The 69,577-nt window shown below is 30.5% G+C and overlaps 2 protein-coding genes across 3 annotated transcripts in view; one reads left to right on the top strand and one right to left on the bottom strand.

Moving 5' to 3' along the window:
- Nucleotides 1-6,313, bottom strand: part of LOC142323368 (small integral membrane protein 15-like) — an 8,485-nt gene extending 2,172 nt beyond the window's left edge. The window contains exons 1-4 of the mRNA XM_075362900.1: nucleotides 5,881-6,313; nucleotides 4,502-4,770; nucleotides 1,298-1,384; nucleotides 1-364 (exon numbers count right to left, since the gene is read on the bottom strand). The exon at nucleotides 1-364 is cut by the window's left edge and continues 2,172 nt beyond it. Coding sequence (XP_075219015.1) covers nucleotides 1,377-1,384; nucleotides 4,502-4,763 — 270 coding nt within the window. The 5' untranslated portion in view covers nucleotides 4,764-4,770; nucleotides 5,881-6,313 and the 3' untranslated portion in view covers nucleotides 1-364; nucleotides 1,298-1,376. The remainder of the gene's footprint in view (nucleotides 365-1,297; nucleotides 1,385-4,501; nucleotides 4,771-5,880) is intronic.
- Nucleotides 6,314-13,963: 7,650 nt separating this feature from the next.
- On the top strand, nucleotides 13,964-42,923 carry LOC142323367 (5-hydroxytryptamine receptor 1B-like). 2 transcript variants are annotated; one of them, XM_075362899.1, is made up of 3 exons: nucleotides 13,964-14,317; nucleotides 32,934-33,075; nucleotides 38,028-42,923. In XM_075362899.1, the coding sequence occupies exons 2-3, from the start codon at nucleotides 32,960-32,962 to the stop codon at nucleotides 39,331-39,333; spliced, it is 1,422 nt and encodes a 473-aa protein (XP_075219014.1). In that variant the 5' UTR covers nucleotides 13,964-14,317; nucleotides 32,934-32,959; the 3' UTR covers nucleotides 39,334-42,923. The 2 variants fall into 2 exon arrangements, with proteins under 2 accessions (XP_075219014.1, XP_075219013.1); XM_075362898.1 differs by having other exon boundaries at nucleotides 32,930-33,075.
- Nucleotides 42,924-69,577: the final 26,654 nt, after the last annotated feature.

Here is a 69,577-nt window from a genome sequence, read left to right as displayed (position 1 = left end):
TAAAACTTTGCAAGTTAGAAATCTACAGTTACGTATGGTGAAACAGATACATATGGAATGATGTACAATCATTCTTTTTTTTTTTAATTCTAATTGAATAAACTTTTATCTTTATAAATAACTAACAAAAAAAAAAAGAGAAAAAAAAATATATATATAAATTTGAATTCACTTTGGTGCTAAAAGTACTAAGTAATGTTACTTGAACTAGAAACATTAGTATATTATGTTAATTGCAAAATCAAAATCACACATAACACTTGATTAATTTATTTCAGTTAATCAACTGACTCATACTGAATGGTCTTGGAATGGCACAACACTCATTAATTTATAAAACTTCATCAAAGAACCAAACGTGTATCTGAAATCATAAAAAATTTACAAATGAACGAATATGTATTATACAAAAGTAAAATCATAAAATAAAAGATATAATGATTAGAGACATTAACTTTTAATACTACATTTTCTATGGATGAGATTCTGTATTTTTTCTAAAATTCAGATTTTTATTAAAATAGTATATAAGTTTGAAAATAACAAAATTAATATAAAAATGTGGAAGAAACTTTTGAAACAATCTCACAATTCCTTCATTAACTTCGATGTACCACTCAGCTGTTCATCAGCTTTCTGTTTATTAGTGAACCCCGTTTTAGAATAGTAAAGAAACTCGGTATCTAATGAAAGAATACATGTAACTGAATTGGAAGGATGTATGAAAACTTAAAATACTGAAATGTTTTAAGTAAGTATTTATATTTATTTTCTATACAGAACATTTTGGTTAAGAAATGTGAATTTATATCCAGTTTTTAATAAGTTGACAGACCTTTTCTTTTTTTAATTAATACAGATGCTTAAATGAATTCATTTTGAGTCTGTAGTTGAACCTATAATATGTCTATCAACAAGGAACTTATTGCATAAATATTTTATCTTATATAGACTTACTCAGCTTTCAAGCTAAAATTTCCATTAAAAATAGTCATAGAAGTGTCAGGAAAAAGTGGACGGTTACAAATAACCTTTATACAGTCTCCTTCCATTATATGTAACAGCTAAATTTTGCTAAACATTCACAACTGCTTCAAATATTTTTCATAAATTTATCATTTCTGCTATTCATAAGAGCTTTCTTTAGCTGTTAATGGTATAGTTGAATGTAGAACAAATTACAATGTTATAAAAAAAAAACACAATTAAAGAAAAGAAAAATAACTGAAAGGACTGAGGGTGATGAACTTACTGTTTAATGCACCTCAGTAAACAATTTACTTATGCAATAACTTACCTTGGCGTAAAAAAAAAAAATCAGAGCTGATCAGATCACATCCCATAATTAGAGATCATAAGACTATAAACATTCTCATTCAGCCAACTGAAAAATAAGACATAAAATTACAAGAAGTTTGATAAATTGTCTAGCAATAAAAATTATTTTATGTATAACAATTTTGTTGATGTATTTTTCCTTTTATTTTCTATTTGCTGCCATGCACTGTAAAGTCTACATTTCATCTAACACTTTGATGCAATTGGGAGCCATATATTGTATCTTAATAAAGAAAAGAAAATTATTTAGACTCCATTAGTCCCATAGTACCTAAAAGGTTTGAATTTTTAAAAGTGGATAACAAAACTTAAAAATTATTATTTCTTAAGTGCTTGGTTCTCCAAAGGGTTGAGGTTGTGAAAATTGCTCATATGCTGTGAGATGTACATATATTCCTTTTTTGACATCAATCTGGTAGCTGAGAAACAATACTACTGCTGGCTGTCACTTTTTAAGTACATTTTACTTCAATTTGTAATTTCATCAAACCAGTCCTGAATTTGGAAAGAGAGTAGAGGCAGGTCAAAGACAACTATGGATAAATACCCAACCCCATCTCTAAAAGGGTAAAATTGTTTATTATTTTTATTAAAATTTCTTTAACCACGTTCAGTAGAGATAATTTAGTAGAAATGATATTTCAGACAAAACAGAACATTTTTTTTCCTTGTTAAAAATATACCACCTTAATGCAGTTAGTTGACTGTAAATAAGATTTTTCACAAATCAAAATGTACTAGTAAATTAACATGTGAATTCTCAAATGATTATTAACGCACTATTCTGCTCTTTAATTTATTTATCGAAAAAGTATATTATTTAACTTAATAAAAATATTATAGCAAATACTTAAAACATAAACAGAAATCTTAGAATGCAATAAGTTCTGATAAGGTATAGACATTAAAACTTTTGAACTGCTGTCAATATCCATAAATCAGAAAACTGCTGCACATAAAAATATTTCTGTACCCCTTTATGACGCCAGCCATTGTATTGAAAAATGGTCCAGAGCCAATGCTTTTGACAGTCTTTATGATATAAAAATTTGTAAATTATTGCTCACCATTTACATAATCACATTGCTCAAAGCATGTTTTTGATATGACCCTTGATTCTGTTTCAGTTTAGATCTATGGAATGTTTTGACATATACAAAATGATAAATGGCGATATTAAAAGGAGTTTAGGAACTAAACAGAATTAAAAATGTCTTGCATTATTCTTATACATGAACTGGGATAAAAAAATAATAAAATGCTGAAATTATTGTAATTAATATTTTTCAGTCCATAATTCCTATTTCCTTTATTGAATTAATTATCTTTATATAATTGCGTCATGAGTCAATAATCAATCTTAAATAATTAATGTGATCTATAAGCACTTTTCATTTTTGTTAAACATGATTCAACTGGGGCAAATGTGTCAGACTGAGAACAATGAACATTGAAAGACTATATACTCTTATTTCTTCAAACTTTTATAATCTCTTAACAACACACATAAAAATAATCCCATTAAAATCATTTTTGGCGCATTTTAGAACACGTCCAAGGTAATTTTTTTTATAATAATAAATATATTTAAAACAGAAATGGAAACTATCTTTTTTATTTATTACTCTTTATTTATTCATTTAATTAGCATTTTGTGATACTCCTTTGATCAAAGTTTTTACCAGTTTTCCTTGATCCTTTCCAAGAAAGTGATAGAATAGTTCCTTTTTTAATCACAAAGTAGCACAACTACCCCATTACTGATGTAGTCTATACAGTATATTAGCAAAATTATGTACTCGTCTAATTAAAATATTTATTTATTCAGTTAGAGAATGATATTAACAAATTTCATAATTAATCAGTTGTTTTGAAACATCACCATTATATATACAGTATTATTTTTGTCATGGTTAAAACAAAATATTTTTAACACGTTTCTTTTTATATTTTAAATAAAACTAACGATTTAGTGAAAAACAAGAGCTACCTTGATAATGTATTAATTTGTTACTGTCTTTATTTGTTTTTATAATTAGAATATGTAAACTTTATATAAAATAACTCATTTTAACACACTGACAGTGTGTTGAATGCAGAATCAAACATTTTCCTTTGGCAGAACACTTTTTTATTTCAAAACATACATTTTTTCTTTTTATTAATTAGTAATGATATTAACCACAAGCAACAAAAAAATTAACTAAGTTTTAATATAGCTACCTTGTTTAATAATTTCTATAAAGATTACCTATTAAAGAATCATTGCAGACATTTTTCTCTAACTTTCATTGCACATATAAGTAATTGAAATAAGACCTTTTTTCTAATAAAAAATCGGTCATTATTTTTATTAAATAAAAATAATATTCATCATATAATTACTACTTACAAATGAAAAAAAATTAACTTTTAAACTACAAGCTGATCAGTAAAATGATAGAAAACATATTCCATGTTTATAATAAAAACATATACACTTCAGTACAGGCTACAAACCACAAAACTTCATAATCAATAAATTCAAAAATAAAATTTTAAATGAAAATTTAAATAGCGTATATAAAATTTTACATACATTGCAACAAAATACTATATATTGGTAAAACAAACATATCTTTTAATCCCAAATAAAAAGAACATTTCAGAGCTTTAAAAAAAAGTTAGCATACATACCTCCGAAGAGGAAGAACACTTAAAAAATAATAATAAGCACACAGTGACAAACCATGGAAATAATTAACTACACTAGAAGTTTATAACTAAAAAGTGTATTAAAAGACAACAAAACTAAAAATAAATTAATAACTGGAGAGAATTAGGTCATCCCTTTTACATTACTAACACAGATTACATATTAAAACTCCCTCCCCTATTCTGACTAACTGGTCCTCAAAAGTGCTCCAGCATTAAATATGGTATATTAAAAAAATTTAGTTCATTATTTTTGGTTTTTATGGCCAGCATTATTAATAAATTAATCATAAAGAGAGGTCCAACAATGTTTAAAACATATATGTTTTATTTACAGGCGTACAATCTAATTCTTTCTAAACTAGAATTATAGCGCTTACAATATTTTATCTTCATGATAATAACATTTTTCTAGGGTCATATAAAGAAAACAAACAGTGAAAAGTAATTTCAAAAATTTAGCACTCACCTTTTGTTTTTCGTGTTTTAACTGTATTACTTTCCTTTTTAAGTTTTTTCTTTTTATCTTTCTTTTGATGTTCTAATGCTTTTGCTAATTTCCAAGACAAGAGAAGAGAAATAATAAAAAATGGTGAAAGAATCAGCAAAATATTATAAATAAAATTCCATGGATTTTGACCAGCCCATAAGATGAAGGAATTGAACCATCCTTCCCATGTTCCAGGATCAATGTTCAATTCCTTAGTAGGATGTCTGATCACATCATCCATATTTAACCTGAAAAATATTTTTACCACACCTAATTACATACATTAAAAACCAACGTAAAATAATCATATGTTAATTTTAGTTTACTTAAAACAATGCATTAAAATAAATTTCATGTCATTGATGATTTTAGCTGTAGTAAAATGGCCGACTTGAATAGTTGAAAGATTTTGAAGAAATAATTCACATAGAGCAGCTCAGTACAGAACAATAATAAATAATAAATTTTAGCTGTTAGTTCAAGCAACAGTTATTAACAGTGTAATTCTCCTAAACTAAGCTTGGCATTAAAACTTAAATACTTTGATAGATATAAAACCTAATTGAATTAATAGTTACATTTATTGTTTTTTACTCAATTAATCAAACACTATCATAAATGGATTTATAATAATAATAATACTAACACCAAGTATACTTATAAGTATAACAAATTAATTTTCTTAACTGTACAATCATATACACAGATCATAAAATGAATACAGCTTCAGTTCTACAAATCTTGGAAGCAAACAAATGAAACTTCTCCGATACAATAAAACCAGCAGTTCCATATTATGATACAGTTTTCACTAAAACAAAAATAACTATTAGAAGAGTATGGCAAGAATGATATCATTCAATGGAAAATGTTTTTTCACTGAAAGCCGACTTGAATAGTAGAAAGATTTTGAAGAAATAATTCACATAGAGCAGCTCAGTACAGAACAATAATAAATAATAAAACCAGTTAAATGATTTCTGCCTAACAAACACAAGAGTTTAAAAATGTAACAATAGGTATATTGCATGAATACTAAATATAGCCTGTGAAAAAGGTAAAAGTAAATTAATCCATAAAACTTAAAAAACTCCAAAAATTTCCAATGGAGTGTAATCCTTTACAACACTTTTTATGCAAATTAATAAAGCCTATCGACCAAAATGAATTAAAACGACTCGGTAATAATACAACCTAACTTACCTAATAAGAAGATACTGAATTTTAATTAAAATAAAGCTTTACGTAATAAAAACAAAAATACTTAAAAAACTTTCAAATAATAAAATATTTTACTAATTAAATAACTATTCGCAGATTGCTACGCGAATTTTTACCAGTTTAAGTTGAATACTTACTTTAATAAAAGCTAACCTAAAAGTATTTACATTCCATGAAATGAAAGTATAAATAAATTCACAATGAAAACTTTACATATTAACTATAAGTAGTTAAAGAATAATTAATATGTCCACTGTATAGTAACTTTTTTTATTCAGTACAACCACCAACCACCATTTAAAAACAATTACAAATCTTCACGCCTTAGTAATAAATTCTACCTTAACGTACGTATGCTCGTACATTGCGCATGATCATTATATATTAAGCTGTATTTAAGTTAGGAACGACGCTAATAAAGTACGTACAACAACAATAATTCAGGACGTTTCCAAAGGGGGAAAAAACCAACAAGGCTATGTTTAAGAAAATATAACTTTTGTTATTGATGACTTCTTTCAATTTCGAAGAAATTGTTGTTCCGCAGAATCTTTTTGAAAATAATTGTATACTTCCTTGTGAAGTTGAAGGGGAACACTGATTTTATTGCACTCGTCTTAAGTGGTCAAATAATCCATTTTCTCCACAGTAAAGAAATAATATTGATGTTGATTGATTTTTTGTTAATTAATACGTTCATTTTGTCAATTTTATTATTATTTTTTATTTATTTATTTTTTTTGTAATTTCACATAGAAATTTTTTGTAATTTCATGTATGTATCTTGGATTTTATGTGATGTGTGTAAACTTTGAATGTTGAGTTTAACATCATTGTTGAATGTTCGTTCCGTTTGAACGAGGTGGTTTGCAAAGGTTGATTATGTTGTTTATACTGCTTGTAGTCATTTGCATTAGTTTGTTACATATGGTTTAATTCGGATCCAATTTGTCTGATGCAGTATATTAGCAGCAGTGGCGGCACACAACTAAAATTGATGAGGGTGCTGCTCCAGAAAATTTTTTCTGGGCCTTTTGAAGGCCATGGTTAAAGTTCTCTGCAAAATAGAAGAACCGAAAACAATTAATAGAATAGAATAGCTGGAAGCAGAATAATGATCTAATTCTAAGCTTCATCATATTTAAGAATATGGTACACGGTATTCTATTTAACGGAATAAATAATAAAATGGCAATACAGATAATATTTTTTAGTATTATTAGATAATAACTTAACTAAATGTCCGCTTAACTTAACACTATAGTCCAATGGTGCTTAATTTAAATTTCTATGTACACACAAACAAATATATAATTAGTTTTTATTAATTACTTTCTCTTTCGCCCTTCCACCGTGTTTTTGGACAGATTTGGCATTCAAAGAGCCCTTGCTTTCCTCCATATTCTGATCACAACCGAAAAAACAATTAAACCACTTTCATACTCCTGCTGACTAAACTCGAAAAGGGAACGAACAAGGAACGTTCCATACACACGCGGAGTAAAAAAAATTACCTTTCACCAGCACGCCAGGGTCGGCACTGCGGGAGCGACAGTGCTCTCTCTTCCTCGCACCCTCACTTGCAACTTCCTATTTGCGCATGCGCACAACAGCCAAACACCACGTCACTGGAACTGTGAAGCGCACAGTTCCAAACAAAGATTTTTGTATCTTTTCATAAACTGAGGGATGGCTACTGACATTAAGCTTAAGGATTATGAATTGTGCAAGTATAAAGAAAGAATTAAAGAAAAAAGGACTCATTGTATTAAATGTTATCAATAATATCAACTTGAAATAGGGGATGCTGCAGTTCCACAGTGCTTATATGTGAGCTGCCACTGCTGTCCAGACACCCTGGGGGTTGCATATTTGTAGTGCATTTAGTATATACACATATTTGGTTATTTTCTGTATGATCTGCATGTTTTGTTTGTTGTTTTAAAATTGATGAAATGAATACCATTTAGATACTTTGAATTACAAACATGGGTGATAACACTGAATAAAAAATTTGATGCAATAAAGATAAATCTAATGACAGAAATTTTCTTCTGTATTTTCATGTCAAGTTTTCTAATAAGCATTTATTTTTAGTTCAAATCAACACTTCATTTGTTTTTTAATCATGCTTAGTTTATGGTGATCACTTTGTGTCTTTGTTCCAAATGAAGTTTACCTATAAACAAAAATATTTGCAGTTTTTCTATAAAATCTATAAGTATATATTATTTTTTCTATTAAAGCTGCTTTTTTTTAAGCCTATGAAGGTTTGTTCAATTTTTCCATTAAAGTTAAACATGATAGAACCATATCTAGTGTCCTAGTAAGCCTCTGTTATGGCATTCAAGACAGGAACTTTTCTAATTATATTACTTATAACCAAACTGCCTCTTGAATGTAACATAATATTATTACCTATAGTTTCAGCAGGAACTAGTAGATAAAAAAAGTTAAATAATATAAATTTAAAATGTTTAAATTTATGTAACTAATTTTATGAGAGTTTCTGACCTTTTTGTGTTCAAAAGCAAGAAAATATATTCTTGATGATGTTATGAAAAAGAACATGAATTATTATTGTTAAATGTATTTCTAACATGGGTATATTTATTACTAACTCTGACTAGAGTCAGTGTGATTTTTTGGTATATCTATAAATATTCAACAAAATTTCTTTACTCTTGAAAGGGTAAACAAGTTAATATTCATAGTTTAATAGATTATATAAACAATATAAGCGCATTCTGATTAACAGCTTGTAACTTAACAATTCATGATAAATGAATTGTGCCAAAATGTATAATACATAAAATGAAAAAATACATCTTATGAAAAGTAACATAATAAGTAACAAGAAATGCAAAATAACATAAGTTTAAGTCATAATATACCTCAATAAGTAATGTATCATTGGGCTCAGGTAATTAGTGAATAATCAGGAATGTCAGAAATATAAACTTTTGATGTCTTTTCTTTAAAAATCATTTGTTTATTGATAAATTTAATAAAATAATTTAAAATGTAAACAACTACATTCAATAAAAAATTATTGGAAAAAACGTATTATTTTAAATCTGTTGCAGGCAGTTGGTGTGTATTTTTGTCAGTAGAAAACAGAATATCAACTTATCTGAATGAAATAAACTAACACAGCTTCATTTAAACAAAACACTGGACAAACAAAGGAGAAAGTATAGTTTTTTATCTCCTTGTGACTGAGGTGGGTATAATTTATTTGTTCACAAGCACATAATGCTTATTTCCTCTTTTATCATTCATAATGTAAAGTTTTTAACTTTGATAGATATATAAGAATGAAAGTAACCAAAATTTATTAGTTGAATTTTTTAATGTAAAATAACCACATGCACTTGCACACACAAACACACATATACAGTTCTTGAATTGCTACTTCAGCAACCCATAATTTAATGCCTTTTTTATACTTCTATTAGATAAACCATTTTAAATTATTACTTAGAAACTGATATAAATACTATCACTTCTTCCTAACCAATAATACCAGAGTAGGCTCCTTTTATTCTGCAAGATGCTATTAAGAAGTGTGTATGTGTGCCTGCGCCCTATCAACTAAACCTCCAGCCCTGGCTGCCCATCCCTTGCTGGTACCACCCTTATAGCATTTCATCAGGAAGGGGTAATCAGCTTTTAGGCGCAGGGAATGGAATATCCCCGGCCTCATTGCTCCTAGACGACCCTCACATGCTTGGGGGACCCGCTAGTTGCTCAACCAAAGGCCTGTCCACCCCCGCACCCTCCTATGTCACGTGAGAATATGTGACTCTTCCCTCAATTTGAAGTCACCCATGATTGTCTTCAAGTAGGCTGCAATAACCTTCCAATGATCCTCATTTCCTAACATTATTCTCTGCAGATCTTCACGCAGGAACATGTCTCTGTCAAGCGTATGTAGCAGCTCTTCTCTCGCTGTTTCATATTTCCGGTAGAAGAAAAATATGTGATAAGGAGTCTGCTCCTCATCACAGACTGGACAGTTATCTGTGCTGTCAAGACCAAATCTGAAGAGGTAGGCCCTGAACCCCCCATGGTCTGCCAGAAACTGCATGAGGCAGTAATCCAATGAGCCATGGGTTGACTGCTATCCCACACCTCTTCTGGCGTACTACTGGTAAGTATAGACTAAACTGGTCTGACCAGTGAAGCAGTCTGATAAAAGTAGAGAGCCGATGTAGAAAGTAGAAACAGGATGATAGCTTCATGTAACATTATTTGTAATCCTGGAGTATTAAGCAAGTCATACCCTTAGGAAATACTAGAGTTTTGTTTTTCCATAAAAAAGATGAAATTTCTTTGTTTTTGTAAGTCATTGTCTTTTAATCTCAAAACATTTTCCACATCCTGCATTCTGAATTATCTGCTTAATATTATAAAATATGTCTACCCTTACAGTTTTTATTCTTCATGCTTACTTATAGCACTAAATCAGTTAATTTTAGATGCTTTTAAGTTCTTTTTTCAAAATTCTTTGACAAATCTCTTTTTTTTCTAGGTCATCTTAAAATTTTTTTATTTAAAATTTTGTCAACTTATCTAATTTTTTACATTCTACTATACAACAAAATTTAAAATGCGTCTTCTTTTTCTTTTATGGGTTCCTATTGTCTATCTTTCACTAAGTAAATATGCTAGTACATCTACTTTTAATAATAGCAGACTGATTTTCTACATGAATGATTTCACTTATGAGTCTTATCTGCTTTTGATATCAACCTTATTTCATCTGTCTAGAAATTTATTAGCTAAATGATTCATCTTCTGGTATATTATGGTCTACTATTTAAGTACATATTTGAGTGTTTGATTAGTTTGTACAAAAATATTTTTCATAAATAAAATTACAATTCTCATAGCATAGCGTTTGCACTGTATATAGCCACTACTTTTTTTTTATTCAAGAACCCCTACTTAATCTACATGCTACTCCCACAGATGTTCAAACAAAATTACGCTGACTTGTTAATTTCTGGTGTTCCTACAAAGATAGCTCACTGTGTAGGCTAAATATATTTTTCCAATATAAATATGTATGTGTCAAGTTTTAGTACATGCAAGTCATCATACTCATACAATTGTAATGATGCTCAAAAGAGTACTAGTATATTGGTCAATTCATCATTTTAACCGATAAAATATAAGTAGTAAGTGTTGTAAAGAATGTTTAAAAATTGGTATATTTTATTTTGTACAAGTTTATTTAATGATCTTCTTTAAAATCTTTTAAAATTTATAAAATCATCTTATGTCTTCATAAGATGATTTTATACATTTTTTGCTCATGAATGATATACATTTTAAAATCTGGTAAGAAAAAATAAAACCAACAGTGAATGTTAATATACTGTAATGAAAGAAATACTTCTGAAACACAGACTGCTAATAATGTTGTAGTTAAGAGTAGTACAGATTCATGGTAGTTTCATGTTATGAGTAGATGTGTCCAAATTTGTTATAGGTGTATAAAATTTATTAAAAATGACTGTTTTCCGAAATAACAGATAAAATTATAATTAGCTTTTTTTTATAATACAAAGAATAAAGATAAATATTAAGTTTAAGATAACAGAATGCCAATTTTTGAATTCCTATTTTTAACGCCTTTCAATTTCAACATTGTTAGTATAGCATATACACAAATAAAATCTAAGTAACTTGCAATACATTTGGTTCACTACTTAATTAGTATACATTTAATCTATAGTTATAATACATTTTTCTTTACATTCATTTATTTTATCTGTAAAATATGACTAAAAATCTTGAATTAATGAAAATAAATTATATCGTTATAAATAAATCTATACAATATAAAATTATAATATAATTTTTAAATATATTTGATTATAAAAAGCAAATAAAAAAGAACAATAATGTTGTAAAATAAACCACAAAATATTTTGCAAGCATAAAAATATACAACATTTGACTTTGCCCTAGATACTACAGGTTGAACAAGGACTAGTACTGCAAATAATCATAGACTTCTGTATTAGAGGATGGATTTAATAAGGCAAACATATTTTGTAGTCTCTTATTGAAAACTATAAACATTTTGAATGACAAATCAAAAAAAATTCAATAAATACAATGTTTTCAAAATTTTGTCAGTTTTCAGTCAATGTTGCGACTGTCTTAGTATGGCTGTTACCTTTGTTTTCAACCTGATGTTATTTCCATCGGTTTTTTTTTTTAATTAGGAGACAGGTCAAAAAGTATATTGGACTTGAATTGTGTCTATTGATGTAATGTGTTGTTTAGTGTTTGCATAATTTATAATGTTTGAATGTATTAAGATGTCATCCGTTTTTGAGTGCATATGAACATACTGTGAAGATGAAAGTTACTTTTACATTTCACAAGCCTATACAACTATTTAAAATTTATTTCTATTCTATTCAGTTATTAAGAAGTTTTCATTTTCTGAAACTGTTGATAATTCTGTTCTAATATGTTTAGTTTGTTGCATAAAATTTCTCTTTTTAAAAATTATATAATGTATTGACTTACTGTCATAATTACACAGAAGCTATAATTTCAAAAAATCTTTTTATAGCTGATTATGCAGCTCTTTCTTTAGTGAAGTTAATAGTGGTGACATTTCATTAAAAAAGGCATACATAATTAACTTCAAAAAGATTTTGAAGTATAATTTCCATGTAGTTTTTAAAGAGTAGTAACTAATTTTTTATTTGTTGGTCATTTTTTATGATTCCATTTCAAACTGACCAACAAATAAAATTCCCCTTGGGCTCCTAAATCTAGGCCTCCTTTAATGTTTAATTTTCATTTACTTTTCTATTGTATTTCATCGTTAATTACTTCTTTTACCTTTAGAAGATAGAAATTTGTGATAAACTACTGAATGTAGACTATTTCTGTAAAATTTTTAGAGTTGTAAATAAAGCAAAAAAGAAATGCGGGTAACTTTTTTAAACATCTTTTACTCCCACACATTGGAAACTGCAGTTAACTGAATTATACATGGTACATTTGTATTATACAGACGAAGATCTTTCATTTGACACTGTGCTAAATTTAAAGTAACTCTTTTCTTTTTTTGCTAAAAAAATTCAGCACTAACTGTTGCAAACAACATTTCTTATAATGCACTAATTGCCCTGTATAAATGCCAAATAATTTTATTTGCTTGCCAAATAAATAATTTTTAGTTAAGCGGTTTTAACTAAAATTTCTGTCAAATAAGATAGTCATGTTTATTTGTCACATTAATATGATTTCAAGGTAAACCTAAAAAGATGGCCCAAAATAATAAGATTACTAAAATATTATCTCATTATATAAAAAAAAAAAAAATTCTCATTATTGTGGCTTTTGTATATATCTTTCCTAACTAAAAGTTAAAAAAAACTGCTATTGACATTGTAACTATTAAATGTCTGTGTAGCATAACTTATGAAATTAAGCAAATGAAAGAGGACCCCTTCAGATACTGAACCTCCCTCTCTTGCACCTCGCTATTTAGAATCTTTTCATATTTATTGAAAATTATTATGTTTACTGATTTTTCCATAAGAAAAGAAACAGAAAGATACTATCTAAGGAGTGATGCATCCTAAAATGATAATTACAGTTTATTATTTTTTAATTTTTAACTTCTGAAAGCAGTTTATTGTGCTGTGATGTTTGGTCTATTATAAAAAATTATTCTGTTGTCATTTTAGTCATCAGTTTTGCTATTACTCATATTTAAAGTTTCATCCTTCAGAATAGGTTTTACACACACACCATAATTTTATAAGTTATTATTGTATTATAATTGTATTCTTTCTACAGTGGAAATTTACAACTTTCCAAATTTATTGTTTGAGGGGTTGGTTAAAAAAATCAGGCAGGCTTCAGAACATCAAAAAAAGTAAAATCGTGGTATCCCATTTTTTTTTAAAGGAACAATTTTTTCTGTTTGGAATATTTTCTGAAGGATATACAAAATCGAGGATTAAAGCTAGTTTTTATTAATTATTTAAAAAGTAAAAAAAAAAAAAAAAAAAAAAAAATGCCCAAGTAAAATGGGTTTTCTGTAATTTACACCTTTCTCTTGACTGCGTAAATCTTGACGCACGCATTAAATCGGAAATAACGCTAAGTCATATAAAAGCGGTTTAAACACTCGGTGTATTCCGTGGAAGGGGTGACTAGAGAGAACGAGGTAAACAGGAAAGTAGTGGGGATAGCTGAAAACGGTTATGGCACTGCAAGTGGACTCGAATTCCCTCTAGTAGTTTGACAGCAGACACCATCGTTCGACTGTCAGTCGCTCGACTTGGTGGTCTGTTACTACACTCGTGCACCGCGCTGTGTTCTGTTAGTCGTTACGTTTTCTATATATTTTATTCGTCGACTCAGCTAAACAGGCCGGTGATTTACAAAATTTGATTGTTCGAAAAGGAATAAAAAGGTCAACGTATTCTGTTGAGTGTCTAAATTTATTAAAAGGAATACAAAAATGTGTCGTGTCAAACGTCTTCGTTGCACATCGACTGGATAATCTGTTTATTTTGGTTATCAGACTCGGTAAGTAAAATAATTTTTTTAAGTTAGTTATTGAATCGGTCATAATCTGTTTGTTCTTTCATTATTCTAACAAGTATGTAATGGTGTTTGGGTGAAGGTTGTTATCGTCCTACGGTGACAACGACCGGTATGCGGAATAACTGACTTTTATTTATATACATCATTCATAACAAGCCTTCTAGACAGTTTTGCTGATATTTTAAAATCTTTACGTCCACGTTTTTAACTGCAGTATTGTCATAACTTTTCACTACAGTGTGATATTAAATAACTTGCGGTCAGATTATTATTTTTTTCATTTACAAAAATTAATTTTTAACTATAGGTTTTAATGATACGAAGACCGTTAATAATAATTAAACCTTGCTCTTTTCTTACAATCGATTTTGAATTATTTAATTTTTGTTACGAAATTAACAATTACAACATTTATAGTTTCTTATGATTGGATATTTTTTTTAGTAAACACTTTTATTGAAGCGGTAACTCTTTTGAGAATATACAACAGTAGGTTAAAGGAGAATTCGTGTTTTTGTCTTTATGATCCTTCAACTTCCATTTCGAAGCTACATAATTGATTCTAATTCTATATCAAAATAATTCTCATTTTTTTCTAATAAGTACTTACTCGCAGTTAGGATATATCAGATTTTATTATTGTTGTGAGGATATGTTAACTTTTGTAAGATGTTCGGTGTATATTTCCTTGGATTTGACGTTAAGAGTTCGATAAAGCTCAAAAATCGTTCCGAATCGTAATTAAATTCTTGTTTTTTTGTTATTTCTTTCGGGTTACTCAAGTTAATACCGATTAAAAAGTAAAAATATAAACAAAATGCAGAAGTAAATAATTTATTCTTAAATCTATTCACGTGGTTATAACGTAAATATCTTTAAAAAATAATGCATATTATTCATAAGTGTAAAATGGAATAAAATAATTCCGCAAAATACATATGATGAAAAACGATTGACGTAATTTATTTTAATAAAAACGTAATGATTTAACATTCATGGATATCTAGAATTTGATTTATTTAGATATCTATGTCGGAGCTGTTAGTGTGTGTGATGCGCGTAACAATATATTCGTATAATACCAGAAACATGATTTTATGTATGCGCAAGATTTGCCGAACTGTTATAGTTTCGTGATTGTCAATTATATATATCTGTATTAAAACGTGTGCGCTAGCGTAGGGCCAAAGGAATAAATTAATTATGTTTTTAAAATTACGCAAAAAATTAATTTCATTAACTGAAGTAAAAAAAAAATTGTTGCTTAATTTTTTTATCGTTTTAAGACGCTTCTCAGAAATTTGTATAAAAACTTAATTTTTTAATTTGGGTACTCTTGTAAATTAATAAATTTATGAAAAGTAACACACGTTAAAAAGACTTGAGATGTAAATTTGAGGTAATTATATTAATTTTTTAACGTTCTTCTATTTCTGTTTATAATATTATGAAATTAAAAAAAATATATACGTCTATTGTTTGAGTAAAGCATTTTCTGATATTATTTTCTGGCCGGAGGATGTTTTTCTCTTAGATGTAAGTTTTTATATTTGAAGAAAAAGTTTTAATTTATCAACCGAGATATAATTATACTGTACAGTGTACTGCGTAAAAGCTAATGTGAAAATTAAAAACAATTGTAATTATTGTTTTACGAATCTGAAAAACTACAAATTTACGATTTACTATACCCAGTTTGTGATTTCCAGATTGCTTTTGCAAAAATTTGATCGTTTTCAAGTATATGTTTTTTGTAAAAACCTCTCTTAAAGTTTGTTTTTAATAAGTTTATCTAAGAATGGCTAGATATGATTTTTCGTACTTGAAATCAACAAATCTATACTAGTGTCTGTATATCATTTTAGTCATAAAAGCACCTATAAATATTCTATCGAGAAATTAATTTTTACAAGATTTTAGATTTTTAAAATATTTTCCAGTATAATCGTTAAAGTTGAGTAACCAATTATATTGCAATGAGCGTAAATTAAAAATAATTTTTACGTTTTCAGTCGATTAGTTTAATCGAGATAAAAATTATATCTATTTTTTATACTTTAAAATAAGTCTTTTGTGAGTTATTAAAATATTATTAAAAAAAATTATGTATTTTTTTATTTATCAGCACATTATATTATTAGGTTCTGGACATTTAGCTCGTACTAGAATACCGTTTAAGAAATCGGTCCTTTAGAAGGATGAACTGATTTTTTTTTTTTTTTACTTATAAACACTATAATATAAATTTTCAGTATAAAAGAATATTCTGCCGAGGTATTTTTAAATAATGAATTGCTTAACAGTAAAAAAGGGGTATACTAATTTGTTGGTTTACACTGTTTGATTCCTCCAGTCTTTCTTAAACGACTGTTACACACGTAAAGCACGACACAAGGGATATCATGGCGCCTACTCTCTCCGAAAGTATTAATTCACTTTATAGTCGTTCTCTCTGATGAACAGAAATGAAGGAATAACTTGAACGGTTGAATTTCAACGGGTTTACCTTACTAAAGTACAATCGGCTTCGTGATGAAAGCAACGGGAAATCGTTTATAAATCAGTTTCCCCCCTGCAGACCTGGCATGAAGTGCTTGTTATTCCTGAGAATTACTGCGCCATTTTCTGAAGTGAATAGTGTATCACGTTAGGTTGTCTACAATATGTACTTACATTGTCATAGAAATTCTTCCTCTATATTTTCAAGGATTTTTCCAACTTTTGGTCTAATTTATCTGCTCATTCGCAGTAATTTTTTTTTTTGTTAATTTATGGCGGGTTTAAAATTTTGTGTTTTAGCAAAGTATGTTTGCCGTTTTTGTACGTATAAAGTTTTATATCCAGTGTTATATTTCAATTTTTTATATATTTAAACGAAAGAATTTAAAAGCTTGTAAGCGTTAAATTTTTTTTTTACTATGTACAAGATTGTATCTTGTTGTTACTAGTTGCATTTGTTACTAAAATTAGCTAACTATATTGCTATTTTCGATTTTCATATTTTATTTGACGATTAATTTTTACGTATTTTGTCATGTTATGAAATTTTAACGCTTTACAAGAAATGTTCATAAATAGTTGAGAAGTTTACTTCACTTTTTTAAAAGAACCGTGTTAATTTGTAAAAGTATCTTGGATTAACAAATTTTCCCATTTATGCAATAATAATTATTATTGATTTGTATTAAGTTATAGAACAATATTTTTATTTTGTAATATAATAAAAAATTAGGTTAAAAATTGGATTTATAATATTTTATAAAAAGGTATAATTTTGTTTTAATAAAGAAATTTCATATTACATTAATCTTATTGGCGTTTATAATTTAAATACGTACTTTAAAAATAAATACATTTACGACATTCATGTATATAATTCAGTCAGAAGGTATTGTATATTTTTACAAAATGTTAAGAGTTTGAAGGAACGCCATTTGAACAGGATTATTATTCTTAACCTTTTTTCGTTCAAATACAATTAAATTGGTAAACAACTGCATATTTACTATTACTAATTCATATACATATTTGAATTACCTCGCTATAGTAACAAATTTTTAAATTGTATGTACTGGGCGTATCACGAAGTTCTTCCGGGACTTTCATGACCTATTCTATTCGTGAAAATAATGGAAAAAGTTCGTATAAACATATGTCCTAAAGTGTTTCGTTTGCGAGTTACGGCTATTGAAAGATTTCGCTCGAATTTCAGCTACCCCGGTAAAATGAGGTCGTAGTAAAATTTTTAGGACGTTAATTAGGAACTAAAATTAATGATCTCTTATGGTTTTTGACCTGAAAAATGAATAGAATAGTAGAAAAATAATAAAGTAGTTCCCAGACCCGTATCTGTAGTAGTTTTTTTTTAGAAATCTGGGATGAAAAAAACTAATAAATTGGGGGTAAAACCCCTGTTTTTTTATGTTTGACGTACAATAACTTAAATGTGTAAAAAGCACATAAAAATTTTAAACAAAACTTGTAGAGAATTTAATTTTGAAAAAAATGGTGCAAGATAAATTGAATAAAACAAAGAAATTTTGGGAAAATTCGAAATTTATTTACAAACACTTCATTAGTACATTTGTCAGAAAAGTACATATTTAATGTAAACAAAATCCAGATTCTTTTTTGGTAATATGAAAAATTTGTAAAAACAAAATTCACTGTTAAAAAATATAAAAAACTGGAAATTACACCATTGTAAACTAAAAATTACTTAGACAATTTTTTATTAATGACAAGCACAATAAAAAAAATTATTTCAAAGTTGGCAATAAAATAACAGATGATAAACAATGCGCAGTACTGTATTAGTATTTAAATCATTCTGTAAGCTAAGATGTACACATTAAGTATGTGGAATACTGTGAACTGTGCTGTAGTTAGCAAAGGTTTTTTGTTAATTTTTGTTTGAGCATGATCGGTTTTCCATTGAAGTAATGCGGATGTAAGCATTTTAGGACATACTTTTATATGAATTTTTTTCATAATTTTTACGAATAGAATAGGTTATGAAATTCCCGGGAGAACCTCGTGATACATCCTAAGCTATTTATATGCACCCCTTGTAAATAATTTTAATTTATTATTAAATATTGCGTAGTTTTTTGTTTATTTATTTGTAATAGATTTTTTAAATTTATTTAAAAAGTAAGAAACGGGTGTTCAACGCTTACCAAAAAGTACATTAGTTAAGGCATTATGCTTAATCACAGCAAGTCGGGTAAATATTCTCGTTTGACAAAAATAAAAATAACTCATTACCCATGTCGGTTATCAAAATTTTAACTTATAAAAATGAAAATTTGCCGGTCGCAAACCTGAAATTGGCTTTTGTTAGAATAATATGAATGTTGAAAAAACAAATTGAAACGTTTACAGCTAATTGTTGATATTATTTTCCATTCAGCAGGATGTAAACGGAAATTGAGTGATTTATTACATGATAGAATACGTACAAAATTTTCCATGTATAAATAACCTTGTATAATATATATATGGGAACTTAGATAATTTAAAAAAAAAACTTGTATAAAATTAGTATTTTTTTAAAGTAAAAAAAATATATATATATTTATTACGATTAAAAGAAATTATGAACATTCCTGTTTCAAAAATGTTATAGTTTTTTTTTTAGGTGGAAACGAATAGTATAGATTTTCATTTCTTCCCTATTTTCTCGTCTATGTCGTTAGGAAAACAGCTTTCTCCCTAAATTTGTTCAATAATTGTCTAATTTAACGGGATTAATAACGTAGGAATTGACTTTATTAGTGTCCTTAAAAAATTAATCAATCGATTCATCATTTCTGAGATTATTATGAAATTTAATTCAGAGTTTCAGTTACAGTTTTGAGTACAATTTATGGCATTAAGCAGTTACATCCTTTTTGGAAAACTCTTTGGATGTCTTATTGTATAGCTTGTTCAAGCAGAATTGGCACAGATCTGATCTAGGCGATGCCTAGCTAGCGCAGGGTTAAAATATGCTACTCGTGGAAGACAGTATACAAACGGTATAATAAATTTTACGGAATAATTTTTTTTTTATCTTATAGTAATTTTTTTATACTTATGTACGGTATAATTTTTTTTTAGTATTTTTTATACTAATGTTTATTCCGATCAATAAAAAAATTCACATTATAAGTTTTTAAATTATTTTTAATCTTATATATATATATATAAATTCATAATCGAATAAAAGAATACACAAATATTTAACTAACTTTTTTTTACCATTCCTATATTAACTTGCTCTTGGATTATCTGTGAGATTCGTGGTACGGAATCTTTCAGCCGAATTTTGAAGCAGTTCCGCTTATCCATTCGCCCTGAAATTTTGCATTCAGGTGTGCTCCTAATGACAACACATTTTAACGATATTATCAAGTCACTAAAATGCCCCTAAGTGTAAAAAAAATGCCCCTTGAACTTTTGCAACCCCGTTTACAAGCATATTTTCTTAATGAAAGAAATTTTAAGCGAGATATATTTTAGGGTATACAGTTGGTACTAGAAATTCTGTGCAGTAGCGACCGAAGTTTTGGGAAAATTTTTTCAGAGCGCTAGGGTTGAAAAAGTTTTTCAACCCCCTCGAAGGCACCCGATCCGCTCCGAGTGGTAACCGTCAGATGATATTATTTTCAAGTGCCCCCGGGGCACCGTTCGGAAATTGGGAAGGTTAGCGATGGGGTGCCGTTATATTTCGGCAACCGCTCGTCCGATTTTCGCGATTCAAGCAGCGTACGTATCAGCAGGTCGAGTTCTAACTGTTTAACGCATCGGGTACACTTTTGATCGACCGGATCTTGGTTATCCGGAAATTAAATCGTTTAGCCCTATTTTTTGATTGCGCTCGCCCACCGTAAAACGTATCGATCCGATCTTTCGCTAAATACGCTCAACCCTCTGCGCTAGCGCACTTGTAAAGTATAAATTTATGAAGACTGAAAAGTAGAAAGTAAAAAGTATATAAAAAAACTTTTTAAAAACCACTCTTGTATTAAATGTACTAAAAAGTAGAAAATAAAAAATATTTAAAAATTCCAACTGCAGTTTCTCCTGCCAAGTAATATTAAAAACCTGTATAATTTATTTCCCTTGGCGGTGAGCGCCTTTTCCACGAATTAGACATAATATGCAAAATAATAAAATCAATTCACTACCATAAGAATAGAGCCGACAAATATTCAGTAATTTAAATTACTTTTAAAATATTGCTTAAGACCAACTACTCTCAAGAATTGAAACTCTCAACCGTTTTCGAGATATTTGCGATTTTCGTCCAAAAATTAGGATCCGGTTAAAAAGTACTAAATTTTCCCAAAATTTCGATCGCTACTGTACAGAATTTCTAGTAGCAACTGTATACCCTAAAATATATCTCGCTTAAAATTTCTTTCATTAAGAAAATATGCTTGTAAACGGGGTTGCAAAAGTTTCAAGGGGCTATAATCGGACGATAACCTTATACTCTTTGGATACACACAGTTAACTGGAAAAGTTTTAAACTGCAGAATGAATCAGGAACGGTTTGTATAAATAAAGATTTAACGTTTCGTTTGAATATTTAGAATGACACATTGTTAGGTTATTATTTACAAAAACCAGAATAAAGAAATTTGGTTTGTGTATGACTCATAGCCTAAGCTAGCGTACTGTTGTTTGCCACTCCCCGAACAAAGGGCGAAGAGCATAGCATAAACAGTAGACATGAATTTTGTGCGTGTTTGGCTTGGATATTTATACAATTATAAAACCGTAAAAAAATACATTTAGGCCTAAACACTAATCAGTAATAGCCGATTAGTCAGCTTAACATATCTATTTCAGTATCTAACAAATAAATAAATGATTAATTTAATAGAATATAAACTCGGGATTAAATAAGTAACTAATAAATATAAGACGTAAATTTTTTCATAGACTGGAATAAACAATAGTCGTACCGTATACATACTGTCTTTAATCGAGTAGTATTATTAACAAGCAGCAAGATATGCTCGTTCATCAGATTGTGCCAATTCAGCTTGGACAAGCTATACAGTCTTTTTTTACGATTACGTGTACAAAAATTATTTTTTTAATTTTTTTACCTTTCTCACGTAGATTTTTATCCTTTATCATTATGCTACTTATTGAGAATCCAATACGTTCACCATCTGGTTCCGTGTTGAATTTTTTTTTAAAATCAAGTGTGATCGTGTTTGGTTACATGCGTGATTTGTGTTATATACATAGTGATATATTCTAATTTGCGAGGACTGGTACAGGATGTCTGTCTGAGGCCTTTTTTGTATGGAGTTGGATATTCGAAAAGATATTATAGCGGAACGGTTAAAGTTTTCTTTTTTGACAAATATGCATTGTTTATATTTTTTAATATAATTATCATGTTGGAAAATAGAATATTTAAATTTTAATAAAAACCGAATCCTTTATTTTAAGTTTCGTAAAAGGTAAGATATATTTATATATTCATAACGTAATTGATTTTGATATTAATTATAATTTCCATATTTATAATGTATATTTTTATCGTGCTTGGCGGATATCGATTTACTCAAGTTATATTATTATTAACAACGTCTTTATTTTTCTAATTTTATTTATAGAAATTTCGTTTAATCATAATCAGAAAATCGTGCTTAAAAGGTAATTGAGAACTTGGGTCGTTCAAATTCAGCTCTATTCTTATTTTTAAGAAATTAAAATAATAAAATGCTGGAACATAAAGGCAGCAATAATTCACGAATAATTATCTTAAATTACTAAGTACGATCAAGAAAAATTTATTTTTTTAAATTTAATATTTAATAAATTGAGATTCAATCTGCATTGTCAGAACCGTTTGGTATTTTAAACCAAAATCTCCACCTCTTTCAAGAGACTGAAGTAGTATGCGTTATTAAAGGCTTATTAGTAATAATGACAGTTTATAAAATAAAATACTTTTTAAAATAGCGACTCAGCGTACTGGAAATTAGAAGTACCGACCGAATTCATAACATTTTTGTATTTAATAAATCCATAAACTAACATAATAGGACATTTAATATATTACATTTATTAAATTCGAAACTTTGTCGTTTGTAATTTTAATGAATTAGCACACGTAAACAGAAAAGTTATATTAAATGACGAAAATATTAACGTATTTAACGGAAAATTAAACGGTAGAATTGCGGAACATGTAATTTGATCAATAAACTGATTTGCTAACTTTGTCGTTTTGGTAGATCGATAATACGATTTTACTGCTGTATCTATTGTTTATAGATATTTTTCATCGAAGATGATCACTGTGTAATGCGAGCACTAAATTGAAAATAACCTTCTGTGTACAGATGAAATGAAGTGCCACTTAAACGATATTCACGGATGTGCTATTTTGTTTAATATTAATTGCTAAAGAATATTCCACCTAAGTTTGTGATCGCAGACTGAGTTACTGATCCTGTTACTACAGCAGGGCCTATCAATAGTGTGTAAAATACTGCTGAATATTAAAATACGAGTAGATGAATATAAACAGCAAATACGTTCCAGCATTTTATTTAAAATTTAACAGACGTAAGTCCTTTAAACAGAAAAAAATTCTGACGATATTCCGAATCGTGTGAAACATAAACATGAACATTAATTACGTTAACATTCTGTCAAAGTTAACTACGGAAGAACAAATTTATCAATCAGTAATTAATTACCTGTTCGTTTCGTAAAAAGATGAGTCTGTGTTCTGAGGGTGCTCCTCATTATTGAATGGTTCATGTTATTTTAAGTTACTTTGATACTCCAAGAATGTTGTTCATATATCAAATTAAAACTTTGCAGAAATTAGCTTAAGATTACGTACAGTTTTGTAAAGATCTTTTACAGTATAAACTGTCGATGTTTATTAGTTAGGTCATGTGACAGACATCACTTTGTCACATGAAAGTATGAAGCCTTCATAAAAAAAAAACAAAAAAAAATTTATGATTATCTGTATTTATAAAATCTGCGGAGTATTTATATCAAAAAGATCAATTATGTTTGTTTCGACAAAACGTTACGGCGGTCGTGACTGACAGAGCAGAGATATTTTTTGCGTTTTCTTTAAATACTGGATAATCTCCGAATGAATAATTTTACCACTTATTAAAATAATTCTGCCATGTTTAACAGTAAGTTGTTTATAAAGAAACTATAATACGAACAAAACGATAATCATGAGCTTTGACAGGGAACTGGTGTAAATAATTTAGAATTATAAAAGATTAAAAAATGTATTATGTATTGTGGCAGTTTTACTTGTGAATTAATTGTAATTGTTATTACTTAATAATTTTTTTATTATTGTTACTTTTGGCCATAAGACATTTTTATCAATACGATATATACATAACTGTGTAAATCTTAAGTCATAGTGAAATTTCATAAAAACGCCCACCAAGAGATTCACTATCAAAGTTTGGCTTTTGAAGGTTGTAAATACAGTATTGTATATCTGAAAAATACTGCGTAAATGGCTTTTTAGAAAGCAATACTGTTATAAATCGGGAACCTGACTTTCTTTGCGATATTATGAAATTTATGTCGTTAAAGTTCGAAAAGAATGAATTTAAAAAATTTTTATTCTAATAAACGAAAGAATCGCCGATTACATTTTTGTATACAAATTAAGTTTAAGAAAAAATAATGATTTTCCAAAGTAGAATTTGGTTCACTGGCATGAGAACGATCATCGAAAGATGTGTTTGTTGAACCACACTAAGGTTATTGCATTTTTTAAAAATTATTTGTTGTTTTCTATGGATAACAAAAAGGAAACGGTACATAATTTTTCTGGAAGGATCAAGGGAAATTGTGATAAATGGTAAACGTAATGCTGTTCGGATATGCTTGATCAAGTTACCGTTACTAACCCACCGGGTTGGTCTAGTGGTTAACGCGTCTTCCCAAATCAACTGATTTGGAAGCCGAGAGTTACAGCGTTCAAGTCCTAGTAAAGCCAGATATTTTTACATGGATTTGAATACTAGATCGTGGATACCGGTGTTCTTTGGTGGTTGGGTTTCAATTAACCACACATCTCAGGAATGGTCGAACTGAGAATGTACTAGACTACACTTCATTTACACTCATACATATCATCCTCATTCATCCTCTGAAGAATTATCTAAACGGTAATTACCGGAGGCTAAACAGGAAAAGAAAAAAGAAAGGTACCGTTACGAGGTTGCTAGTTACAGTCCATATTAATACATAAAAATAATTATTTTATGAAATAGTAGTGATGCGGCTAAGTTAATAAATAAATAAATAAAGTCGGTACAGTAAAGTAATTTTGAAGGGGTCAATTATTAAATATTTCAGTACTTAGTACTCTAAACGTAGTTGACACAAAATTCAAGTTTGTTTGAATTAGTAACTATTATTTAAAATCTCATCATCAAATTAATGATTTTGTTTTTTCTTTGAAACCTTATCTTTAATTTAATTTAAAAATAAATCAATCGGAAGATCAAGAAGCTTTAAGATCGCAGGTTAATTTATTAAAATAGACTGAAACGTTATAAAGGCCTTTTTCGTTAGCCTGAATATAATATTTTATAACGCCAAGATACTTTTGAGTTAGCGTTTTATTGTTTTATAGAAATGAATATTATTATTTTTTTTTAATGAGTACATGACTTTTTCATAATTTTTCATTTATTAAAATCTATATAAATTATATATTTACTGGCAACAAGAATTTTAATAATTAGGTAATTATTTTTATGGATTAATGTAAAACTAGAAAATTGTAGCATTCCGGTTACTATGCGGAAGCTCGTTCCTGTTATAAGCCTATTTTCTATGTATAGATTCTCCAACTTTGTTTATTGTGGTACACCAAATTAAACAAAGTTAGACAAAATGTGGTCTACCACATTTTGTAGTCTTACATTTTTAATAATTTTTATCCTTCTGAAAATTGAAGTTATTTCATTAGATATAAATAAATTACGGTCGCTTCATACAAGTTTATGTTATTTATTGTTGACTGCGGGTTGGTCGTTTTCACGTAGTATCAATATATATATATAGGGTCTTTCATTTTCAGTGTAGAAAGTAAAATTGCAATAAAAAAAAGTATGTATAATATCAACCATTTTTGTTTTAATTTCAAACCTATAACTTAACATTATGTTCGAAAAATAATATCGTTCATATGGCCTTCACGGCCTCGCTTGACATAGCCAATCAACAAAATTTTGCATGACTGCACAAACCAGTTTGAATTCCACTAATAATGCGCCGAATATTTGCTTCAAATCATCAATCGTTCGTGGTTTATTGCTATATACTTGTAACTTAACATAACCTTAGAGAAAAAAGTAGTCAGATGATAGTCAAATTACACGATCTTTGTGGCCAGTTGACATTACTATTTCGTGAAATTATCGATCCGCCAAACTTTCGACGCAATAATTGAATTGTTTCCTTAGTTGTGTGGCATGTTGAAACCACATCCTGTGACGCATCCAGTTGAAACCGCATCTTATTCAAATCAGGATTTTCCAAATTAGCAGATACAGCTCGATAGCATTCACAATGTACTGCAACAGCATCTTCTTGCTCATTTTCGAAAAAACTGCCCAATGAAGCCCATAATACACACATAAGCCCGTAATCAGGATATAGTCGGCCCATAATCCTCACCAAACTGATTTTTTTCGGATTTAATGGTCGCTTTTGAGTCATTTGTGGATTAGAATCGATCCAAATACGGTAATTTTTGTTATTTACAAAGCTATCAAACCAAAATTGAGCCTTATCTCAAAAGGTGATTTTTTTAATGAAACTTTTGATTCACTCTGACCTGTTCTAGAGTCTAATCGGCAAACCGTCGATGCAAAAAATGGTCCTGTGGCTTTAATTCTTGAGTAGTTGATTCTTATATGAATTAGAAAAAAAATGTTTTACGAGAAATTCGCCATGTTGTCGTTGAAGAAAGGCCTTCTTTTAAAAGATTTGAAATCGATAAGTTTCGATTTTCACGTATACTTGCACTTACAGCAGCAATATTCTCTTGACTCCTTGCATTTATTTTTTGAACTGGTGTTGTTTGAATACCAAGTAGAGAAAATTCTCTTCGAATGTTTTAATCAAACGATGAATTGTGATTTTGTGTGGCCGATTATGAACAACATAAATATTACGAAGTGCACGATACGTAGCTGTAACCGATTCCATATTTTGATAATAAATTTGTATGATTTGTTAATGTTGTTGAGGCTTGTTCCACGGTGGTGTGTCATAAACTACTGAAAACAAATGACGCTTGAAAAATTTAAAAAAAACCAACATTGTCACCACAGTGTCAATTTTTTACGCTCAATTTGAAACACCTTATATATGTGTGTGTGTGTGTGTGTGTAATAATTTTTTTGCGTAGATTCGTTTGTAGACTTCGGGTAAAGTCACCAATCATTCTTAAAAATTATTCCAATTAATATAAGTCAAAACAACTGTAAAACCATTTAAAAAAGTAACAGATGTAAAATAAAATTAGTTACCACGTAAATCAAGCATTTAAGTCAAACTTCTATTGATTCAAAGATTTATATTGTTTGAACAAAATTAGATTTCTCTCTCTTCTAAAAATTTGATTAAAACAATATTATCCATCTTTTTTGAAATTCATCATACGGATAATTTTGTAAGAAATTTTATTAAAGAGCCTCGTATTAGAAACATCACATAAAATCAAGACTAATGTGTGTGTTGAGGCATTCTTAAGTTTTCCAATGTCTCATGTTTACGATTGCCAAATTTATGGTCGTTTAAATAGACGGTATATTTTTTTTAAGACTAGTTGGTTAGAAAAGTTTTGCTGTTCACTCTATGCACCCCATAGACATAACCGTATTACGTATTTACGTTTAGCTTATAGTAAATAAATTACATTTGTATGTGAAATAAATTATACATAAAAATAATATGTGAATTTATTTTTGATTTACTAAATATAAATTCACTGGCGAGAGACCTTACGTGACTTGAAAACTATAAAGTAGTACCGTGTTTGCTATCGTCGTGGGTGGGCGTATCAGAACTATAGAAATAAAATAATTAAATCCAACATACGCAAAATTTTTGGGTGAATACGGAAACAACAAACAGTATTTTCGATGAAATTTATCTATAATTTAGTAAAGTATGATGACCTAGGGTAAAATTTTTCCCCGATAGGATTTTTGATTGTGGGATATTCTAGAGTAAACATTGAAATAAATATATATGTATATAAGGAAATATATTATAATGGGGGAGTACTGTAATACCGTATTTGGCGAAAGACAAGATAAAATAACTGGTAATGGGATAGATCAAACAGGAACTAGATTAGCAGAGTTCTTATCACGAATAAAATTTTCTTTTCTTCTTATTCCAAGAGGAAAGAGGTCTTATGATTCTTACAGAATAAAGCAGTTATGAATGAAACGTCTAGTAAGACTTTCTCGAACGAACATTATTATTATTGGTTACGTAAATCTTTAAGGGATTATTTTCACGTTTTAAAGTTCCCTTAGGTCACCTGACTATTACTTGGTGACCGATCAAATCAGTACTAGCATATTGTGTTATTAATAATTTGTATTCTTACATGACGTTGGTTCCTTTTCAGTAATCTGTTAAAAAAAGTTACACATTTTTCTAATTAAACATTTTTTTTCAAAAGTTTCCAGGTGACGCAATGAGTTTGTTACGGTTTTAATAAATCTATTGGAGTCTTACATATGCTAAGTTAATATAATTTATTTACCTCTTGTTTTTGCGGTTATGGTATATATGTGTGCCTCCGTAGCGCAAGAGCTAGCGTCTCGGTTATAGTATATACTTTTTCTCGATTATTAAAACGTTAGTTTTTCCACCATTCTGAGGCCGTACACTTAATTTCCAAAATCGATATTTATACATTTTAGTAAACCTTCATTAGTGCGTTTGAACAGCGTTGATAGGTTACAGCGTTATTACGTAACGATCATTACAAAATTTTAACTTTGGCGGCCATTTTGAGGTGAACCAGTCGATCGTGTATTTTTGTTAATTCTAACGATGCTCAATCCGAAATCAAATTCCTATACAAAAAGTGTCCACGCATATACTTATTGAATTACATAACGACCTGTTCGTTCGTTGATATTAAAATCGGATTTAATATATGTAAGTGCGCCTATATTTGGATCTATTTCATTTGTATCGCGTTACTAATAGCTTTACCGCATCAAACTTTGACGTATTATCGTTTAACGAAAACGTCATCAACTGTATAATAAAATCGACTGTCATATTCAATCTAGCATTAATATTTTGCCTACTGATACAAAATCGTACATCGAAGAAAATCAGCGTTCTCATTTAATAATTTTCTATCGCAGAAAAATCGGTCGTATCAGTAACACGTATCATCGCTTTAAACAGGAAAATTTAAATAACATGATGTGGATATGACGCAGATAGAGATATGGGTGTAGTTTAAATATTTGTATTTAAATAGAATAAAATGTTAAGACAAATGATAAATACAATTATAAGACTTATCTACAATTGACGGCTCCGCCTCTACGGGAAATATTTTTTTCCGACTCATTTTAAAATTTGACATAGGAAAAAGAATAATTTTACATTGTTCGTTATTCCTCTCTCAGGCAAACAAATCATCAAAAAGCATAAACAGCTGTAACTCAATTTGTATATTATGACTATAATAATTAATTAATAACGCATAGATATTTCCTTACTTATCTTTACAATCTGTTTTGTTTTTACGTCGCATATTTTTACTTTAAATAATATTTAAATTGCTTATATTATAACATTCAATGTTTGCTATTTATTATTAAATTCTACAATTTAATTTTTATTAATATTATAATAAATATTAATATTTTAAGTCATAATTTATTTACAGTTATTCTTTATCCTTTTCAATTAACGAATTAGTTAATCATGGTCTATTACGCGTGTTGCGACGATGAACTAATAATTTAATGCGCTTAACTGAGAATCATTTTCTTTACAAATATTTGCCGATAGAATACGGACGTGAAAATGATTTTCGATTATTTGTTTGACCAGGGGAAGGGATAACGAAGAAAATCCAACATTTTATCGGTACAAAAAAAACAAAAAGTTAGATTCTACATGATTAGATTTTATTTTTTCTAAAGTAGTATTATTAATAATAATTATGAATTAACCACGTTTGGTTTTGATAATTAAAGAGTTTATTCTTTAACATCAGTTATGAAGAAACTGTACAACAGTTCTAAAAAAAACTCTTGGAATTGATACATATGTATTAGTTTTTTTGTTTTTTTTTTTTAGAATAATAAATTAGATAATCTGTGAACAATTATCATTGGTTTCTTCGTAATATTTCCTTTTAAATCTAAATCTAGAATTTTTTATTTTATCTTGACAGTCTTCTGTCAGTGGGCATAAGTTGCAGTACAGCGAAATCGATTTGTATGCAGCCATAACTCGTATGATTTCAGGAGAACTGTTGCAAAGTATTTATTATTTATAAACAATATCAAACAATAGTAACTGTGGAGCGTTGGAAGGCCATACCTGGAAGAACGTTTCTTATAATTTTCATTGTATTCTGTAAAATACGATAAAACATAAAATAAATTGTTCCGTCCGTAATAATCGGTTGAGGAAAAAAGAGATTAATTATTATTACCATTAATGAAACCTTGTATAAACGTTTCGATTGGTTAATTATACAACTAACCAGAACCGTATTAAATATAGTAAGATCAACGAAGCATTAATATTAATAACATAGTTAACGTTCAACGCTTGAAAAATGTCATTTAAAGAATGTAAGATTTTAATTTAATTTATCTGTCTAATTATGTATATATATATATATATTAGTCTATAGTTTATTTATATATTAATAATAAGTTCGTATGCTGCTGACAATATCGTTAAAAGCCAATAATAATGTCTTACTTAAACAATGTCTTATTAAAAAAAAAACCTGTAATAAAATAATCCATTCCATATATATTTATAAGCAGTTGATTTACGAAGAATAGTGTAAATAAACTTTCAGAAAATGTTCTACTGGTGAAAATATAGAAAAAAAGTACATATAAACATAGGTTCGGAAACGCTTCGCTAGCCAGTGTCGACTGGGAAAGATTTCGCCCTGATTTGTGCGCTTTCGGTAAAATTAAGCCAGGTTATAATTCTTGAGACCCTAAGTGAGGAGTGCATTTGTGGGTTTTTTTTAATGAAATCTGACCTGAAAATTTGATAAAAATAACTGTATTTTTAGTCGTTTTGGAGAAATCTTGGGTCAAAGACAAAAGATGGGTTCGAAAAACACTATTTTATGTTTGTTATATGTTATATGGATAATAAACGCATACAAAATTTTAAACGAAACTTTTAACCAAACTCTGAGTAAACTGGTATGAATAACTACTCGGAAATTAAATACAAACGTTACAATTTTTAAGTTTATTAAAAACAAAACATAAAAATGCGGCTGATTTTAACTAGATATTACACATCGGCCAGTGCTGTTTCCACTGTGGTGGAAGACATCTTCAGCAGTTTAATTAATTGTTTGTCAGTCGGTTTTATTGTTTGTGTTTACAATTGTTATTTTTCTAAAATATTTAATTCTTTTGTTTTGTTTAATACCTAGTGATAATGTCACATTTTGATATGTCTTGTTTTTAATAAACTTCAAAATTCTAACGTTTGTACCTAATTTCTTTTGGCTTTATTCATACTGTTTTACTCAGAATTAAATTCTCTACAAGTTTTGTATATGCTATACTCGTTTAACAAAGTTATTTTATGCCGAACATAAAATATTGTGTTTTTCGAACCCGATCTTTAGTCTTTTATCTCAGAGTTTCTCAAAAATTATTCTAAATATATTTCTGGGACATAATTTTTTTTCAATTTTTCAGGTCAGATTTCATATAAAACTTCTAAATTTACCACTAAATTAGGGTCCTAAGAATTACAGTCTATCTTAATATTATCAAAGACGCAGAAATCAGGGCGAAATCTTTCACCAGTCCACACTCGCTTGCAAAGAGTTTCCAAACCTATGTTTATATCAACTTCTTTATTTTCACCAGTAGAAAGAACATGTCCTGAAATTTTGTGCCACATTCTATGCGTATATATTCTGAAGTATTGTACAATTTTTTTTTGTCTTTTGAAGCGGTAATGGATAACACGAGAGCGGGACGTGATCATAATAAAATGAATTTAGTTCACCGAATAAATGAATAAGTTCGCTGAACTTATTTTAATTAAGTTGTTGGGTATTGTTCAACGAGTAGTGTTCCGGGGTCTAGCAAATTGATATTAAACACTGTCAGATGCTCAAGAGTCGTACAGTTTCATTGATACAACATTCCTTTTCCTTTTAACACCAAAAAAAATCCTCTAGAATCATATCCTCGTTTACGTCCAGTTACTGATTAGATATTGACAAGGAATAAAATTAATTTCCACAAAAATCATTTATATTCATATTAAATGGTAATTCATTATTCAAATTAAGTCATCTGCTTTCATAGTGAGGCATTTCATGATCGAGGTAAATTGAAGATAAACAATGTTGATGAAGATATTTTGAAAATCTAAAAATAAATACTGCCATGTCAATCGGTAAAATGTGATTTAATTATTATTAATGAAAAGCTAATCATAATAATAAGTAGTAAAAATCTATTATTGTTTTAGTGTATAATGTATTCGAATTTACTCACAGTATTTTATAGAAGTGTAATAGATTCAAAAAGAATAGAGAATCAAAATTAAGCAGCGGTATGAATTATGAATTGCGCTGATATAATGGATTTAAACAAGGCTACTTATAATTTTGTGTGATTTGTGTGTCTGGAAGGGATTAACTCAACAAGACCCGTGTTCTGTCTTGTGTCTGTGAAAAAGAGAACAAAGCGATACCAGTGGCGGTTTAAGTAGTTTTCGAAGAAATTGCGTGGAAGATTTTCTTTTCATAGCTTTCTTTAACAGACAATAGCTTTATAATTTAACGTATTTTCTTTTTTTCAGAAAGAAACGAGAAACAAGATAGAAATCAAGATGTGGGAATTATGCGACATCCTGTTGGGTGTAATCTTCATCGCAGCTACCGCTTCTAATTCCTTGGTATTACTCGTCTTTTACAGAAGACCTGGACTTCGCACATTATCAAATAGGTAAATTAAAATTAATTAATTTTCTTATATTCATTCTTTTCATGCGATACGGATAGCGGTAAAAAGTATTAAATGACGTAGCCTAATATTTAAGCGAAAAAGATCGCTTTTAGCGTATAACAGTTTCATTAGGCGAAGATGTTTTACGAATATTAATCGTTTTATCATTTTATAATTCTACGATCGGAGCCAAAAAATATCAAATATAAGTGCCCTTCGGGAATAGCTGTTATCTAGTTATCTGATAAACGAATGCGGGAAGCTCCTTTCCGGGAAGATTGAGTCACCGATCGCCCCGAAGTAGGGATGGACGGAGTCGACAGTAGAACTGGAAGAACGTGTTTTGTTCGAACCATTCAGTAGGTTCTCAGTTATCGAAGTACGTTCTGTCTGTGACGTTCGTCGGTGGCCGGAGGACGCAGAAGACGAGTATTTCTTGCCGCGTAAGCGAAGGTCAACAGTCGTCAATAAACTCTCAAGAGAACGTCGGTCGACATGTAGTTTTATTATAATCTTATTTAAACGGCGCACAGCACGCGCGCGCTTGTTCGCCGCCCGTCACCCCTCCCACCGATTGAGGAATACCTCAGGAAAATGTAAACAAAAGCTTGCTCCTACAGCTTTCTAATTAGCTCATGTATTTTTCAGCGTTTCCGATCCGTCATTTGTATGAATCTTACGTAGTCGATTGTTGTACTATCGCTACGCTATGTATTATTAAATGCATCTGGGCGTTCACACGTGATTCTATCTACAAAGAAATTACCGGTAGGAATGTTTTCCCGTGTAAAAAGAAAATAATTTAACTATTTATTTAAACGGTTCGCTTATCTATTGAAAACAATATACTTGTATCGAATAAAATATATCGCAGAAGATTTCATCTTAACGATAAAATTTGTTGAACAATACAAGTTACGAGGAAAAATTAGAAACGACGAAGTAAATACGTATTAACATGACGTCATAATAACTGCATTAAATAATGCAGTGAGAATATATTTTCGTGAGAATATGCGTTTACAGTAAAGAAGATAAATCGCACTCGATTCCATTCCGTTTGTTTTTGCATACGGGAAGCTATAACCTATGATGAAAAAGTTTGGATAAGGGATTTATTGATTTCGAATCTGCCATCAATCGATCGGCCGAATTTATCATTATTATCGGAAAAAGACTGCTATAATTTTCGCATACGACTGAATAAAATCGTAATTTGTTTCAGAGTGTAAAACTTTTATCGCACTTAATTTCATACCGCACGCTAATCGAATTATATTTTTCAAAGAACGGCGTAGATACTCGATAAACGGTTCCTACAACATACATCTGTTATTTCACAACCGTTTGATCACAGGTTCGTTTAAGTACGGGTCATTGTTAATCGCAAAGATGATCCCTTAAATATGTGAGAGTTCCATCAATGGAGATCGAAAGAATGAATATTTTCCCGAACGAGAGTATTAAAACGTTCGGGAGGCTGCGGCCAACACCTTATGTTTGTTCTCAAGGTAATCACCCATCACGTTAGGTGTGGTTTTACACACAACAGGATGCCGCATATATTATTCTCGTACAATCGCAAGGACGTGCTATATAGTTGTCAGATAATTTTCTTTTTTTATAATTTCAATCAAAGATATTTACAATTTGTTCGACATATCTGTGCCATTTTTTTTTCTAAAAAATTATGAAAATTTATTTTGTTGTACCGGTACACTTTAACAGTTTTTTTTTTATTTTACTTACGTTTCTACTTTACCAGTTAAGAATCTTTTTGTTTATTTTTATTTTTTTTCACTCAGTCCATCACATGTGGTGTACATTCGATGGATTCTTTTCCGATTTTCAAAGGTACAGCGTACTTAAACGAATTCGTTTAAGATGTTATTATTAAGAAAAGTTATTTTATAAAGTTATGATTTATGATGTAATTTAAGAGTAATTTATATCAGTTAAGAGGTAGAATTTAAAGGAAATTCTGCTAATTAAACAGAAACAATATAACGAGTCGTTTATATTTCGCGTCTATATTTTTATGTTTTCCAAAGGAATTGTTTTTCGTACAAATTACTGGGTGGGAGTGTAATTTAGAAAATGAAATTAAAGTTTTTCTATATATCGCTTAAATTACCCGAATTTTATAGGTTTTATATCCAATCTGAACCAAAATAAATTTTCATTATTATAATTTGTATGAATATGTGTTCTTTTGTAAATCCGTACATATGCATTTACGGGTAAACCAACTTGATTAAACGCGAATGATAAATTAGTTGTTTTAGGTTGAAATGGGCGCAACATAGGTAATTTTAGTTTGCCTACGTATCATTTAATTGCGCAGAATCAATTTCAGAAAAAATCAAATAAAGAGAAACGGACAACATTTTTAAAAACGTTTTAAATTCGTAATTAATTTTGTAAAATTAATTTATTTTAGAATTTTTAACTTAAGTTCTAATTCGCTCTCGTGAAAACTATTCCTTTCTTTGTAATATGTGTTTATCATAGCAGTCAAGATATACATAATATTAAAACAAATAAAATTTATTTTAAATTTGAAATAGAAAGCCGGATCAGTTCAGCTAGTGTTATATGATACGCAGCGAAAAATTTCGATCGAATTGTACTTTTTGTAATCTGTTTTTAGTAGCAAAGACGGTGCAAACGATAAACTAACAGAGATTGTTTTTTTAAAAATATATACTTTTTACGATTCTGATCGAATATTGTTCAAATTGAAATCTATATAGAAGTTATGGCTTAATTTACAGATTTACAGAAAATATTAAAATTAAAGAAAGACTTCGTTCCCATAGATAAATTATATTCCTGATTAAAGAAGCTTTTAATCGGATCACTGGAATAAATTTACCCATAGCTGCAAACGATCGTCTTTTAACTTATATTTTCAAATTACATTTTCCTTCTGAAAATTATTCTTTTCATCTTTACAATATTGACTGTATTTCTTATCATTATAATTTTCCATTTATACTAATTCTTGTATTATTTTTAATCAGTTCTCTACAACGTATGAATTTTTTTAATGTGTATTTTACAATAATATACTATAAACTTGGAAAGTTTTTTTTTAATTTTCCCAAAAAATAATTCTAATTTAAAATTACCTTAATGATTGTGCTACAGTTGGCTACTGCAGCGTTTCTCAACCTGTGTCGCGGTGATGTGAAAGGGGGTTCCCGAAATTAGCCTACAACTTTAATGAAATCATTTTATGAGGAAAAAATCAATTATAAACATTATACTTACATTTATAAGCGCGCATGTAAAGAAAATATATTAATGAGATGGTTGCGTTTGTTTTTCGTTGAAAAGTCTCTCTATACGTGAATCTACGTTAGAAACGCACTAAAGCAATTTGTTTTCATGTGATAAAGGACGATTCCTATGTTTAGTATTTAGCGCAACCGTAGACGAAAAACCCCTTTTCACAGAGGTAAAACGTGGCGAAAGGGATATTTTCAATGCTTGTAGGACTAAATTTCCATATTCACTTCGACGAGAAAGCCAAAACGTGCCTAATTCTTCAAATGTGAGTTCTAGTTGTAAAGTTTCATCAGCAGACATTTCTATGACCTTGTGAATCTCAATCGGTAACTTAGCAGCTACAACAACGTTTTCACTAAATGGATTCCGTACTCATCTCTTCCAGAAATAATATTTATCTTACTGGAAATACTCCGCCAACTGAATTTTAGCTCACGCAAATCCATTTTCACGCTATCCAAACTGCGGTGAATAAAAGTATCTTCTTCATCCAGATTTTTCTCTATATAATCGGAAGTGAGTGGAAACATATCAAAATTTTAGCTTTCAAGGCGAATAATCTAGATATCAAGCTTTTTAATGAAAGAATTCCGTTCTTCTAAATTCGCATTAAAGTCGTTTAAATGCGAAAATACATCAGCTAAGTAGGCCAACAGCAACATATTCTTAAAAACATAGAATGGTGTTTGTTTATCCTGGAAAAATATTATTGATTCATCTCGCGATTGTAATAATCGGATTATAACACTTTTTCCGCGATAACCATCTGACTTCTGTATGGAAAAGAAGAAATTTTTTCTTTTCGCCCATTTCATCTAATTTAGCGAGCAGACGCAGCTAAATAATTTTAACTAAGTTTCATTGTGTTGCGGTTGGGAGGTTGCGAAATATTCATTATATATATATATATATTCTACTTTCTGGGGGTCGTGGTTGAGAATCACCAGTCTATTGTAAAAACCCTTCCTGTTCTGCTAACGCACTATTAATAAATAGGCAACTTATGATATTTTTTCTCGTACTTTGTTACTCTTTTTTTTCCATTTTTCACGTCGAATTTCGTTCCCAGCGATGATTTTAGTATTTCTTCCGATTTATTTCTATTTTATCTTTTTGAATTTTCTTCCCTCTTAATCTTTTTCCTTCGATTCATTTATTTCTTTTTCTTTATATAAATTAATAAACAAAGGATATATATTACATCTTTGTTTTATTCCTTTCTAAATCGTAGTTCCCCTTCCTTTGTTTTCTATAAACATATCGGGATTATTGTGATTCTGTAGCTGTAGAGTGTAGAAAAAAAGGTAAAATAATCCAGTATAATTTAAACGATTGGAAAATAATCATAGACCATGTAAGCGGCTGTTGTCAATGTCAGGTCTTTTTATTCAGAACTGTTTAATTCATATTGTTCACTTTTTTCTGTATTGAGCTGTAAAATTCCAATTAAATTGTTTTTTTTTTAGATCGGTGCAGCCTTCTTAGATTTTCTTTAGCCGGTTTCTAATTTTTGAAATTAATTGTTGTTTTTTTAATAAATGTAAAATACGATTTATTTATGCAATATTACGTAAATTTTCCCTGATACTTTATTATAAACTATGTGTGGTATAATATCTGTCTATGTGTGTAATAAAAATAAAAACCTTCTTTGATTACAGATTCGTTATCAATTTGCTGGGGACTAATTTGCTGTCGTGTTGGATGTTATTACCACTCGTCGTAGCCGTTCCGGAATTCGACGCGGATGCATCAGTTTTCTGCAAAATATGCCGTCTCGTGTCGACCGCCTTGTGTTCTGCATCCGTATTCTCCGTATTGCTCATCGGGATCGACCAGTACTACGCCGTTACGGATCCTCTTCATTACCACTCCAGGATCAACAATACCCGTTCGGTTATTCTTATTTCGGCCTCGTGGATCGTCTCGTTGTCGATCGGCGTATCGGGCGCGTTTTTCGGCGGGACATCGATTTGGAGCTGCACCGATGACGCTTCGGGACGCTTTCCTGGTGTGTTGTTATCGATTTTCGCAGTGTGTTTTACTACTCTTGTGTTCCTACTACCGTTTGTTACTTTGTGTTGGATATATATATCTATCTATTCTGCAGCGCACAGAAATAGTCAGCGCGCAAGAAGAAACGGCTCCACTTCGGGATTCGGAAATTTCAGTCTCGCCGACTCTCACGAGTACATGATAGTTCCTACATCGGTCAGCGACTCTACTTCGAGTTCTACTTTGGATTCAAAATCTCTTTCAAGATCTCCGACGAAATGCAGTTTACGAAGCACCTCCAGTTTTATCGTTAATTCTTTAAGGTACAGAATTTCCAACGCTAGTCTATTCAGGTACAGAGAAGAGACCAGAGCCGCGCGAATTTCGGCCCTGGTGGTCGTTATGGCGCTGGTGTGTTGGCTTCCTTTTTCTCTCGTCTTGTTGCTCGATTCGCCGATGCTGAACCTGTCTGTATCGAACGATTGGGGAAAACCGAGTCTGACTCTTCTGATTTCCGGTTCCATCATCTCGCCTCTTCTTTTCGCTCACAGGAACCGAAGAATTCAGCGCGATCTCAGAAAGATTTTAGGAATAGCCAGAAGATCTCCGGGTAGCGTTCTTAAAACGTACGACCGAAGAAAACTTTCAGAATCACAGCGCAACGCGAAAAATATGGCGCCTCCTGATCTCAGTCGCACGGCTTTAGAGCTCGTCGGAAGTCTGACCGAAGCCACGAACGAGGCTTCTTGTTGTTCTACGTCGAGTTCTTTTCTGAACAGAGTTTTGTGTAACAGAAGCGGGGAAAGACTCGTCACAACGCTCGGTAAAACGTCTACAAAGTCTGAAATAAAAGTTCCACAAATAGCTATAGAAATAGATACGAGTCGCAGCTCCTTTTCAAGCGGTGCCAGCACGTCTACACAGAGATCTACGTCGGCCGCATCTATTTCGGACGTAACTGAAGAATTCTAAATAACGTGAAGTTTACTTTAAAGTTTGTTTTCCGATTAAAAACTAGTTTAAAACTGAGTTCGTCGGTTAAAGAATTTGTTTATCAGGTTTTATTTAATCGTACCGGCGCTGTTTGACACATGTTTTTTATTAAGACTACCTCGCTGCTCAACGCGGGTAATAACGTGTAGAAGATAAGCGTTCACATGTTTTTACGTACTAATCGGATTGTTTGTTATAAATCAATCCTGTTAAATATATATATATACACACGAGTATATATGTATTCATTTATAGGTAATAAAAATAAGTAACTTTATTTATTTCTCGATCGTCATTATTAAACGCTATACCAAAATATTTTAATTTAACGTTATAGATTAATATTAGGTTAAATAAATTAATAAAACATGTTCTCGGTCTGTCGATATCATTCCGGCCAGTAATTGAAATATTTAATGATTTTTACAATGAAAATAAAAATTGTTAGTAGATAAGTTAAACGTTTCCCGACTGTATTCAACTACAGTTACGCTACAAGAATTAAAAACAAAATACATATATATATATATATTTTTTTTTTATCGTCGCTTAATTATGTGTAATATTTTATGTAATTTCAAAATTATTTTGTAGTAGTTTTAAGGGCTACGTTTTGCCTCCATCAAAAATCAGTTTAAGACTGATCTGTTCAAACATAATTGTTGAATCATTTTGTTTTATCTCACATTATTTGACTGTATTTGTGTCAAAATTTTTTGTGTTTGTCACCTACTTATGTTTAAAATTCGGTTAATGTTCAATTTATTTTAACAGTTGTTTTACTACTACTGCTCCTTAGAGTATTAGTTTTCAGCGATTGTTGCTGCTGTTGTACAGGAGTAGTAGACTAGTGATTGTTAACAATAAAAATTTCAGTATAATATGCTGTAAAACAATAGTATACAGTCTTGGGTTAAAATTCGAACGGTATCGAAAGTTAACCGATTAAGTAAACTTTTAACCGGCTCCTTGCTGAAAAAACGAATAGCAATCTTCAAATTTCTAAGCAATGCCCATAGGTATGCACGTTACGAAGTACTTTATGCGGGACGCAAACATTAATTGAATAATTGCATACATTAAACGAGTAGTATATTTATATTTTTTTGTTTTAGATTTCACTTTTTGATTGTCCTTGAGATTTTGCTCGTTATGTTTTATTTAATTATGCTTTAGTTATTATTAACTTGCGTGTTTATTATTTTCTATTATTAGAAAAGTACTGATGGTGGGAACATGCAGCTGTTTCCCGGTGTAAATTTTTCTGATTTGTTTTGTTAAGATATTGTTATTAAATTAATAAATTAACTTAATTATCAAGTTTTAAAATCTTACCATAGATCGTACTGCAAAGCAACATTTTTTGTTCAATTTTTTATTAAACTGTCTATACCGTTAAAATTTTAATAATACTATAGATACATAATGTTTAACATGTAAATGAAAATAATGTTTTGTTTTTTTTCAATGCGTTAAAATAGTAGAATTCTTTTCTCTTTTAAATTAAAATATAACTACCTCCGTTAAAGGATTTGTTAGTAATAGTAATAACACTATTTATTTGGTAGTATAATTGGAAATAATAATAACATTAATGCAATAAATAGTTGTAAGATGGACAGTCGAATTGTGTAGGTTTTTTTTCTGTAAATAGCTTGCCGAATATTAAAGTTACGACTGTTTGGAAAAATACGAAAACTTTTTTTGTAAAAATAGTTAATTTTAACTACTTAAACTCTATTGTGCTATTTATTATAGAAAAACAGAAATAAAAGTTAATCTGAACGAAATTAATCAGATGGAGTATTAATTAATCTCCATAATTTGAGGTCGGAGTCGTAACTATTAATTCATTCAACAAAAAAAAAAAAATGAATTTTTTTTACGCCAGTAATTTTATCTAAATTATGCAAGCGATTTCGTGCAATTTATGTTTCATTCACTCCAATCGCGTATCATATAATATGGCTACCGTCATCTGTAGTTATATATTTCGTTTGGTCGAACCGTTCCGATATATTTTGATTCTATTTCTTTGGATTTAATTAATCCGAAATTATTTTTTAGTATTGTTAAAAAAAATAAAACAATTTAAATTCTAAAGATAAAAATGTTTTGAATCGCGTTATTATTTCAGATCCACGGCTCACAAAATGTCGAGTTAAAAGCTACTATACGTATTATGCGATTCGACATCGGTAGTACGTACAAACTATTTTATACTTTTGTTTAAAGTAAAATATAAACCCGTTTAGTTCATAAGCTGAGAAGAACAAATTTTATTAATTTTTCACACTTCAATGAAGTCGCTGACAGTTTTAAACGGCTTCAGTTTTCTTATTTTTAATTTAGCTGAAGTCTTTAAGTCGTTATGTTTTTCGGTATAAGTTTCAATTGGTGCTCGGGTTTTTTTCTGATAACCCGGTTGTTTGTCAATGCGTACCGGTAAAACACTTTGCTACGCTTAAAATAGTTATTGTTATAATTAATATTAACGTTAGTTTTTGTGAACGATAGTCGCCAATTCTTGTCCGTAGTAAGATAGTTATTAGTTGTATTAGCAATATAGATAAAAGGAGTGAACGATCGGTTTTAATTAATAATTTGATTGTGGTTTATCGCGTTAAAGTTTGTTCTTTAATTTAAAATTATTTTCATACGATAAGATCCGTAATTTTAAGGATCGGTAACGAAATTTTTCGATGCACCGGTAAGTAATATTTAGGTTAAAACAGACAGTTATTCCAAAAAAAATTAAACGACGCGTTAATTATATTATTTATTTATTTATTTAAAATGTGATATGTATATAGATGCTATTTTAATATATTAGCGTGACTGATCTGAAGATTAAAAACTTTGACGTAGTGTTTCCCTTTGAAATAAATTTAGTCGATACTATAAAAATCGCACCCCTATTAAGAAGTCGACGGTAGGAGTCAATGGTTTGTGTATTTATACAGATTGTTAAAATTGTATTTGTATCCGTATCGTCTTCCTGTTGCAAAAGATAATACTGTTCGTGTCATACAACCGTATAATTTAAATGAATACGCTTAACCGATTTGGAATGATACAGGCACAGCCTGTATATTTATCACGTATCGTGCCCTACGACGGGAAGAAGATGCACGATGCAAATACAGTTGTCAACCCACCTATGATTTTTATGTCGATTAGTACATTTTAATGTCCGATCTGGTGCTAAGTTATGTAAGAAGTGATTTCTTTTTTTTTATTTTTATTTTTGTTTGTATATAATTTGCGTAAGTAACGTCTAGTACTTACTATGCGCTCATTTATTGGTCGTTTTGCGTATTATTCTGAACAGTATTATACATGTTGCATTTATTTATTATTTTGTTTATTTATTTGTACATTATTGTATACTTTGCTCAGCCGACCCTTTTTGTTTTGTATTATACGGTAATTATTATAAAAATATGTTGTCTGACTAAGATTGTGATAGTAACTTAATTTTTACTGCGCTGTAGATTCATTTGTTATTTTATTTTTTTTATGTAAAATTTACTACAGAAAAAAATGTTACAATAAATTTTTTACATTATAATCTATCTGTACTTAAATTATTTACTACCTTTCTAAATCGTCTCAAAAAATAATGAAATGTTTTATTTTAAGAAATTTTCGTAAAAATAAATTTTTTGTTTGCCAAAAAAAATATCGTTATAGGAAATTTTATTTTCTCATTTTACGGGAATCTGTGAAGGAAAACAGATTTCAACATAAAACGGCAAATATACCCGTAATAATTGATATAAAGATATGTTGTTCATTTGGAATGGACATATGTACCTTTGTGGTTAATTAAATTTGATAAATTTAAATGTAACTAGGATCGAAGGGCGAATGACCTTAAAGAAAAAGTTTCTGTCGTACGAAACACTGGGTGAATAATTTTTTATCAGATATTAGACTAGCGTACCCCGTCGCGACTTCGCCCACAATATAGATGTAGCTTCACTCGCAATGCTTTTTTAATAGCAAACTTATTTTTTTTTATAAATAAAAAATATTTAATCGACAACATTACATTTAGATTTTCATTAAATCCTGATAAAACGGTAAATAAAAATTTTTATGGAAAAATATTGAATACGATAAACAATGAATTGTTGCTCAAAACTTAAATAAAGAAAATAAAAAAGGAAGATAAGATAATTGAACAATATTTGTTAGACCGATCCATTTTATGAATGAATTAAAATAGTTCAGTATAAAACTTCAATAAAGATAAACAGAAGATTTATTACAATCCCAAATCTAGCATCCCCATCGCGGCTTCGCTCGTGCTCTACGGTTACTTGCGCTTCCCGTCACGATCAGACGGTAATGGCTCGCTTCACTGTACCTTCCCGTTTCCCTTTTCTATCTCCCGTTTCTCTTTCCCTTACTTCCCCTTCATCTTCCCCCATTTCCTTTTCCCCCTTCTTTTTTCTCTTTTCCTCGTTTTTATTTTTTTCTATTTTCCCCTTCTTCCCTTTTACCTTTTCCGATTTTTCCCTCTCTCCCTTCTTCCCCGGTTTTCGATTCCAGTTGGTTTTCGATGAATTTCGGTATAGATTTATTTTGCCGCTAAGCAGAAATCGTGGTAAAATTCTTTATTCCTAATTTAAAAACAAAGCCTTTTCCGGACACATATTTATTATGAAGATTTTTCATTTAACAGAGAAATACAGCTGTAAAATTTAACGGCATTCTTCTGGAGCACTCACACCATCATTCTGTCGCTTTGCCCGCGCACACGATGTATTAATATTACTTATTTGACAGATGTAATGAATTATTTCATTTCCACGCTTTACCTACGCTTTTAATCTCAACCAATTTTTTTGCATCTGACATCTTCAATTATTTGCTTTACATATTCTAATTTTTTAATTCCATTTTAATTTATTTATTTTAGATTTATTATTATTTTATTTAATTTTAATTAAATTTATTTAATCCCCTTCCTTTTCTCCAATTTCCCTTTCCTATTTTCTCTTTTCCTTTTCCCCTTTTTTCTTTTTACCCCTTCTTCCCTTTTACCTTTTTCGATTTTTCCCTTTCTCTCTTCTTCGCCGCGCGTAAATCGGTCCAGTAGTTTTTTACTCTACAGCGGACACACATATCGGAAACATTACAATGGAATCGTAAAATATTTAGTATAGCATATGTTGCTTTTACGTCCAACAGATAGCGCTGTTAACACGAAATTTAGGTTTTTATCAATTTGAACCCCTTAAAATCAAAATTTCGCAAAATCATTTCTTAATGCACGCCTACTTAAAGATATGAAGGTACCCTGAAAATGTCAAGTCTCTACCTATAATAGTTTTGGTTGTACGTTGATTACGAGTCAGTGAATCAGTCAGGACATTCTCTTTTAAATAAGAGATACACGTTCTTGGTGGCACGGAGTAGAAAATAGAGTTTAAAAACAAAATTTCCATTAAAACTTGTATGAATCTCGGCTGTCTGTTACAAAAGAAAATTATATTAGCTTCTGTAAGCGTAGTATGCAGTACAGACCTCGTACTTAAGTTTTTTTATTGGACTGTGATGGGAATATATAGCTTTTTTTTACATGAAAGGTCAAGATTTCCACCAGTTTAAAGAAACTTTTTTTCCAATTTTTTTGTTAATTGAAATTATTAAACGATGTAGGTACCATAATGTTATGTTAAAAACAATTTTAGTGTAAAAAAGTTATTTTGTTTATAAAAGACGAAATAACATTTTTTTTAATAATGAAATGACCGCTATGTTGAAACTGATCATCAGAAAGATTGTTTATTATACTTAACAGATAAAACTGTTAAATAAATAAACTTATTTTCATCGGTATATAATCATGTCAGGAATGGGTAGGTATGTTATTCCACGGATAAAACAGGGACTGATCCAATATTTTCCTGGCCTGATCAGAAAAGCGTAACAAATTAAAGAAAACATTGGTGTACGTAAATTAAACATTAATAATTAAAAACTAGGGGATCTGTGCTGCTCCGCAGCACTAGTAAATAAACTAATTTAATTTATAATATATAATTTACTTAGTTCGTAAGACTTCCCATCGGACACATTAGCTGTTCGTCGACCCTTAGGTTTCATTTCCGCTTTCTCTTATTTAAAAGATATTGCGTGCGAAAAAGCAACTTACAATTATCAACGGTTAAAGACTGGTTCAGGTAGGTAGATTCCTACTCTGTCCAGTGTTTGCCCTTACACCTTATTAGTGATCATGCAAAATGCTAATCGCATTGGAAATTATTGATGCGTTGATTGTTTCAAGACCGAAATGAATTCTGCATCTTAATTAGTTGCTGAGTTGCGGCGATTTGAGTGTATTTTCGAAGAGTGAGGAAATCTGTATGTTCCCTCGAAACATTTTTAGGAATCGAAGACTGTGTAGGTTCATTTAATGTAGCTTGACGTGGTGAGTGTTTTAAAAACCATACAAATTCTGTACATCTCAATTAGTTACTGAAATCTCTATTTGAATGCCGTTGAGGTAAGGCTTTGAGTATGAGAAAAGCTATGTTCCCTTAAAACTTAATTTAATTAAGTGTTTTAAGATCCCAACAATGTCTATAACTAGTTACCGATTAATTGCAGAAAAACTACATTTTTTATTTATTTATTTATTTTTTTTTTTTTTAGTTTGTTTACCAAATTTTTTAATTTATGTATTTTTAATTAAAAATATAAACGTATTTTTAATTTTTTTTAAATAAAAAAACCAAAAAAAAAATGTAGTCTTTTTGCAATTGCTCGGTAACTAATTTAGTTAAAGACTTCGTTGGAATCTTAAAATAATATGAAGCTAAATTCTCAATTCAGACGTTGAATTAAATGTTTTTGAACACATATTTAGTACACGGCAAACAGACGCAGAAAATTCAAGGTTTTTTTGTATTTTAAATAACATTATTTAAAAATTCGTTGATAGAGTAATGTTTCTTTAAAATAAAATCTTTTAAATTTTATTTTTAATAAATTGGTACGAAGTCTTTTCAAACGGTTCGGTAATTTATTAAAAATGGTAATGGAAACATAATAAGGCCCTTTTTCGTTAGCCAAAGAATTGTCTTGGGTTATACGAAAATATTTCGTATGATTAGTGGGATAGAAATGGATATTATTTTTAACGATAAGTGAAGTGTTGTTTTTTTTTTTCAAGATTGCACATTCACAAATATAAAGATATGGGTAAATATATATTTATAATTTTCAAATAAAAAATCTGGTTGTTTCATACGTATGTATGGACGCCAAACAGTAATCCGACAGCCCATCTTTTCAACTTAAAAACTCGTTGTGATTATGTAAGAGAGCTTCAAGAGATGATTTTATCCGTTAGGTGGGAATATTTTTAGGCATAATAAATACTTAATAACGATGACAAGCTTAGCGTTTTATTTATTTTATCATCCCAAGAGAAGTTGTCATAATAAAACGCCCACAAATTTCACTTTATGTACTACAAAAATACTTTCATTGACTGGAGTACAATATTTAAAGTTAGATATGGTTACAATCCATCTGGTAAATAATATTTCAACTACTTATGTCAACCTTTTTTAAAGTAATTATTATCTTCTCTATAATTTTTTTTTTCTAAAACCGGGAAGTGGCTATGTTGGTAGACAACTTTTTTTCTGAACGATGCTAATAGTTTTTCAACCCGCTTTTCAAGAAATTTTAAAGGGCGGTTTTTCATAATTTTTTTCCAAATATTGCTTAAAAAATACGTACAGTAACGAAACTGGTAGATAATTTTGTAAATTACGTTCGGAACCTTTTTCTTAAGGAATGGTAGTCTATATAAGCAGCTAGGAAATATTCTGTTGTTGAAAGATTCATCAAGTAATCTGTAAGGAACAATTATAGCATCTAAGACTTCTCTTAAAATGCTGACATGAATTTCAATACCAACAGAATGTTTATTCTTTAAGTATAAAGTTTTAACTTTCTGAGCATTAATTTTAACTTCATGATTGAAATAAAAAATACTGTTTCATGGAACAAAACCGTTACAAAACCTTTGTTACTGGAACAAAACCGTGCCAGGTGTATGGCTTTGTTTGAAACGGATCATTACTATTGTTTTAAAATTCTTCCCGGAATTCCATAGCGTGAAGCTAGATTTAATAATCCCTTTAAAAATAAATGCGTTTTTCTTTGTGTTTAAACTGTTTCTTTTTTACTAAAAGGCCTTCTTTAGAAATTTGTTAAACTTCTATCTTTAGTTATTTTTCAAATCTAATTTTCAGATTCTAATCGGCTAGGCTATAAATTTGTTAATTCGAACAGCGTTAATAATTCATTCTCCTATAATAATAGAATTTGATAGAAAATTATTTTAAACCCTTATGACATTGAATTTATTAGGAATTTTAAAAATAATTCCTGATATTTTAAGAATAAATATTTCAAAAGAGCCAGACAGAGGTATATAAATTTCAACTTTGGATTGAATTGTACAGCTTTGTAAATTAGTTTTTTCCGAGAATTCAGGTAAATTCAACATTAAAAAAAGGGTGTCTTCAACAAAAATTGAAATTCCCCTTTTTTATGTGCAGTTCTTAAAAAAGCTTAAGAAAGCTTGAAATTACTTAGTTCAGAAATGGATTCTGTATTGGTCAGCCAACGTTTTGAAAAAACGTGCAAAATCTGGTGACTTGTTGAAAATAAATGCATGAATTTCTTCGGTTTCATTTCTGAGGCGTTAAAATTTATACTGGAAATCTTTAAGTTGGTGTGGTTAAGTTTTTCAGGAAGGAATCAGTTTGATATTTTAAAAAGATTAGGATCAACGTGACTGCCGACGTACATTAATATTATTAGCGTTTATCCTATTTTTTTAAGAAAAGAATTTTTAATATTAATTAATGTTAGAGGTAGATGAAATTCTGTCATGGTAGGTATGTGATGAATTTAAAAAGAGTATTTAAAAAACAAATGTCCTCATTGATGTTTATTAAAAAAATCTTCCTCAGAATTTCCATCCGTAAGGCTTCATCCAAGACTGTTTTGCCATATGAATTTAAATGCTACCCGTAAAGCGTGCGTATACGACGCTTGCGATCGTATCTTGATCCATAAAAGAACAATGTGACGTTGTACCAATACGTTTCTTCATTCGACTGTTCACTTACCTTCGGCATCCCAATCCCGCAGGGGAAGACACCCGCCATTTGACGCTTTCGGTCGCCACAACCCCCCACCGTTCCTAACCCTGATGGGCTTTAACGGGAGTCGTCTTTTGCCCTCTAACTTTTTACATCTCATAGTAATAAGCCTGGCCACTGATGTAAATGCATCGTGGACATTTACATTTTACATCAGTGTTTTATAAACCTAGGCCTCATCCGGACATCTTGAATATCTTAAATCGTTTCCCTCTCAACTAGCGAACCGAGTTCGCGGAAGCACGAACCTCGCGCCTAGTTCTAAATTTTACAAAGCCAATTTTGTAAATGTCTCATAATAATCGAGGCAATAAAATAATAACATATCACCAAAAATGTTATTCGCAACAACGAAATTTAGTCCTAGTTACCTTGGTAAACTCGACTTCAGTTCTGAAGAACTAAAAAGACCAACAAGAGTAGTACCAAGAAATGTGTTAAAAATGAAGGGCTCATTTTTGAACATTTCTTATACCAGGTGTAATGCACCTATAATGTACTTCGGTCTAGTGTACTGTTTCTAAATAAAATTCTAAATTTTCTGTGTTCTGTTCAATTTATCTTATACCATTATCTTCAAAATTAAATCTCTACAAGTTGTGTTTAAAGGTGTTACGTGTTTATTACCTATTTAACAAATTTATTGTACGTCAAACATAAAAAGCAGGGTTTTTTACCCCAAGTTATTGGATTTTATCCCAGATTTCTCAAAACGTAGTGCATGTATAGCTCTGGGATCTATTTCATTCGATTTTTCAGGTCACAAACCATAAGAAATAAATAACTATGACCCTTAATTAACGTTCTAAAAATTTCAGTGCGTTCTCATTTCAGCGGGTTAGTTGAAATCTTAACGAAATCTTTCACTAGCCGTAACTCGCAAAGGACCCATTTTAGGATACATGTTTTTATGAACTTTCCCCATTATTTTCACGAGTAGAATTTGTTGTGAAAGTTTCTGAAGAACTTTGTGATACACTATACATATATGTATATACAAATTGAAATTTAATCGAGGGCAAACACACATCTTTATTGTATTTAAATTTCTTTTTGTATGTCGTGTCACCACATTGAGTTTGTTCACTCACTTCCTACGAGACGATTTGCACACCTTGAAGAAAAATCAGATTACAAAAACTGTTAATATTTACTGTTTTTAGGAAAGATTTTTGTTCGTGGATATGAAAAAAATCGCCTTCACTTTCCATTAAAAAAAAAAACACAAAAATAAAAATATTATCATAAAATTAAAAAAAATATAGAATTTTAATATGAGAAAGACTCGTCTTCTTTTTTTTTAAGTTCTGTTCAGCTTTTACTTGTTTATTAGTTTACGAGATCATTGATTAAATTATTGTTTTAATAGGAATTATTTTAAATTGCAAATTATAAAGAAATATTTGAATGGATTAACATATATTATTCCTTTTAACGTTTCTCATAAATAACATGATACTTTTTTCTGAAAACCTTATTTTTAATAAGAAAACAGTCTGCGGATTTAAATTTGTTACATTTGCTGAACATGATAGGAAATATGTTTTGGTAATTTATGCTAACTTATGTTCATAAAGTTCCGAAGTTAAAACGAAAAATATAAAGATTACTCAGAACTCAATGGTGGAACAGATGCCGTAATTAAAATGACCAAATTTTCTCACATTCTATGATGACAAAAGTTAGGTTAGATGTTCATTGCTTTACGATTTGATTAGTATGAAATCAGACTGCTTATAAAATAAATTGTTCTTTTATTATATATAAATCTCAAGTACTCATTCGTATTTAATTGCTGTGATGAAAATTCTACGACAGTTACTTTTTAAATACGTCAATGTGCAGTTCATTAATTGCTACGGCCTATGACTACATAAGACATTAAATTATCGGTCCATATGTTTGTGAAATATAGCATAATGAATTAATTCCAGTTGAAAAAATAATATAATTGTTAAATTTTATAAACTTAACAAAAAAAAGTCTAAAGAAAAAAATCTCTATTAAAACTTATAGGAGTCTTGCAAGTCTGTTAAAAAGAAGAAGGTTGTCGTCTTTCGTTACCGTCTTGCCTTTTTATCAATTTTTGCGGTATTTATTTTATTAATTATTACAGTTAATTAAATAATTTAATTGCTTTAAATCGATATAAATGATATTTTTTTCACATGTGTATTATAAAAAAACATATTTATAAAAGTACATTATAGTATGAAGTAATATTTATTGTACATACAAAAAGTAACTAGTGACATATTGGCGAAAGGCGGGAATGTTTTTTCAGAATGGACTGGAACGGATTTCGACCCTTTGTTTTATTCTCCAGAGAAATTCGTATAACTAGCTATAAATAAATTTCTAACTGTGCCACTTATTCGACGAATCTAATTTTTACACTGTAGTAGTGGAGATTTGCCGGTTGAACCACAAAATTTAATGAATTGTGAGCCTCTATCACTCTGATAGCCGGGTTTGAACTGAATGATTCAAATCAATCGAATGAATATTACAAAAATAATAGAATTAAATTTACTTTAAAAAAGATAATATTAAATGAAATTTAAAAAATTTTGATTAATAATAATGGGCTTCCCGTGGAGACTACGTGTGTGAGGCTAGATTGGTGAGGTGATGCGACCACTTCGTGCGAGGTTAGACCAATCACCATCAACTGGTAAAAAACGGGGTGCCTCTAGGGCGCTGTATTGGGAGGTGCAATAGGATGCTTTTATAATATATCTGCAAACAATAGTCCTATTTAAAAATATTCAGACGGGATATGTAGTACATTGAGGGTTAACTTATGCATACATCAGGTACACTCTCGATCTAACAGATCACGGTTATTCGGAAATTTTGTTATATCTTCGAAACCGATCTGACGATTTTAAAAATTCAAACGGAGTATTTACTAATATAATAAAAAATTTCTATGGAACCAAACCAGAACAAAAATTAACTGATACAGAAAAATAGAGTGGCCTGCGCTACGCCGAGGCCAGCTTGAGCCCTGTGAGCTCCCACAAAAGGTCTTTGTAGAGTTTGATCACAGTAGGATTAGAGGTAATGCTGTCGGCATCGGATTATTGAGAGAGTTCACTATTGTCCAATTTGATGTTTTAGGGAGGACAGCGTTTACTACCATTAATACTGTGTTGGGCTGTGACGGTGCATAAACTACAAGGGACTACTCTAGATAAAGCTGTCGTAGATCTGAGCGCTCACATCTTTGACAAAGCCGAGATCTTCTATCACTGAGTCGCGTGAGACAATTGGAGAGTTCAGCCATTAGTTATTTGGATTCCAGAAAATTGCTGTATGATCCGCACGATAAAAAGTTTCTCAACCGGTTGAACTCAACCGCTTGGAAAATCTGTAAGTCTATGTCTTACATCCATAAGGAAATTTTGTCCTTCAATGAAAATTTTTAAATGCAGTCGGGGGGCTCTGAATAGTAGTAATTGTCCTATATTAAAGAGCTCTGAATAAATAATTATCCTATATTAAAAGGTTTGCGACTGCATTTAAAAATTTTCGTTGGACAACATTTTTTTATCAAAGACCCGGTGAGAACTTAATCATCAGACAGCCTTAAATGTCTGCTATTTCTACAACTGAAAAATATATCTTAATAAATTAAAACTGTCTGAAGTTAATTGGTGAACCATTATTTTATTTTATTAAATTCTGCATAACTATGTTTAGTCCTTTATTTCCATACCTTGTTTCCTTTTTTTTAGTTCGATTTATTGTCGTTTTTTTAGTTCAATTTATTTTTTTTTATTTCTTGGCAGTCGTGTTTTATAATTTTTAAAGTTGTTTTTATTATTTGATATTCCTCATAGCCTTACATTTTATATTACGTCAAAGTAATTGAATCTTTTGAGAAAACCAACCTATTTAATAAATCTGTAAAAACTAACCTGAATAAAAAGATGCAGTCTTCTTTTTTTATTAAGGTGGTGTTATTTTCAGGAATTTTCATGAAATCATTTTAATTTTGGTACGTTTATTAGAATGGTAATAGAAGTCGTCATTTACTCACCTCCTCCGCTAGGGCCTATCTTGTACTAGACACATAATACTTGCTCATCGATAAATATTATCTTCGGCAGATTTTAATAAAGGATAAAATGTCTCTTTGACACTTTGTTTTTACTTTTATAATCATAATAATTTGTGACAAATCAAAAAAGAATACCTGGAAGTAGAGGTGATCAACAATGTCGTACAACATTTAGACAATTTGTTTATGTTTCAACACGTAGCGCATGATAATATGTATTTTAACCGCTTTTAGATTAAATATGACATTAATAATCAATACTTCTTAAAAACATTTAAAATAATCTTTTTTTTTATTTCATATTATCGCCACCCACGAATCGTGTGTTTATTTTTGATTTGAAAATTAAAAAAAAAATTGAAATAAAAAATAAATAACATTGTTTTTTGTTTTGTTTTATCATTTAATCTAAATTATTATTTATTATTGTACATTTAAAAATTAAGAAATAATCGGTTCAGGCAAATATTTAATAGGTAAAATATTGTCTGAAAATTATCACAGTTGTATTTTATAGTTTATAAGACTTATTATTCAACAGACTTCATAACAGAATAAAGCTATATTAATTGTAATTTATTTACATTACTTATTATAATTTTACTTGTTTTTTAAATATAAATTGACGTCCAAAAGTAGAATTAACTCTGTTGGTTGTTTCAATCTATTTAATTGGAACGGTAAATTCTATGTTATAAAACAGTTGTGATCTCTTAACTAAAATCAAACAAACGTTACTGTTGCGATACAAAAAGTGTATACTATATTTTAAAATTTATTTTTCAAAATGTTGAATTGGTGGTTCGGCGGGCCACCCTGTCCTAAAATTAATAATAAAACGCTCCGAATGGAATTTAACCCCCACGTCCGTGCAGTTACATCTTCGTCCGGGTCGGGCAACGACATGGTACTTCTGTCAGCTGGACAATGGTACTGTTCAGGAGCTCCGTCTGAGTACGAGATTGGCGGTCCCGAGCTGATCGAGTTGGTCGCGGTTGTACTTCTTGGTTCCGCTGCTTGCAGCGGGGTCGAGAGGCATGACCGTGATCTGTATTTGCCGATGTCGGGCGGAATGCGATCGGGGAGCGCTTATTCCTCCTCTCGGTAGTGGAAACCGGGTTGAGGGTGAGTTTGCTGAACCGAAGTCTTGCAACGCTCGGTGTGAGTCGGTTACTTCGGCCCTTGGCAGGGATTGTTCCACGAGTAAGGGTTTTCGGAGCCTTTACTCCTATTTGGAAGCCATGGGTGTCGGTATAGCCGGTCAGGCAGTACATAACTCCCCGATCCGGGTTAAATCTGTAGGAGGCGGCTGAGGTTGAACAGGGGAACCCAGGCAGGATCAATAATCCGGGGCATGCCCAACCGCCTCTCTACCCGTACCTTGTGACATATTGACTGGCGTCACTTTATTCGTGAAAATTTAACTTCCACAATTTCTGTGGCAAAAGGTCCATATAAAAACCCTCGTCCAGGGTAACCTTTGTCTTCGCAAGCAGAGCGAAGGAGAGTGTTGATTTTGATGATATTAAAAAGAACATTCGAACTACTTTCGACCAAACGGTAGAGAAGCGATGCCAAAATATTTGGCGAAAAAGAGGTAAGGAAGGGACTTTTACTAAGGTAAGATAAGGCTGCAAAACATCTTCCCTGACATCGGAGATGGATGAAGATTCCATCTCCGAGGATTCAAACAACCTTTAGTCTTCAGAAGTGGAAAGAAAAAAGGGTGACCAAAGGGTAAACCTAGACGATAAAGTGCAAGTTTTATAGGTTGTTGACAAATTTTAATTAAGGATTAGTTTTTAAGAATTGCGGGATATTATACCCGTTTTGACAGATATGACTTATTTAGAAATGGTTATATGTTAACTGGCAAGGGCCCTACAGACCTTTGTAATCTTGTGTTCTTCTGGGATTTTAGTGTCCTATGATAAGTCTATTTCTGGCTGATCTGTCTGATAAGATTAGTCTTTGGACTAGAACGCTTTTATCAGAGAGGAAAAGCTTTTTTTCTTTTTTTTGGGGGAAAAGGGCTCATGACCATAGCAGCCGATGCCCGTAACCCCGAAGAAAAAAATAAATAAATAAAATGTAATAAAACGAGCAAGTAGTATAACTCATAATGTAATAAAAACTTATAATTCGAGCTGGCAACTGAATTATCAAACATTATCAAGTAACAATTCCAACAAGAAGTTGCGATTAAATTAATATTATTTGTCATATCTTTTTCATTGATTTTGAAGCTTAATAATTGAGGTAAAAGAAGAAAGGTGGTTTAATTTATTTCTTTAGTTCCTTCTCTGTTTGAATTTTTTTCAGTAGTAAAATGTATTTTCAAAAAAACAAAAAACAAAAAAAAACATTTTTTTACATATGGGTGTATGGAACGAGTAAAAAATATATTTTTTAATTAAATGCCTAATAGATCATTTTTTTCATTATTTTCGCAAGATTTATTAACAGTTTTTTTTTTCTGTTAACGGGTTTCCATTTATTCAAATGATAGCTACTTAAATCACAAATTGTGTTCTTAAAATAAAAGAAAATCGTTTGTTTTAAACATTTGGAGCAGAATTTGTGAATACTCATTCGTAAAAAATAACCAGCATTGTGAATTTGGTGATATGATATTTGATAGGAAAAAATTCTTTTAAATATACTGCCGCATACCAGAAATAGAAATGTATCGTCACGTATTAACATAGATTACATTGTGGACCGCTACTTATAAGACGATTTGTTGACTAATAATCTTGTGAAATTTACTATACATTACCTGCAATGTCATGAGATATTTAATCACATTTTTTTTTATTTTAATAATATCACGATTCACGATTTATTAATAATTGTTTTTCATTAATATCCTTTTTTCAAATCTATTGTAGTCAAAAAGTTTCTTTTTAATTTTGAAAATAAGTCACTCCCCACTGAAATTAATCGAACTAAAACTAGATAAAATTGAAAAATATCCGATAACTAGAATACTTTTGTTAAAAAATAGTACTGTTAACGACCACATAACTTGGCTAATTGTGGTTTGCTGTTACAGTTTCTTGCGGTAGTAACTATGAATCGCTCGGACTGGCAGAAAATTGTTTGTTTTTCATTATTACACCCAGCATCACTAAATTTTCGTATTTATATCTCATAATCTGTTTTTAAAAGCATATAAATGACAGTTTTAGACTTTTTTACAAGTTTCATGCGGGTGAAAAGTCACGTTATGTTGAAAAATAGTGAAACATTTTTATTTTTATTTAAACAAATTTCATTAATGAAATGAAATTTCACATAAAAAAAGATTGGGGAGTGAAATAACATTAGCTTTCATTTCTTTCCGTTTTTATGAAGATAATTTAATTACGCTTCAACCGATTGGCAAAGACATAATCGGTTCCTACAAAACAAAGAATGGAATTTTTTTCTAAAAAAAAAATCTATAGGCTTACACGTGTTCTGTATAAGATATTGTTTCCTTTAACCGAAACTTTTTTCTAAAAACAAACTTACAAAAAAAATTTGTATTTAAACAAATACACATGAGGTCTATAAAATCTATATCTGATGTATATAACAGACCTCAGATAAACATTTGTTTAAATACACATTTTTTCGAGAAACCTCTTGTTTTAATTAATTTACGCAGCCTATAACACGCTGTGTAAATTAATTAAGAAAGAAGCTTTCTCGTCGATTAATTAACCCATAGACGTATAAGTTTGTCTGATTACGTAATAAAAGTAATACGAGAAGACATAAAGCATTCGCTGCTAAATAAAAGTCCATAAACCACATGAATGATTTTTCATCCTTGTTTTCAAATTTTACCGTGATGGTTTGACAGCCTCATTTCGGTATAGTTAAAAAACCTGATATCTTACATTCCTTTTCCTTTCTTTGATAATAATCATAAATTTAAAGCGTTTCGTGTATTTTTATTAAACTTTTAAATAAATATTTCATTCAGATCGATATATTTTATATTAAATGTTGAGTAAATCATATAAGGAAGAACAGGTAGAAGCGCTATTCCACAGATACTAAACAGGATTACCGAGGGAACATTTACCAGGAAGTATCAAGGAAAACTATAATTCAACAAAATCTTGATCTGAATACCTTCGTAAAAGTTAAGTAGCGTATTCTTAAACATAAATGCTTAAATAGATTAGGATCTTTAATTTACAGAATATCGGTCTACATGATCCATATTTACGGGCCTCAAATAATTATTCCATTGCGTTCTCTTTTTTTTTATCCGGAGAACTCAATCTGGTTTTCAAAGGAAATACAAGATATAATATCGGCATATTTAATGTACTGTACGTATTATAATCTAGATAATCATTCGTTCATAGATACGGTCGGTATTATCTTTCAGACGGGAATATAAGTAGGCATAATAAGTATTTTATAATGTTGACAAATTAGCGTTTTATCTTCAGAATAAAACAGTACGATACACCCAGTAAATGATAGTATTATCTTTAAAATTATTTTTTATAAATTTATTATCTATAAAATGTAACAGTCGCTTTTAGTTTAGTGGAAGCTGTTTTCCTTAACGTCTTTTATTGCAGATTATTAGCATCTTCTACAATGGAACTTCTAGTAGCATTGTCGCTAATGGCGCCCGTCCTAAAAAATTAAGAAACCTCTTGTAATTATGTAATCAATATATCCTACTTATATTGTGTTTCCTCATTTAAGCATTGGTTTTATCAAATTCAGTCTTTTGTAAATTTCATATCGTTCAAGTATGTTAAGAACATAATTTTTATGTGAGGTGTATAAAATTTTTGCCCTCCCATCTACATCAATAGATTACAATCAAATTTACACCTCATTATAGAATACAAATGCGAATAATTACATAACTTCCAAAGAATATGGTACTTTTAAAATACAAAGAAAAGTCTTTACTACTTGCTTACCATTATCACATCTACTCGTCTCATAGAGCACGAATAAGCAGCTTTCTTATCTCACGTGACACATACATCTTTGTCAGACTACGACTATAGAGTTCAACTCAATATAATAAAACATATGATTAAGTTAATAGCGACTGTACCACTCTTATAGACAACACGCTACAGTTTGTTTGGCGAGTGGTGGCGTATGAGCTCGCGAACTCTTAGGCCCGGTTCATACGATTGAATCGGTTTATTGAACGGACTCGATTCATACGGTTTCGGTTCGGTTTTTTGCCTTATCGTTTATTTTACCGAATCGAATGCTGTGTTCACACACAGATCCGGTTTTTTTCACGCGTTCTTTAATCCCTGATTGTGAGATCGTGGAAGATAGATGTTAATAATATAAACATGTTTTTTTCTTTTGTATTGCTATCGCCGCCGTCAAAAAAAAGTTAAGAAATAAAAACAAAAAAATACTGGATATATCCTATTTTGAAGGAGAGGTATAGTTTTCGCGCTTTTCGAACAATAATGTGACTTAGAAACGACGAGTCGTAATTTTTTAACTATTTCTGAATACCTCAAGCTTCATTTGACTACCTGTTAAGTAGAGCGGGGAAGGATTTAATGAGACAGGATACGACTATGAGAAGGAGGATATCTTCAGAAGAAAGATTGTCAAAATACTTAAGGTAAGATGGTTTTATTAATCTCTTCATTGATACAAATTTTATTTCTCTTTATATGTTTGATAATTGAAATGTAACCACTCTATGATAAGAAAAAACAAAATTAATTTAAATCATAAAAACCAAAAAAACTATTATCATTTAGATAAATTGGTAAATGTAAATCTGACAGCTGAATAAAAAAAATTACAATAAAAATAAATCAACGTCCGTATAATTAATGTTCTGACTTGTGCTAGACATCGGTGATGGCACCGACGGCGATTTACAACTGTCGGCCACTACAGTATTTGGCCGAGTAAAATAACCTGCATTTTGCCAACCGTAATAAATCGTAGTTTGTTGTGTAGAAGATTGTGGTTGTAAGTAAGGTTGAGATCGTGTGAAAGTTTGCGGTAGAAAAATGTTTGATAGTGACATTGTATTTCTTTTAATTTTTTGTAACAAATTTATGTAGCACCTTACTGAAATTCCATGGTCTGGTCATCAGTAAGTGACGACAAGGAAGGCAAAAGGCTAGTAAAAAATGATAAATGGCGATCACTTTGTGTATTAATTGTAACTTTGGTTGAAAGATTCATTTGATGTTCCACAAATTGTATCATTCTGGAATCCAATTCATAGTTGAGCATCGTCCTCCGTTTCTTTGTTACACCAGGCAAAACCGTTTTCAAAATTGTTGATTGCCGGTCAGTTTCGCGGTTTTATTCGTTTTCAGGATATTCGTTCATCTCACTGTTTTCTTCGTTTTTATTGTCTGTACTTTCGTGGGTGTTTGTTATAACCGTAATCATCTTGTTTACGGTTATAACGAACGTATTTGTTCGTTTTGTTTATTCATGGATTTCTCCGAGAATCTCTTGTTTGCGCCAACTTTTTCGTAATTAGTTGCCTGTAATAAATAGATTAAAATATATGTAGTCAAAACAATATCACTGCGTTTTTATTTAGAGTAATAAAATGTTTACCACATTACATGCAGTTCGATGCTTTTATTTGATGCAGATATTTGGTATCTGGGTGTTCATTTAGAGATCTTGGTTATTATTATAGAGTGGGTGTTTCAACTATCAGCAACATTGTGAAATAAATAACGAAAGTAAAGTGGAACAATCGGTACAGCGAATTTGTGCGATTATCAGACACGCCTGAGTTACGGGATAAATATCAAATGGCTTTCTGACGAAAGCAAATTTTCCTCATCACCTTGGTGCCGTTGACGGGAAACATAATAGGATTACAAAACCACCATTCAGTGACTCGATGTATTTTAATTACAAAAAATATCCTCAATTAAATTGTTAGTAGTTGTAGATTCGAAATATCGTTTTATATATTCAAATGTCGGAGCGTACGGTACAGACTGTGATTCTTCAATCTTTAAAACTACTTTTTGACAACTATTAACCGAAAATAATTTGCATACTCCTACACTTAGGCGTTTGATAGAACATTCAAAAAGTGGTGTTCCTTATGTGCTTGTTGGAGATGAGGGTTTTACGAGTATATTACTCAAATATTTGATGAAACGATATGGTGGAACACATTTAGACGAGAAAGAAAGAGTGTTCAATTACCGCCTTACAAGAGTTAGAAGGTACCTAGTATGCGCCTTCGGAATCTTAGTCAATAAACTGAGAATATTTCATAGGCCTTTAGATGTGGATGTTGAGACAGCCGTTTGGATTGTTAAAGCTTGCACAATATCGCATAAGTTTGTCCAGAAAAAGATGTTTTCAACTGGAATAGCTCTCCAGTCCAGAACTAGGGAAAAATAATCTATGTTATTTACCAACCGCATAAACTAGACGGAGAGGCAAAGTTGTTAATTCAGTAAGGACAATACTTTCTATTTTGTTTCTGAAGCCGGGTCACTTTCATGGCAATATGAAGCTGTAAGTCACTAAAATTATTTGTAGTAATCACACTAATTTGCGTTAATTATATTTATATTTCTAGTTTTCATGTATACATATCACGCTACAGTCACTACTTTACGTGTAACTTCAATTTTTTCATGTAGAAAAACTAATTTAATACTATAAATACTTATGTAAAGAAGTTGTAGTTTAGTAAAAAAAATAAAAACGTCAACTTATAATATTGTTGTCTTTGCTGTTGCTCTAGAGCCTGGAATCAGATCGATGAAAAGTTCTGTTTTTATATTGTTTATATCTGCCATAACATATTATGGATTTTATTCAAAATTCCACTCGAGAAACACGTTGACAGGAGTGATCGATATTGTATCGATACGATGCAAACACAGACTGGTCTGTCATTGACTACATTGGTCCGTCCATTACAAAAACTGAATCGTCTAAACAGCTCCATTGCATATCAACTGTTTCGGTATTTTCACCGAATCGGTGGATATGGTTCCTATTGGCAAAACTGAATGTTAATTTCACCGTATAGTTTATTTTAACGTATACAATTAAAAACCGGATTGTGTGAACGTGCACATGCTAAATACATGCGCCTCTGCTAGAGACGGCGAACAAACCGATACTTTAAAACTACGGAAACCGTATCGTGTGAACTGACGCTTTAGTTGTCTCGATCCAGTAACAGAAAGAGTTTCAGTCTCCAGACAGGAATACAGAGAACAAACCTTCATCTAGAATCGTAGTTAAGAACACTCGGGTCCATAATTTCGTCTTCGCCCAAATTCCTTACGTTCCTAATATTATGTAGATTTTGTAAGAAACCTACTTTATTTTTTAAAGAGGTGGAGGAACCCCATTTACGAGCGCCTAAGCAGTGTTGGGCTTGCTAACAGGTTCCGCCAGTTATAACCAAGGGCGTATGAATACCTGCGCACTACCGACTAAACCTCCACCCCTGGCTTCCCCATTCCTGGGAGTGCTTATAAAAGCATTTCATCAGAAGAAGGGAGAATCGCCCTACACACAGTCATAACAATCCAACAATGTCACACACCACACAAACAACACTACTGAAAGTAACACATACAGTACGTCAAATACATACACCGACAATAACACATAAGAACCTGCAGAAAACAGGACAAGCTATTAACATCCACAACGCCCACGCGTTACACACCCACACAGCCGTCAAAGCTACTTATTGTAATGGGTACCATGATTCGACTTCCGGAAAATTTCGACATATCTCCGCGTTTCACATCCCCCAGACCCAAAACCATCGTCAGCTCAAAAGTTTATATATATATATATATATATATATATTATATATATTTCACTTTTTTGTGGACACGATAACTGTCGTCATTTTTTGCCAAACACTTTCAAATTGTTTCTTAAAAATAACTCGTCTCAAAATCTCGGTCGAGTTCGTTAACAGCCAAAATCAGACTATTGGGGTGGAAATGGGTGGGGGGAGGGTCTGTATAATATCGCTATAACTTTCTTTTAAGTAAAACATCTAATTCATTTGAAGTTCCTACTATTTTATGGATAAAGGTCTAAAACATATGCAAATAATGTATTTTGATATCACCAACCATTGGTCCAGGGGGTGGAAAAAAATGGAGTTTTGAAGAGAAAAAAAATCATACCTCCGTTAATAAGTACAGTATCGAATCGGTTTAAGTGGTCGTTAATCCTCTAAACATTACCTAAATATTTTGTCTGAAACAATTTTTTATATGACCAACCCTTACGGCAAAGGATGTTGCTGGAATTGTAAGAAGATTGAGCTTGTCGTATGCTAAACACGTGAAACTTTTTTCACATGCAACCGTTGTCGTATTGAGTAAATGTGAAGTTTTTCGTAACTTTAAGGTGGAAATCTTTTTTATCCCCTTCTTAGCACCGGTGAAATCTAGCTCCGGCGTGCTGAAAGGGATTTTTATTAACGTATATCACACTTCAGCAGCTAATCTACTTCAATAAAACTTAGCTTGTCTTTGATATTGTCTTAACTATGAATAGTTTTAGTTCTATATTTAGCTATATGATCGTGGATGGTGACATCAATTCATAATTATTTTTATTTCGAAGAATCATTACTACATGTCCGACATACACAATTAACGACACTATACGCAAATCAAACATATACGCTATAAATCGTCTCATAAAACTTTATTCAATTGATGTCAATAGAATCTAATTTGTCACCGAAAAAAAAATCACAAAATATTGTGATCATGATGCAAATAGCAATGTAATAAAATTTACTTAATAAAATACCAACGACTTACAGTAATTTCAAAATTAATCACATTATAATATTACACCATTTTCAAATTGGTCCATAAATTATTTTTACTACTCACTAAATTAAAACATTATACAACATATTGAATTTCTTTCCAAGTTACACTATTTCTTCAACTCCACTCAGTATGTCCTCCTCTTTGACATCGTTTTCATCCATGGAACTGTCGGAACTGAAGTCAATTTCATGTAATTTTAAAATGAAACGCTCAGAAATTTCGTGTAACATCGGTTCAAGTCTTAAATAGTTTGACTTACAATTTTCTATAGTTTTGCAAACTGCCTTCCAGAAGTTTACATTTATTTCTCTAAATTTTTCTTTCGCCATTTCTATTATATCTTCTAAATTGAATGTTACATTCTTTTGAACAATATGATCTTTAACATATGTCCAGACATTCTTAATAATAGTTAAGTCGGGATGATAAGGTGGTAATCTTACAACGGCAAGATGGTAATGATAAGGACGGTAATCTGACAACAGTCTTTTTCAGCAAACAAAAATTTATTTTTTACGTTTTAAATCGCCGTTTATGTAGTTTTATCAGCGTATACAATTCAGGTTTGAATATTTCATGTGAAAATGATATCTTGTTTTTAATGGGCCAGCCGATCATGTCTTTTTTTTTTAATTCGAATTAGGGGCTGGATTTATTTGAACATTGTGTTACGGTGCGTTGTCCGTGACTATTACAGATCTCGTTAGCGATTGTGACAGAAGCCATTTTTGAAAATTATTGTAATTCATATCGTCATGGTAATCGACCGTTTTTGACCCGACTTTTAAGTCGCGTCAAATCCTCTCCTAAAATTTATATATTACAAAAAGATATTATTTTTATATATTTATATATATATATATAAACGGGAGCTTTCAGCCCTTCTAAAGAACCATCGGTCAATGCTTGGCCCTTCGTGTAAGAAAAATATAAATAGATTATACCTTCGTATATAACTGGACGATTTTCTTCTGTGTACCGCGTTTTGGAGCGCAGATAATACAACCTTTTATCTCGTATATCATCATTCTCAATCAAACCTTTTCTGTTGTTTTCAGTTTTTTCCACCAGAAGCCTAAATTTTTTATGACTACACGAAGAGCCCAAATGCCCCCTTCAAACGTTATTTGCTCTTTTACTAATGGCAAAGTTTTTCCTCAGAGAGAGGCGTTCTCTATGCCGTAAATGAAACTCATTCACTGTCCTCCGAACAGTATCTCCGTTGAAATCGTCTAGGTCAATTTTAAACTTCTTTGGTTGTAATTTACGAGGAGTACTGAATTTCCACCAGTTTGATGATGTTCCTGATACTTTAAAATGCGATGATGGGATGTAACGGATACACAATTTGCTTTAGAAACAAGAATTTGTTTTAAATTTATTGCTTGTCCTTCTTCGGGTTCTTTCTTCATAAAATTATGAATATCAAGAATAACTGTTCGAGTCTGACTTTTGATAATCCTCTTTCTCCCAATTTTACCGGTTTTTCCGACATTATGGGTTTATGTTTACACTACAATAAATTAAATTTACGAACATTTCAATAAAGTTAACTGAAGAATATCTTTTCTTTAAGGACACAAACATTATTAAAACTTATTAACAAATAACAGCTGCAAACAATTGCGATTGTGTAAGTATTAAATCCAGCTATTGTTTATGAAAAACGTATTTAATGTTTTCAGAAAAGTGTATAAACACGATGTTTTACGCTCGAGATTCTGATCTCAACAACTGACAAGATGTTTACCCCCACCACAAACTATTGCTGCGATGCTACGGCGCTATCAGTTTCTACCCGCTACCGCTGAACAAACAAGATGTATATAAAATGCAGAAAAAGTCAAAAACACATTTCGTGTCATAAAATATGTAACATTAACATATATCAGTCAACAATATGTAATACTAACATATATTAGTCAACAGCCATACAAAATTGCTTACATTTTCAGGAAAGGTTAATACATAGTTTTTAAAACAATAAACAAAATTCACAAGGCCTAAACTAACAAAACACACAAACAAACATATTAAGCCGAGTTTAAAAAGTTTTTTTTTCTTTTATGATCCTGCGTATTTTATAAGCAAGTCGCCTGGGGGCATTTAATTGAAACACTTTATATATATATATATATATGAAATAACCATCTCATGAAAATTTTCCCGAAAGCTCACTAAAGCACCATCTCAAAACTCTTGAACGATATGTAATTTGCAAACGCAAAAAATTTGATAAATAAGTTAATAAATGAACAACCCAGCATATATGGAATATACTCGTATTATTGGTTTATATATTTTAGGGGTTTCCTAAACTTTTTAAGTCAGACGTTATTAACGACAATGCTACAAAAAACTACTAAAGAAAATATTGGCTAATCGTCTCCGAAAGGCGTTTGGAAAAACAAATTATATTAAATTTAAAGTGAATCACTAAATATTACTAATAATTTTGAAGTGTCTTCACGTTTCCTTATGTTTTTGAACGAAATACCGTTATGACTATTGGAAAGTACTAATCACGCGCTTAAAAATATTACGCATACCTGAAAGGTACATATAATTTACTAAAATTTAAAGCTTTGAATATTGAAGAATAAAGTAAAATTAGGTTTGTTTTACGCGTACTTATTTTTCCATGACATTCAACTGCATTTTATCTGAAATTTAAAGACTGGTCTCAATTGATTTTCACGTCAAGGTAAATTATCACTGTGAAAAAAAATAGTTCAATGCTCTTGTAAAATTCCGTGGATGGCAAATGTAAAATTTCTCACGAACAAAAAAAGTCTTTAGCAGAAAATAACATTCTTTTTACTTATTGCTATGAGTACCCAATGCACTTTGTGTGACACCCCGCCATATATAAATCTATTAAACACCAAACGGAAGAGAAGTAGCAGCGCCATGCCTCCCGATTTAAATGTTGATTTTGAAGGATATATTTTGTAAACCTTTCATCAGCAAACGATATGCAGCTTTTCTGTGAGTAATTTTATTTTGTTTTAAACCAATATATATTTTTTATTCCCGAAAGTGAAGAATTACAGACTACTGCTAAGAAAAACGCCAGTTTTTATGCAATCTTTGAAGTTTTTGATTTATTTATTTATTCTATAAAGAGAAGAACAAAATTATTTACAAAATACCGATTTGAACACCATTTCACCAACATATATGTAATAAAAATTGGATTTTTATGAAATTTAGAAGATATTTTGACTTTTTTTTTTTTAATAATTGAACGAGCGAACATCATTTTTAATAGAATGAGATTTCCTCAGAGTCGAAATTTTTCTAAATGAAAAACTTTTATTTAAAATTACCTTATTTCTTTAAAATCTCTTAATTTCTTTAAGAGATGAATGAAGTCTAAAGCACTGACAGTGGAATGAAAAAAAATTAATATAGAACAAATCAATAGTAATTAGATTTTGATTATAATCGACTGAAGAACGACGAATTTTTATGTTTTGAGTATAGAATGAGTTACATTGATTAAGCGACACGTTATGGCAATGCGAATACCATTTTTGCAAAAGAGTAAATAAATGGGTAATGCTTAAGTTAAGATGCAATTTTGAAAAAAAAAAGCTAATATATTTCCCCGGCCCTTAAACCTTTTTTTTTTCTTTTCGGTTCTTAAACCTGAGACCTATAAAATGACACATTTTTCAATTTCTTAAGAAAAGCTCAAGCCCCGCAAACTTGGATTTAAATATTAAATTCCTTGCAAATTTTTATACAAAAATGGAGAAACGTATGTAATTTCCTCCAGCAACTTACGTAACTCTCCAAGGAGGAGTTCTAACTAGTACCAGTACCGGATTCAGCCTCTACCGGGCTCTAGACAGAATTTTAATTTGAGGCCCCATTTATATAAGTCGCGGACAACTTCAAACAAAAATTAAAGGATAGTCAGGAATCCTCTTTTCGGCATCAGAGAAAAACAAAAAGACCTCTTTTTCATATTTTATTTGATTTTAAAAAGAAAAAAATATTGTTTTTTTAATTTTAAAGGCACTACTTATTTTTATCTCTTAAAAAAATACACCATGTTAACCTCTAAAGGGGACATGGCCCCTTGGATCCGCCAGTGGCACTAATCCGATTTTATTACACTTGTCAATTATGATGACATTTATTTGTATTATTTAAAAATAATAACATAATATTCTATACTATTAAAGATAAAATAGAAAAAGTTTTTTTTTTTAATTTTTTTTTTCCTGTATTAAAGCCGGACCCTTCCAAGTTATGGGCCTTAGATACTTGTTTATCGGTTAATCCGGCCCTGGGTATGACTTGACTTAATAGTTTATAATTTCACATGCCATTTAATTTCAGGGATAGGAAACATTTATTTGTTCTTCAGTGGCTCTTTAACTCCTGGAGGAAAAATAATCTGGTTTTTGAATATATTTAAGCTGGAAACCCAAGTCATTTGATCAGTAATTGCTTTTTCCATCTAGGTACAAGTAATATGAAAATTTCTTGAAGAATTTCGGGTAGGATAGGCGCCCGTTGCCTGGAGGAAGCCTGAAGTTTTTATTCGGATGAGGTTGTTTGACTCATACTGCGATTCTGTCGAGAGTAGTTTGTTGTTTTTCACTACCCAATCCTTTTCTCTATTCTCAATCTCATTTTCTCGTTATCAATTCTGTAGGTGTAGGTCTGATGCTACTAGATCTTCCATATTGAGGATGCTGAGACCTGTAGGGCCAGTACATCCGTTGTGTTATCTTGTAGGTAGGGAATTCCTAGGATGGACAGCAGGACTTTCTAACACTTCAAACACACTTATGTGTGTTTGAAGTGTTGGAAAATCCAGGGCCCTGTATTCCGCCCTGGACCTGAAAATCCCCCTGGATCCAGGGACCTGAAAAATACAGGAAAAAATGGCTGACGACCAAATTGAAACGTGACCGGAGAAAAGTAAGGCACATTGATTCGAAGGAAGAGGACCGTGAGCTATGGCGGGAAATTGTGCGGGATATGAATTGGGCCACGCCTCTCAGACATGAGAGGAAGGATCATTGATGATTGTGTGAAAAATTACAGAATTAATTATATCGGTTAAGGAGGAATACATGCGTGTGCACTCCTCGCCGAATACGGAAAAAACCTACATTATTTACCCGGCACTAAATCGCGTCATGCTATTTTATTCATAATTTTTTCTTTCCTTAATGTGTGTTTATTTATATTCAGTTCCGCTAAGATATAATCAAGCGTTATGCTGATTAAAAAAAAGTGAAACAGAAATATCTATAAAATGATTTATGCATTTTCACAGCGTAATTATCAACATTCCCAGGTAATTACTCATACGTGTGATAACCGTCCAGTCATTAATTGTTTTTTGTTTTCGATTCTAAAAAATAAATTACATTCCTTGCTTTATGATTCTTCATTCATTGAGTATTTTTTTCATTCAATTCAATGCAATATCTCAGCTTAGGAGAGAGATCTTTATTATGATTACATTGCCACGTATAATATATAAATTATTATAGATCCATTTTTTCTTTTTCCTGTTAGCCTCCGGCAATTACCGTTCAGATAATACTTCAGAGGATGATATGTATGAGTGTAAATGAAGTGTAGTCTTGTACAGTCCCAGTTCGACCATTCTTGAGATGTGTGGTTAATTGAAACCCAACCACCAAAGAACACCGGTATCCAAGATCTAGCATTCAAATCCGTGTAAAAATAACTGACTTTACTGGGACTTGAACGCTGTAACTCTCGACTTCCAAATCAGCTAATTTGGAAAGACGCGTTCACCACTAGACCAACTCGATGGGTTATTATAGATCCATTTAAAAAAATTTTCCACCAATTTATTTTTAATATAATTAAAAAATATTGTTTTACAGCAGAAACAGAATTATTCTACCGATGAGTTATTAAAAAGTAATAAATAAACAAATATTTTTTTCTAAAAAAACTAAATGTTCTACATCCGGTCAGGCGTGGACTGGTACCGTAACGCCGTTCCGGTACTGCTTTTTGGGAGAAATAAAAACTTGTCCTTTCACATAAAACTTTTAAGTTAAAATAAACTTAAAAGTCTGGTCTAAGTTTTATTTTAAAATAAAAATATAACCTAAATTGTAAAAATCAGACTGCACGAAAAAGCTCCTTATAATATATGTTTTGCTTCTTATCAGTGTAAACATCGAAATGAATATAAATTCCTGTAGCCGTGGACCACATTCTTGTGGTACTATTAATAAAATTTAAACGTTACGGTACCGGAAATTTTACGAGCGCACCCCTGAATCTAGTTTATTGTGTAAATAAAGATGTACTCAAGTAATATTCATTAATGCCTTTTGAATTGTTATTTATTTTGTTTGTTATTTTACTTATTTACTAAATACGTATTTAATTTACTATTTCATTTAAGGGTCTTCATAAAAGAATGGTGGGTTTGAACATGGATTAAATGAAAACAAAAATACTTACAGTTGATATTTATTTATCGAATTTTCCATCTCAAACAGTTTTTTTTACATAACTAATAAATTTCAATATGTGCATCATTAGTCGTTCGGCAAATGTCCAATCGATGCTCAGTTTCTACCAATACTCGAATTAACAAATCTTCTATAATGGTTACAATCGCTTCATTAATCCTTTCCTCTAAGAGATGTAGGTACGTATTTTTTGTGAATAAACGTTTTTTATATACCTTCACAAGAAAGAATCGCAAAAAATCGTGTCAGATTTGATCTTGGAGGCCAGGGTGTAGGTCCTTGACCCACCGGGTTGGTCTAGTGGTGAACGCGTCTTCCCAAATCAGCTGATTTGGAAGTCGAGAGTTCCAGCGTTCAAGTCCTAGTAAAGCCAGTTATTTTTACTCGGATTTGAATACTAGATCGTGGATACCGGCGTTCTTTGGTGGTTGGGTTTCAATTAACCACACATCTCAGGAATGGTCGAACTGAGAATGTACAAGACTACACTTCATTTACACTCATACATATCATCCTCATTCATCCTCTGAAGTATTATCTGAACAGTAGTTACCGGAGGCTAAACAGGAAAAGAAAGAAAGAAAGGATGTAGGTCCTTGCCGACCAGTGCATCGATGTCAAAACTTTCCGTTCGCATTAAAGTGCGAATTCATT

The sequence above is a fragment of the Lycorma delicatula genome, chromosome 4 (genome assembly GCF_047948215.1).
Source record: "Lycorma delicatula isolate Av1 chromosome 4, ASM4794821v1, whole genome shotgun sequence".
Classification (NCBI taxonomy): domain Eukaryota; kingdom Metazoa; phylum Arthropoda; class Insecta; order Hemiptera; family Fulgoridae; genus Lycorma; species Lycorma delicatula.
The sequence above is the reverse complement of the archived record's forward strand: the minus strand, read 5'-3'. Positions and strand labels throughout refer to the sequence as shown.

Coding starts and splice junctions, on each gene's coding strand:
- LOC142323367 (XM_075362899.1), top strand. CDS start 32,960: ATGTGGGAATTATGCGACATCCTGTTGGGTGTAATCTTCATCGCAGCT. Junction 33,076..38,027: donor CTTCGCACATTATCAAATAG/GTAAATTAAAAT, acceptor CTTTGATTACAG/ATTCGTTATCAATTTGCTGG.